Source organism: Poeciliopsis prolifica, unplaced genomic scaffold, assembly GCF_027474105.1.
Source record: "Poeciliopsis prolifica strain line A6 unplaced genomic scaffold, Auburn_PproV2 SCAFFOLD044, whole genome shotgun sequence".
Lineage (NCBI taxonomy): Eukaryota > Metazoa > Chordata > Actinopteri > Cyprinodontiformes > Poeciliidae > Poeciliopsis > Poeciliopsis prolifica.
Genome location: NW_026562419.1, coordinates 1,905,976 through 1,966,158, shown reverse-complemented (window position 1 = coordinate 1,966,158; position 60,183 = coordinate 1,905,976). Strand labels below are relative to the sequence as shown.

General features: G+C 39.1%; 5 protein-coding genes and 2 long non-coding RNA genes across 7 annotated transcripts; 2 read left to right on the top strand and 5 right to left on the bottom strand.

Moving 5' to 3' along the window:
- Positions 1–1,445: 1,445 nt before the first annotated feature.
- On the top strand, positions 1,446–4,131 carry LOC129376484 (butyrophilin subfamily 1 member A1-like). Its single transcript, XM_055056102.1, has 4 exons — positions 1,446–1,491; positions 2,541–2,891; positions 3,797–4,010; positions 4,122–4,131. The coding sequence occupies exons 1-4, from the start codon at positions 1,446–1,448 to the stop codon at positions 4,129–4,131; spliced, it is 621 nt and encodes a 206-aa protein (XP_054912077.1).
- Positions 4,132–4,337: 206 nt separating this feature from the next.
- LOC129376660 (uncharacterized) lies at positions 4,338–7,619 on the top strand. Its single transcript, XR_008607792.1, has 3 exons — positions 4,338–4,402; positions 4,969–5,085; positions 6,657–7,619. It is a non-coding gene; the product is annotated as an uncharacterized LOC129376660 (long non-coding RNA).
- A 4,363-nt stretch (positions 7,620–11,982) lies between these two features.
- Positions 11,983–14,820, bottom strand: LOC129376672 (uncharacterized). Its single transcript, XR_008607796.1, has 3 exons — positions 14,763–14,820; positions 14,576–14,687; positions 11,983–12,084 (listed from the first exon to the last, which is right to left on the bottom strand). It is a non-coding gene; the product is annotated as an uncharacterized LOC129376672 (long non-coding RNA).
- A 401-nt stretch (positions 14,821–15,221) lies between these two features.
- On the bottom strand, positions 15,222–17,801 carry LOC129376770 (ladderlectin-like). The gene is made up of 4 exons (XM_055056339.1): positions 17,727–17,801; positions 17,442–17,576; positions 16,018–16,129; positions 15,222–15,571 (listed from the first exon to the last, which is right to left on the bottom strand). Exons 1-4 carry the CDS (start codon positions 17,745–17,747, stop codon positions 15,498–15,500), a joined length of 342 nt encoding a protein of 113 aa, XP_054912314.1. The 5' UTR covers positions 17,748–17,801; the 3' UTR covers positions 15,222–15,497.
- Positions 17,802–20,803: 3,002 nt separating this feature from the next.
- On the bottom strand, positions 20,804–33,764 carry LOC129376483 (type-2 ice-structuring protein-like). The gene is given in 11 exon segments (XM_055056101.1): positions 20,804–20,929; positions 24,148–24,259; positions 24,358–24,460; positions 25,027–25,060; positions 27,892–27,954; positions 28,377–28,469; positions 28,472–28,487; positions 28,567–28,701; positions 28,782–28,885; positions 33,234–33,366; positions 33,442–33,764. Coding segments are annotated over 10 exon segments (831 nt in total). The 5' UTR covers positions 33,331–33,366; positions 33,442–33,764; the 3' UTR covers positions 20,804–20,855.
- Positions 33,765–40,809: 7,045 nt separating this feature from the next.
- On the bottom strand, positions 40,810–43,691 carry LOC129376768 (type-2 ice-structuring protein-like). The gene is made up of 6 exons (XM_055056338.1): positions 43,596–43,691; positions 43,410–43,521; positions 42,086–42,192; positions 41,801–41,935; positions 41,610–41,721; positions 40,810–41,154 (listed from the first exon to the last, which is right to left on the bottom strand). Exons 2-6 carry the CDS (start codon positions 43,483–43,485, stop codon positions 41,087–41,089), a joined length of 498 nt encoding a protein of 165 aa, XP_054912313.1. The 5' UTR covers positions 43,486–43,521; positions 43,596–43,691; the 3' UTR covers positions 40,810–41,086.
- Positions 43,692–54,016: 10,325 nt separating this feature from the next.
- LOC129376482 (Fc receptor-like protein 4) lies at positions 54,017–57,150 on the bottom strand. Its single transcript, XM_055056099.1, has 3 exons — positions 57,120–57,150; positions 54,323–54,580; positions 54,017–54,228 (listed from the first exon to the last, which is right to left on the bottom strand). The coding sequence occupies exons 1-3, from the start codon at positions 57,148–57,150 to the stop codon at positions 54,017–54,019; spliced, it is 501 nt and encodes a 166-aa protein (XP_054912074.1).
- Between the last annotated feature and the right edge of the window lie 3,033 nt (positions 57,151–60,183).

Here is a 60,183-nt window from a genome sequence, read left to right as displayed (position 1 = left end):
TTTCCTTTCTTTTTTCTTTCAGAAGAATAGGTCCGACTCAAGAAAGAGCAGTTAGACTAGAGTTTTGCAGCTGCGAGTGTTTTGTATTTGCAATGTGAATATCATATATACATATTTACAACCACAACATTGGGATATGCAAATGGCCATCAAGGAAAAAAACAAAACAATGAAATAAAAAGAAAAATAGAGGAGAAAAGAAGAAACACAACAAAGGGGAAAAAACAAATTAATCAATCGTTCCCAAAGTTCATCTTACAACTCCTTAGTCCATCCACCCCGAATGGGGATTAATCAGGCTCGCAAACAAGGCGAGTATCCAGGGCGTGGTTCACGTCCTGGGTAAATGAAAGTCCAATCAAAGAAGGAACAGAGTCCTTTGTAGGATTCCTACCAGCTGGGTAGGAGAAGTAAGCAGTCTTCTGTCATCAACAGGTGAAATCTTTCTTGGCTCTAGGCCTCGTCTCATAGCTCACCATCCACCTGGCCAGTTCCGCAGTTTTGCGTCATACTACCGGATCTTTTTCATCTCCCTTTCCCGGCTCACAATAATGGGCTCCTGCCAGCTCTGCTCCTTCCAACGCGTTCTACCCTTCACGGCCTTCCGCTAGCTAATATACCTAGCCGGTAAACTGAAAGGTACATGTGACCCCAGTACTCAACCGCGATTGGCTAAATGATAATCTCGCGAGAATCACTCATAATACTATTAAAACATCGCGAGATTTGAGGCTAAAAGGCAAAAGAGTAGAAAATCAGAGGAAATGAAGGTTTAAAATTACACTCGGGTTACATAAAGGATATGAAATAAATGTTTGACTCTGAGATTAAACTGAGATTTGTGTGGGACTAAATAAGAATTAAATATTTTGTTCTTTTAATAATCTTATAAGAGTAAAAAGATAGATAGATAGATAGATAGATAGATAGATAGATAGATAGATAGATAGATAGATAGATAGATAGATAGATAGATAGATAGATAGATAGATAGATAGATAGATAGATAGATAGATAGATAGATAGATAGATAGATAGATAGATAGATAGATAGATAGATAGATAGATAGAGAGAGAGAAGCTGTTATGTCCGACTGCAGTGAAAGCAGCATGACGCACCATTGAATTAAATAACCCATAAATCTCAGTTTTCATGGTTTACCTTTGATTTATACTGACAAATTGAAACCAAGCACTTCACTACCAGAAGTTAAATGACAGCAGAAGGAGCTTAATGACCATTAAATCGTCACTATTACTGATCAATTTTAAATGTTTCGTGAGAAATGCAAGAATCGAGTACATGAATGAATCATTTTCCGGAATGCATTTTTGTAATAAAGTTTTTTTTGCGGAAGTCTCAGTTCCTGTCTGGTTCTGATTGTGAATGAATCCTGCTGCTGTATCTCCTGTAAAAGACAGGAACTCCGTTTTCATCCTCGGTGATGTATTTGCATCTCTTCCTGGTTGGACTGTCGCTGTTATTCTCAGGTAAGGGGTCAGAGGTCATAAATGTTTTTTTCCTGTAGTTTCAGAGACGATCTGTGGAGAATTTGCTCAGTCATCCGATAACGTCTTTTGTTAGTGATCGATTACATAAAGTTGTATCTATTGATAAGGACCAAGGAGTTAAATGACAGCAGAAGGAGCTTAATGATCATTAAATCGCCTCTATTATTGATTATTGACGAATCAGGAGTAAAATATTGGTTTGTACTCCATGATTCATTTTGACTGTGTAAATGTGCGCTAATAATAGTCTATTGTTCTCACCGCAAGCTGTTGCTTTCTCTTTTCCTTTTAAAACAATGTGACGTCAGATGAGATGTTATTCAGATAACTTTATATAAACCTGGAAGCGTAAAAACTAACTGTGACTCAAAGGGTATGAGGAGTTTCTTCTGCTTCCTCTCTATGGCTCTTGACTCCAAGTTCACCACCAGTTTCACAATTTGTGCACAATTGTGATGGGTTTTTTTATGTATCTATTTAGTCCATTTAACACACATGTCCTGTGTTTACATTTCAGTCTGATCAAGTTGTGTCCTCATCCTAATTTTTAGCTCCCTCCACAAATTTCCCTGCTAATTGTGATTAACCCTGAAAACCCCTATAGTTGGAGTTTAGGTTGATAATTAATTGTAAATTAATTCATAGATGATTGAAAAATCCCATCTTTACTTTCAGTTTTATTATGCCTAATCAGCCGATGCTGTGGTAACGTTTTTATTTGATGGGGTGTTTACAACACCCCATCATAAAAATGAAGGAGTCTTCATAAACGTCTGGCTGTTGTGATGAAACGTTATTAGATAAATATGACTCTTTTAATGCAAAATTGCACTAAAAGCCCATTAGATGTGTTAACTTGCATTACAAGTGTCATTATTTACTGAATGATATTTCATGACAACATTCATAAAGACTCCTTTATGATCATAACATCATGTTTATGATGTCAATAAATGTTTCCGATGCGGCTAATATTTTGGTTTTGTCTGGAAAAGTCAGTAATCTGCTAGTGATGCTCATTTTTGCAGGAGTTTCTTCCACAGATGCTCAATCTAATCAAGTCGATGCTTTTGCTGATGGAGACGTCATCCTTCCCTGCACCTTCAACATCCCAGCTAATGAAGACATTCCCACAGTGGAGTGGTCCAAAGTGGTGGAAGGGTCCAAGCCAGTAATCGTCTTCTTGTACCGCGACGGCTGCGAGACCTTCGGGATGAAGGATCCAGACTTCGAGTACCGGACGAACCTCATCTTGAAACGGCTGCAAAACGGGAACTACTCACTGAGAATCTCCAAACTGAAGCTGTCCGACTCCGGAACGTACCAATGTTTGGTCATCCAAAAGAACGGAACCAAAGAACAAACGAGTGGAGCTGGTGGTTGGTACGTTTCTTTCAGTCACTTTTGTTTGGTAACTCCTCTGTTATTGATGGAGAGTTAACGCAGCGCAGTATGTCATTTTTATTCTAATAGCATCTGTTAAAATCAAAGTTACAAAGGGCTTCATCTATGATCTTGACAACTGGGGAAAACCTTTTTTGCTGTAAGCAGGAGTCCAATATTTTGTTGTTTTAGAGAAGAAAAAGAATTGTGTCATGATTTGGACTTATGGGCTCAAATCAGTGACATGCAGTGAGACTCTACCAGCTCAAATGCACCAATCCTCAATCCAACATAGAAGCTGTATTTTAATTCTGATCACACCTAAATAAAGTGTCTAACAACATGATTACAAGAAAGATAAAATAATATTTAATAAGGTCAAATGTTTCATTTGGCTGACCTCTCTTCTGATTAAAACTGATTATTTTACAATGTCAAATATTTCTTTCATTCAGTTAAAAAGAAAACAAATGACATCCTTGTTTCTCATTTTTCTTTCACTTTCAAGTATCTGGCAGCTGAAGAGCGTGACCTTGAACGGTTCTCTTCAAGAACATCTCTTGCTTGTTGTGTCTGTGGGGCTCAACACTGCCCCCTGTCAGTGAGGCATGATGCTTTCTGCCTCTGCATTTTCTCTGCATACTTATGGCCGATCAGAAATAAGTCACATTAAATGTATCAAACAGACAAATACATTGGGAATATAAAGACAGACAGCAATAAGTAGTTGAAATAAGACCCATTTTTAAATACCGGGATTACAGGCCCACACTTCACTGTCTCCAATCTATACATATCAGCAAGTAACAGAGGAAACTCTCCCTTTGAGTTGGTGATTTTTTTTCTTTTAAACACTCTTCACAGCAGTGGTAGTGATGGTCTGTGATCTCTGTCTCCACAGATTCGTGGTCTGAGCCGAAGCTTTCTGTGGTTTCTACCGACGGCGGAGAAGTGACCGTTGAGTGCAAAGCCCTCTGCTGGAGGCCAGCGCCGCTTATGACGATCCTGGACAATGAAGGAAACAGATTGACTGAAGAACCGGCGAAACAAGAAGAAGATCCCAGAGGATGTTACAACACGAAGCAAAATGTCACCCTGCTAAAAGCAGTAAGCAGGTGAGTTACCTTTAGAGTCTCTTTATTCCTGGTGGTGTTTGAACAGACTGACGGATAAATGTGATAAAAGTGTTTTGGAGCATGAGCATCTCTTTTTATGCCAACCACTAGAGGGAGCTAATGCCTCACTGGTGTCCAGAATGAAGGATTTTTACATTATTATTAGATCAGCATTATTTCAATTCGGCAATTAAACTGTTTGTTTCACTAAATGTCTCTAAGATCTACTTGGGCACTTTCAATTTTACTGCAATTCTTTGTGTTGTTAATACCAACATTTCTCAGAAAAAGCTGCTAATTTTGTTACATGTTATTTAATTCATTACAGGGTTTTTGCAGAGTCCAGCAGACAGAGAGGAATCAAAGCAAGGTGGCAGAAATACTCCTTCCAGGTACAAATATGATAGTTTTCATTTTCAATCATTTTTTAAATGATTTTTCCATCTTAGGCAATAATTTATTTCTTTACATGATGCTGGATGATGTCAACTTATTAAAACATGCTTTAAACGAGAGATGCATGATCCAATATTAATATCAGTGACAATGTGGCCACTCCATGAGGGCAGATCTATTCAGTCTATTTCTATGCTTTGTGCTCTGAGTGACATCATAGTTTATTTATTTTACATTATATGTAGAATTTCTAATTTCTGAACCATTTCAAAGGTTTGTTGACGTTTATTTTGTACATATTTGACCAACATGATCAGTTTAGTTTATTTTCTATTTGTGTTACTTTGGCTGTTTAAACTCACTAATTGAACTGACTGAACAAATTCAGGATGTTTTTACATGTTTGACCACGAATGCGAAGCCATTGGTTTACTGGTGCAGAGTAAATGTGTTGTTGTCTGTTTTACAAAGAAGAAACAAAAAAAAGGACATAATACAAATTCTTTAAAAAATAAATCTTGGGTATATTTAGGGTTGATTTTTATCACATGTTTCACTGCAGGTCTCTGGAAGGAATCCCACACTACAGTCATTTCAATCTCAGTAGCAACAACAGTGATATTGTGTCTGACGGGTTTTATTTTGTATTGGTATTTCTGCAAGAAACGCTCCAGTTCTGGTAAGTTGTCATTTTAAATCACGTTAAAAAAATACAAATCTATGAGTGAAACAACATGGCAGACAAGCTCCAATAGATTATTTATATATTGTATTATATTTACACACTCACCGGCCACTTCATTGGGTACACCTGTCAGCCAATCACATGGCAGCGACTCAATGCATTTAGGGATGTAGAAATGGCCAAGACTATCTGCTGCAGTTCAAATCGAGCATCAAGACGAGGATGAAAAGTGATGTAAGTGACTGAATGTGTTATGGTTGTTGGTTCCTGACGGGCTGGACCGAGTATTTCAGAAACTCCTGATCTGCTGAGGTTTTCATGCAACCATCTGTAGGTTTTACACAGAATGGGCCGAAAAGAGAAAATATCCATTGAGCCTCAGTTCTGTGGGAACGAAGACGTTGTTGATGCCAGAGGTCAGAGGTGAACGGCCACACTGGCTCAAGCTGATTGAATGACAACAGCAACTCAAATAACCACCGATTGAACCAAGGCCTGCAGAAGAGCAGCTCTGAACACACAACATGTCAAACCTTGAGGCGGCTGAGCTACAGCAGCAGAAGACCACAGCGGCGCCACTCCTGTCAGCTAAGAACAGGAAACCGGCTCCAATTCACACAGACTCACCAAAACTGGACAATAGAAGATCAGAAAACGTCGTCCGGTCTGGTGAGTCTGGATTTCTGCTGCCACATTCGGATTGAAGGGCCAGAATTTGGCCTCAACAAGAGGAAGCATGAATCCATCCTGCCTTGTGTTAACAGTTCAGGCTGGTGGTGATGATGTCATGGTGTGGAGGATATTTTCCTGGTACTTTGGGCCCATTAGTACCAACTGAGCATCACAGCCTACCTGAGTATTGCTGCTGACCAGAAGACCATGGCTACTTCCATCAGGATAACACACCATGTCATAAGCACCAATCATCTCAGACTGGTTTCTTGGACAATGAGTTCACTGAACTGGAATGACTCCACAGCCACCAGATCCAACAGAAACCTTTGGGATGTGGTGGGAGATTCATGTCATGGATCTGCAGCATCTATCAGGTCAATATGGACCCGATTCTCTGAGGAATGTTTCCAGTACCATGAAGGATTAAGGAAGTAAAAGGGTCCAACCCGGTACTATCAGGGTGTACCTAATAAAGTGGCCGGTGAATGTATAGATGCAGCAGCATAGATCTGCTGCGTGGAGAAGATCTCAAAACCAGCAGCTAACAACCAAAGTATATAATTAATAAATGACATACAAACAATTTAAGAAAAGACATGTAAAAAGGATAAACTTAGGTAAGAAATAACAGAATTAAGACAAAACTGATTCGGATTAAAACCCAAAGAATGAAACTGAGACTTTTAAGTGGTTTTAAAAATGTCTAATGTTTGAGTGGACCTGATATAAGAGACAGTTTGTTCATAAATTTATTTTATCCAGAGCTGGTGTCAGTCAGATCAGAAATATATGAGAACTGAACAAACCTATTGTTCATTTTTTGACTCATGCAATGACTGTCCAATGAGAGAATCTATGAAACACTGTTGATATTTAATGTTTTCACACAGAGAGAGGGACGAAACTACAGATGACCATCAACTCGGACCAAATCAAAGAAAGTGACTCTCCTGACTCCTTAATCCAGCAAAGCATAACGGACAACAAACTAAACAGCATGAATGAACAAAAAGAAACAAACGATCCTAACCTGAAATTCTTAACAAGTCAAGTTACTGGAAAACCTAAAACATGTCCTTCATTTTCCTGAAAGAGTGGCTTGAACAAGCACATTGAAACACTAGCAGAGCAGATGTCTTCAGTTCATCAGCTCTTCTGGTGCTGCTGTGACCCAATCTGTAAAAATCTGTGTGCCAGAAAAATTCAACCAAAACTTGAAGACATCTGACAAATATGTTTCCAAATAATCTTAACAAAGGCGCATGTTTAATTTTTAACCTAAAGAAAACAAACAGCTTCAATCATGAATTAACTCATAATTAATTTTTTTTTTGAACACAATTCTTTAAAACCATTAAGAAACATGATTCTGTTCAATAATCAGAGCTGATGACTGTGTGCAAATATATGTCAGCCAAATCCAGGTGAAGGTGTTGATTTTTACAGGAACGGTTTCAGAAGGTTTAAGACAGAATATGTTGCACAGCTTACTGAGCAAAGCAAACCTTTTAGAGAAGTTAGAGGAATATAATGCCAGATATTAAGCATTTAAATGTATTTTCAGTTACTTTTTCAATAAGTTTACCAGTTTTAATAAGCACAGACAAAGTTGTGGTCACTGTGTCATGAACACTTTTAGCACCTCTACTGTATTAAAGGCCATTTTAGTTTTTGAAGTTCAGTAAATATAAATCCTGTTGAATGTTGTAACATAAACCTAACAGAGCCATCACTCCTACCTAAATATATTCTTAGCTTAAAACAAAAAAAAAAAACATTAATGACCTGCTGTACATCAGGCTCTGGACGTTTTTAGCTCTCGCCAGCGAGCGTCTGAGTGCGGACTGTCTGAAGGGTCAGTGTGGTTGATGTTTGCCTTTCTTTAAGGGCTGCATGTTTTCAATGCTCCAGCATATCCACTGGATGAACGGTTTGAATCTTACCCATTCAGTTCTCCAGAGGCCTTGTAATAAATACTCAGGTGTAAAGTTAGAGGAATGATTATGGACGATGTCGGCCTTAAAGACTAACTTTGGACGTCTGGAAGAAAAGCTGGAGTCAAAAGTAACGAACATGAAACTTGTATTTTTATGACCTATCGCATCTTTTTTCTCAGGGATTTATTTACAAGGGAGGAATCACTTGCTGCACTTGAGCCAGTTTGACATTTTTAGAAAGAAAAGCTGGTGACTATTTTTTGTAAATGTTTTTTATTGTAGGAACATATGTATATTTTTATATTTATCTTTACATTATTGTTACTTATTGTAAAGTCTGACATTTGTCATACATGAACTTGAGGAAAAAAGAATGCTATGATTAGCATTATGATGTTTATATTATATACAGCATTGGTTCTGGTTTTCCAAGAACCAAGTTTGTAAAGTTTGGTCAACTTTAAAACGTACCTTAAAACTTAAAAGTTTTTAAGGCATTATATTTTCAGAAATGACCTTGACTCTTGCTCAGAAATTGCTGACAGTATGCACATGAACCCCTGTCAGGTAAAGTGTTTGGTTGACTGCTCTATTTAAAAACTGTTTTATTCCCAATTATTGATGTTTATTTAATTGTGATACTGTATTAATAATGTATTTGTTCATCCATGGTGCTGGTACACATCCAAAGGACACATCCTTTGTGTCCATTTGTTGATGTTTGTTATGTATATGTGTTATTAAGCTGCAGGTTTCTCTCATGTATTTGTTTCTACACAAATGCAAATGAACAAGAATAAATAAAATAAACATTTGGATAAAGTTGCATTTCAAAAGTCAATATTTTCTCTGGATTTTCAGTTATAGATGGAAACAGCTGAACACAGAACTACAAGTTCCAGATATTTAGCATGATCAGCAAGTTACAACTGATGCAACACCGTAACGTTCATGTAAGGTTATGGTGTTGATGTTCTGCCTGATGCTCTGCTTGATACCATCAGTGTATTCAGACAGTTTGAATTCACTTTTTCCATCTTGAAGCTTGACTATTTGTGCTTATCTTGAAGCTTGACTATTTGTGCTTCCCATTTGGTCTGGATGTCAAACACAATCTGCCTGCCTTCTGAATAACTTCCCGTTTTTCCACCTGCCTGTCTCTGTTGTTGAAAACGAGATGCTAACTCACAAATGAAATCCAGGGCAATCCAGGGTGTTGTGTGTGTGTGTGTTAGCATCTTGTGGTATTTGTAGGCCTGCATTCTCCATGTGAAGATGGTCTAATTAAAGTACAGATCCACTATGCCTGACAAACACCTGCTGACCTGCATAAGGCTCATCCTGCCACGACTGAGAAAGTGTTAGAACTTCCTCTAAACCAGGGACTGTATTAGTTTTTCTTTCATTTTAAAGCAGTTTCTGTCACTTATGTCAATGAAGATGTTTTAATCTTTGTTGCAAGTGGTAGCTTCAAGTCTGCTGCTTTCTCTCAGAGAAAATGTAGAAAATCTAGCTCTCTGGCACCCTTTCTTCAGACATTTGTGCTGTATTGGATTTAGACTTAGACTTAGACTTGTACTTTATTGATCCCTTGGGAAGACTCCCTCAGGAAATTAAAGTTACCAGCAGCTCACAGGCAAAAAAGTGGCACACAGTAAGCATACGCAAAAGAATACAAAAAAAATACAAATTAAATACAATACACAGTAAATTAACCCTCAATAAAGAACCATTCCTAGTTGGAATAGTTTGTACAGTTTGTTCTGTGAACCTTCATTTTCAGAAAGGAATGCATGTATCCGACACCTTCAGTAGCCTCTGCAGATCTTTGCTTCTCACAAAGGAAGTGAAAAGCGTGTTTTTCAGTCAGTCGACGGTCAGACAGGATGCTGGTAACAGAGTTCTGCCTGATGCTGAGTGAAAAACATTTTCCAACCTTTTGTCTGTTTGTAATCTCTCATTATGTCCTAAACTGATTGTATGTTTTTCTGATAAAACTGTATACAAATATTTTCCAGCACATTTTCTTTTTTCCTCTCAATGTTCACGTTGATTTTCTAGAGCAGTTTCGTTTCATACTGTCTGTGCAACTTCCTCTGTTATTTTTTCTGTTTCAACTGCTCACCATTTTTTATTTGTTGATTTCTTCAGTTTTGTCTTATAGTCAATGAGTTTTGCTCTGTTTTTTGTTCCTAATGCGACATTGTGAGTTTGAATTCCACTTCATCCTCTCATCAGTTCTCTATTTCGATCAATTAGTTTGATTGTGTCTAAAATGATATTTTCCTGAATGTATTGCTGATGTGAGCCGTCTGATCCGCCTCAGCCTGCCTCCAGGTCAGCCCTGACCGCTCCCAGTTCTTCCGGTACGACTCAGTCGCCCTGAGCTGCAAGGATCCGATCAACTCCACCGGCTGGAAGGTGAAGAGAAGACTTCAGACGGCGGGGTCAGGCCGTGCAACTCCGGCTGGGGCTACCCCTCGGTGGCGTCCACCTGCACCATTGGCAACACCTACCCCACCGACACGGGGTCTACTGGTGTGAGCTGGACACAGGGGAGCGAAGCAATGAGGTCAACATCACCATCACAGGTACAGTGGGATGTTTAGAAATAAATTCTAGAAATCTGTCAGTTTGGGTTTTGATGACCTTCTGCAAAATGGCGACTGTTTTGATCCTTATTTGAAGCTTATTTTGTCTTTTCTGTGCCAAAAAAATTCAAACTGTGTTTTTTATACGTTTTCGATCATTTGGCTTTTATTAAAAAGATGACTGAAAGCACATGAATGAAACTAACCTGTTATTGTGCATATTATGCATACAATACAACAGTCTGACCATTATTTTCTTCTAACACAGTTTACCTTTCTGATGTTGCTGTTAAACATTTTCACTTCCTGTTTCTTGTTAGCCGTAAACTTGATTGGAACGAAGTGCAACAAAAGTGGAAAATTACCTACAGAAATGTCCAAACGAAGCCACAAAAGTAAAATCAAAGAACAAAATGTAGATATGGCCTGGATCTGGAGTTCCCCTAGGTTCCATTTTGGAGCCCCTCATTTTTCTACTAGTTCTAATAAATAAATTATGCAGATGATGTACAGCTCTACTTTACAATGTCACCAGGTAATTATGAACCCATTAAAGCTTTGAGTAGATCAGTAGAACAAATTAAAGTCTGGATGTGGAATAACTTTATTCAATTTTCTCAAGTTGTTATTTTTGGATGTAGAGTCAACAGAGAGCTTCAGTTATTACATCCGGAAACTAGAAATCTAGCCTAAAATCACAATGTAGCGATGGACTTTAAGAGCCACATAAAGACGGTTACAAAGTCAACCTTCTGTCACCTGGAGATAGAAGGTTAATTTTCCAGAATTAAAGGATTAATGTTCTAGAAAGATATGAAAAACTCATCCATCCATGCATCTATCTATCTATTTTTCGTTCTGTCCTTCCTTCCTTCCTTCCTTCCTTTCTTCAGGATTCAGTTTTTATACTTCTTGAGAGTTGCCTTTGACTAAAAGCATGTTGAACATTTATTAATATTATTGCCTTCCTGTATTTTCTCACTTTAAAGTAAGGATTCTTGTTGTTTTATGTTTTCTTCTTGTGCTCCAAACCCAGATTGTTACAAGTAAAAAAAAAAACTGTGCTGTAGCTTTAAATTAAAAACTACTTCAGCCAAAGTGACTGCATAGTGGATCTGAAATATTAAGGCTCAAAATACAAAAACCTATTTTCCCCCCAAAGATCGCACAGTGATTCTGGAGAGTCCTGCCATGCCGGTGTCAGAAGGAGCTGATGCGGTCCTGTACTGTAAAGCTGAGACCAACCCCTCCAAACACAAATACAACTTCTTCAAAGATGGCCGCCTCATCAGGAGCAACTGCTCAGGAGAGATGACCATTCTCAGCGCTTCCAAATCCGATGAGGGGCTCTACACCTGCAGCGCCGCAGGGCTTGGAGAATCAGAAAGCAGCTGGCTGACGGTTTTCAGTGACCAAAACAATCAAGACATCCAATTGAGTGAGGAGAATCCTTCATATCCCTGCAGCATTTGATAGATTTATTAGACCTCCATTTCAGAGCTGTCTGAAGTCAGATCATTTCCATAAAATATTTTTTACATAAACACCATCACTTGAATTTAAAAAGAAAATATTGTTTTTATCTACAGCATCTCTGTCACCAGCATCTTCAGCTTTGCCCACAGCCCCAGTTTCATTTCCTGGTTCCAGACTGTTGTGTCACCTCATAGTGGGAACCTTACCTGTTGTCCACCATCCTACTGGGACTCATATACAGAGACAGGAGGAGAGGTAAAGCTGTCTGTCCTCGACGTCTTATGTTCTCATTTCTACTCAGAAACTTTTAAAATCTGAAAAGAAAAAATTAGAATTATAATCAACCTATGGAGAAACTGGACAGTATTTATGCATACAGTGTAGCCATTAAATAGAAATCACAAAGATTTTCATTTCACCCCCCCTCTAGGTCTAATTTCTTCCGTGTTTTTAAATCTCCAAGCAATATCACAACTATAGACAAACAAATTAAGGAAACCAGACAGCAGGAGGTGTTGCTGTAGGGAATTAATTAGGTTAATTATAGTTATACATACTGTATACATAGTAGTGATGTCACGGTTGGTATTGTAACAGTGTGTTTTGTGTTAGCTCACTTTGGAGGAAGTGGCTAGCTGTAGCTGAAGTCGCTGATTTATAAAGGCTTAAGGCAGCGACCACAGAATCAATGAACCTTTGTTTGAAGATAACCTTTCAGTTTATTAATAAAGAAACAGCTTTTAAATCATTTTAGCACATAGTGAGAAAACTTTCAAATTATTTGCTTTTGTTAAAGGGATATTTAGGAACAAGAGGCTTATTAATTAAGATTAAATGATGCCAAATCTATTTAAAAAGCTTGAGTAGGGTTTTTGTTGTTGCTAAATGACATTAATATATTTTATATATAAATCTTCCTGTTTATCAATGACATTCCTACAAACAAAACCATACACAAACTATTTTGAGACTGTGTTTTACAACTGAAAACATAAAATGTGTAGATCTAATCACTAGTGTTTTTTTTTTTTTTTTTTACAGCTACTCAGGTAGTTGCAGCCCAGAGGAAAAATCTTGATGTTATCATGGAAAGGATTGTGTGAGTAATCTCCAAAAGCCGCTGACCTCAGAGAAGATGATGTGCGTCCGACCACATCGGTTCAGAGAAATGTCTCCAGCATTCAGGAAAAAACAAATCGAGATTTCTTTGGTGCTCAAGTAGATGTATTTATTTTATGAGAAGTTTCAACAGGAGAGGACAGTTTTGTCTTTAAATATAGAGTTTTGTTTTACAGTGAAGCAGAATCAAGATGCATAAGTGGTGACTGTGAAGAGGAAGTGGAAATGTCACTGATGTTTGCTTTTAAAAGGTGCCTGTGGTTTTGGCTGCAAAGTCACTGTCATCAGCTTTTTGTCCGTCCTTTGCTTAAAAGGCTGGGGGTGTTTTCTTGGTGGACTTTTCTGTGGTGGTGGTGGTGGTGGTTGGTGTGTGTGTGTGTGTGTGTGTGTGTGTGTGTGTGTGTGTGTGTGTGTGTTGTGTGTGTGTGTGTGTGTGTGTGTGTGTGTGTGTGTGTGTGTGTGTGTGTGTGTGTGTGTGTGTACTTGTTTAGGACCATATATGGGACATTACCGACTTTGTGAAGACAGATGGGCATTAAGGGGACCAAACCTCATCTTAACATGGTGGACTTCTTTGTAAGGCATAGGTTTAGATTTAAGTTGGGAATTAAGTTTTGATAAAGGTTATTTTTAATTACATACTAGTAATAGGTTAGAAAGTAAAAGGTTAGAGTAATAGGTTGGATTAAGCGTAAGTGCAGTTAATAAAATAAACAAAAACAATACAAACTCCTCATTTGGGTAGAAATAGAAACTTGTGTGTGTCAGTAAACAGTTTTTGAGGTTGCCTTATCCTCCTCCACATGCAATTTGTTGTTCTTTATGTCCTCATTTGGTACTTTAGTAGGGCAGTTGTGGTTAGATTAATGGAAATGATGTACAAGTTGTTTCTCAGAAAAAAGGATGCTGTCCTAATTTTATGCCCACAAGTCAGAATTTGGATGAAAAACCCATACTAGGTTAATGGTTAACACTTACAGTTTATGCAAACAAAAACAACCAGGCTTGGGTTTGTCCAGTTTATTTTAATTACCTACAGATTCTGAACTCCAGCAGAGTTCAGAGTCGGTATACAAACATTCATAAAAGACATTAAGTGTTCCCTGATTTAATGTAATTGGAAAGTCACAGAATTGGCAACAGATGGGCGACCGTTGTTTAATAAAAATGAGCAACCATGACCTGCTGGACGGGTATTTCAGTCAAATCTCTGTCATGGCAGATCAGAGGAGGACAGTGGTTGATCTATTGACCTCTGCTGATTTATCATCACCTCTAGTGTTTGTGGCATTTGTCTTAATGATGCAACATTACAGTTTTTAAAGAAGCTAACTCCCTCAATGACAGGAAAACCAGTGACTCTTGTGCAGATCACAACCAGGATGTGTGTACAGTGTACAATGAACAGTGAAGATATTCAAATCATAAATATATGAAATATACTGAAGAAAAAGTATTGTTTTATTAAAGTGTACTACAAGAAGATGTGTCACATTTACTAAGGATCAGAATTGTGATTCCAAGCAGTCACATTGAGGAAATCAGAAAACAATGACAAAAAAAACCAGATAATGTTTATCAGTAGAGCTACAATCTGGAGCAGCTGTAGATAATCTAAACTAGAGTTGGTTTGTGTTTCTGTGAGTTAGTAACTTAAGCAGGGCTTGATCAGGAAGAAATACTCACTGCAAAAACGGTTCTCGGAACCACTGGTCAGAGCCATCATGGAGAAAACCATCAGGAACACAGCCGACAACTTCATGATGGAGATGAAGTGATGGGGCAAGCTGAAGGCAAACTGAAATAAAGCATACGTGTTAATAAAATTCAAACATGTTGAAAAAAAAGATGAGCAGAAATTTGTTCAGCGAACCTGATGAAGAGTGATCCGTGTTCTTAGCCAGCAAAGAGGACGGATGATTCTTCTACAATGCTACAATGTAGCCTTCACTGCAGAATCACTAGATATTTATAGAGCTTCTAGTCTTGATACAACATGAGGAAATGATACTGACAAACATTGCACAGAATTGCATAACCAGGTCGTTCATACTTTCATTAGTTCCAGTGCAATAAAATGTCACTTGAAATGAAATTTTTGGTGATTCAATGAGAGCAAACTCCAGAACAAAGTAAAGACTAAAATACATCAGCAGGTGATAAAAAGCAACTTTTCTCTGCTTTTATGAGCAAAGAACCATCAGGTTTGACTAGAACTTGTTATAATGTGATATTTATATTGTAATAACTAGCATATGATAGTGTTAGAAATAATTCAGGAAACAGAGCACAACAAACACACATAATAAACCATCTTGTTTTGATTCTTCAGTTTTATTTTTGCTCAGCCAAAGAATAGAAGAAAGTTTTGCATAGAAGATTCTTTCTTATAACTCATTCAGTCTGACTTTATTACAGAGAGACAATCCAGCTGCTGTTTGCTTGTCACTTCATTGCTTAGGTTGCATTAAAGACAGAAATTAAAGAAAGTAAAGAATCAGAAATATCTTTAGGGTTTTCTATGAAGTTGCAAAAAGGCAGGAAAACATAAACAGCAGCTCTGATTCTCCACTGGTTCTGTTCAACACATCAGGCCTTTTTAGTAACTTCACTGTCTGCGTTTCTTGATGCAGACAGAAGGCAGCTTGTAATGACACTCCACGTCATCCCAGCATTTTTCATCTAAAAGCAAGAGGACAAATTATCAGTCAAGCATCACGTAGTGAAAACCCAGAGATGATCGATGCAGGATTATGAAAATGATTGGAAAGGATGATGAAATGAATCATCTTGCCACAAAAAATGAATATAAACTCCTGCTGTGGAAAACATACAGTATTTTTATCTTGTCTGAAGTTAAATAAGTTCAAACTTCTCTTTTTAAGATAGTTAAAGTTACTAGAATAATTTATTTTCAGTAAATGTAAACTAAACCATTTGAGAAACCAGTTCTGTAATTTTCTTCAAATTCAGTTTACTTATCCCCAAAACTGAGCAAAATGTATGAAAACATCAGATTTAACTTAAGATGAGCGTTTACAAAAATGTTTACATGGAGAGTAAATAAGCTTTTCACCCACAAGTCCATTCATCAAGTGAAAAATCAGATGTACGATATTTTCTTTTACCTGAAAAGTTCATCTGCATACAGTGCTGGTTGCCTCCACCATTATTAGGCTCTCCTCGACACCAGTTTGTGAAGCTCACAGGACAATCACCTCTCCACCACCAGGATCCCTCCTACAATAGTGTTCAGCAGATTACACATTTCAGTCAGTGTTTCACAAAATACTAACATAAAGTGTACTGGCAGAAATGTTGCGGTTTTATTACTTTTAGATTTGAGCGCTGCATTTGACACTTTTGATCATCAGATTCTTTTAAACAGATTAAAACATTGTGTTGGCCTGAGAGGCCCAGTATTTGAATGGTTCAAATCTTATTTAGAAAACAGAACTTTCACAGTTAATCTTGACCAATGCTTTTCTTGGGCCAAACCTTGAAAGTATGGCGTCCCCCAAGGCTCAATTTTAGGTCCCATTTTGTTCATTTTATATTTATTTCATCTAGGTCAGATTTTCCATGAATTTAACGTTTCCTTTCATTGCTTTGCAGATGACGTCCAGATTTATATGCCCCTTAAACTAAAAAATGGAAAAAATGAATCTCTTCAGCTATTGACAGATTGTTTGGCAGAAGTTAAATCTTGGATGGGACAAAACCTTCTTCACCTAAATCAAAGAAAAACTCAAGTTATATTATTTGGCCAAAGTCTTTACACTACAAAACCAGATCAGATTCTGGGTTCTTTGGCTCAATTTCGTGAGACCTTTTGATAGCTGTTTAAAGCTCGATAAACAAGTTAGTTCTGTCGTTAAATCTAGTTTTTATCACCTATGGATTTTAGCAAAAATCAAATCTTATTTTTGTTTTGAGGACTTTGAAGGACTGATCCATGCCTTCATTACCACTCGTCTGGATTATTGTAATTCTTTATATAGTGGCATGGTTAAATCACAGATTCATCGACTTCAAATGATCCAGAATGCAGCGGCAAGGCTTCTTACAGGAACCAGGAAGCATGACCATATAAGGCCTATGCTGGTCAATTTACACTGGCTGCCTGTTATGTATAGAATAGATTTTAAGATTTTTTTATTAACTTATAAAGTTTTAAATGGGTTATCTCCCCCTTATCTTCAGGATCTTTTAAAATTTCAGTCTGTGTCCAGAACCCTCAGATCAAACAATCAGCTTTTACTTACAGTCCCTCGGACCCGACTAAGGAAAGGAGATCGGGCTTTTTCTGTTGTTGCTCCTAATTTATGGAACAATTTGCCTTTTCAGATTAGATCTGCTAGCAGCCTGGATCATTTTAAATCGCTTCTCAAAACTCATTTTTATTCGTTGGCTTTTAACTGAAGCAATTTTTTGATATTCTGTTTTTATCTATTTGTGTTACACGTTGTTCCTGTGCAGCACTTTGGTGCAGTTTTATACCTGTTTTAAAGTACTATATAAATAAATTTGACATTGACATTGACAGAAATACCTTCTCTGCATTACAGCCTCCCAGCCATGCTCGTTCATCTCTACCAGTTTTCTCACGTATCAGTTTCTGAACCTCGCCGTAGTAGTACATGCTATAAATTGATGCAAGGGTTGCTCCCATGGCCTGACAGTTTATCTACAGAAAAACAGACAGGAGTGTTTAATGAGAATAGTGAAGAACAGTAAATAGTTCTTTTATCAATTTACTGAGTTGGGTTTTCTTAATTGAGAACAGTGAAATAAAAGATATCAAAAGAAATTAAGAGAAATCTTTTTGGGAAATCACCTCAGCTTCAGGCCAAATCATGGGTGTGGCAACATAGTGATAGCAGAGTTGTCTGACTTTCCTCCAGCCACTCGGACAGGGGGACAGGGTTCCGGAAAAATGTAAAAGCACTTAGTCAAAAGGTTTATCTCAGTTTTCTGGCTGATCAACAATTAAAAAGTTTGACCTTCTGATTTTAGCTAAAACTGCTTTTTTTGTGTTAGGAACATTATCTAAGTACATTTTCTTTGATTTGAATGGTTATGTTTTCATATTATTATTCTGTGTGTTGTTTTCTTGACTCCTTTCCTTTATGGTATTCTCTTAACTGCTTATCTAAGTGCTTTTCCTTAAGGGTTAGAGATGTTTTACACATTCCTGTATCATAAGCTGCTTTGATCTTTATCTGTATCCTGAAAGCAATGTTCCCTCTAAGCTGCGCGCCTGCGCAATCACGCATTGCTCACATATTCTCAGCGCACAAGAAAATCTATGTAGCGCATAAAATAAAGTCCAACGTAAAGTGGACATTGAGCTCAGACATCAGTTTTGACGATGGACCAATAATTTTTTTTTTCCGTACTAGTTTGCGATCGAACTCAGTGAGTGACAGGAATCCATCCAATGATACGATACGGTTCACTTTTGCTATACAGCCAATCAGCATGTGCTGATTGGCTGCGTGTACGTGGGTTACGTGCCTTGGTCATATGCGCCGTGCAGGTGAGAATAGTGCGGTAGAGTTAAGAAACGTGAAAGCCATCACCTTATCATGTCTACGTGGGACATCCACTCACCAAGCCAAAGTAAAAAAAAAAAAGAAATGCACTTCTTCTAAGATCAAATGGAATCAAATCAAATGAAAAGAACGATGTGCATTTGATAATGAAATGTTGAGTTCAGACTTTTGACTATGGATAAGCAGACATTTGTACACTGGCAGAGAAGTATGAGGCCATTCTCCTCCACCCACAGATTATGGAGGCCGTTAACAGTCAATATGCTGAATTCAAGTACATAAAGCAAGAAGCAGACTGACCATCAACCTGGGCTAAGTGAACAACCACTGGAGAAGTGAGAAGACGTGAGAAGGGCAGACGTGAAAAAAACTGTAATTAAATATTTTACGAGAATTTATACTGCATCACAAGCTACAGAAAACATTTCATTGTGCAAAATGTGAATGTTTTAATATGAACAAACTTTTATATCTGAAAGGTGTAATGTCTCATTTCTCACCCTGGCTGAAGCAGGACTCTTACTTATAGCAAACGAATGAAAATTGCTGATGTAATTTGATTTTTTTAATAAGCAATGCAACTTTCTATGATCCCAGATTTATGACACTTGTGCGTGGCCACGCCGTGTACACTGATGATGCTCACAGTGGTCCTCAGTGTGCCCAGGAAGCTTGTGTGTATGCCCAGACACATGAATAATTAGAGGGAACATTGCCTGAGAGTGGTCATCCTTGTGTCCTAACAATGGGATATCAGCGGAAGACTTCCAGAACATCCTGTGGGATAGTGTATTGGTCAATTGTTTGCATGAATGTGTGAAAAAGTTTACTTCTTTGTCTATTGACATAATAAAAGGCAGTTGGGGACTGAGAGCCTGCGGAGTTGATCCCAGACAGAGTTTGGCAGCGGTTCTCCGCGTCGGGCTCTGCTCCCCTCTTCTGCAGAAAAGTAATTTGTGTCTTTGGTTGATTCTTGCAGGTTGGGGAACAACATAAACCCAACATTTTGTCTAAAAACGGATGGTTTTTTTTGTTTGTTTTTTTGGGGGCTTTTTTTGCTAAATATTGTTAGAAAGTCACAGAATTGGCAACAGATGGGCGACCATTGTTTAATGATAATGAGCAACCATGACATGCTGGACGGGTATTTCAGTCAAATCTCTGTCATGGCAGATCAGAGGAGGACAGTGGTTGATCTATTGACCTCTGCTGATTTATCAGCACCTCTAGTGTTCGTGGCATTCGTCTTAATGATGCAACATTACACTTATTATAAAGAAGCTAACTCCCTCAATGACAGGAAAACCAGTGACTCTTGTGCAGATCAGAACCAGGATGTGTGTACAGTGTACAATGAACAGTGAAGACATTCAAATCATAAATATATGAAATATACTGAAGAAAAAGTATTGTTTTATTAAAGTGTACTACAAGAACATTTACTAAGGATCAGAATTGTGATTCCAAGCAGTCACATTGAGTAAATCAGAAAACAATGACAAAAAACACCAGATAATGTTTATCAGTAGAGCTACAATCTGGAGCAGCTGTAGATAATCTAAACTAGAGTTGGTTTGTGTTTCTGTGTTTTAGTAACTTAAGCAGGGCTTGATAAGGAATAAATACTCACTGCAAAAAAGGTACTGGATACCACTGGTCAGAGCCATCATGGAGAAAACCATCAGGAACACAGCCGACAACTTCATGATGGAGATGAAGTGATGGGGCAAGCTGAAGGCAAACTGAAATAAAGCATACGTGTTAATAAAATTCAAACATGTTGGTAAAAAAGATGAGCAGAAATTTGTTCAGCGAACCTGATGAAGAGTGATCCGTGTTCTTAGCCAGCAAAGAGGACGGATGATTCTTCTACAAGGCTACAATGTAGCCTTCACTGCAGAATCACTAGATATTTATAGAGCTTCTAGTCTTGATACAACATGAGGAAATGATACTGACAAACATTGCACAGAATTGCATAACCAGGTCATTCATACTTTCATTAGTTCCAGTGCAATAAAATGTCACTTGAAATGAAATTTTTGGTGATTCAATGAGAGCAGTGTTAGAAATAATTCAGGAAACAGAGCACAACAAATACACATAATAAACCGTCTTGTTTTGATTCTTCAAAGTTTTATTTTTGCTCAGCCAAAGAATAGAAGAAAGTTTTGCATAGAAGATTCTTTCTTAAAACTTATTCAGTCTGACTTTATTACAGAGAGACAATCCAGCTGCTGTTTGCTTTTCGCTTCATTGCTTAGGTTGCATTAAAGAAAGAAGTTATAGAAAGTAGAGAAGCAGAAATATCTTTAGGGTCTTCTATGAAGATGCAAAAAGGCAGAAAAATATAAACAGCAGCTCTGATCCTCCACTGGTTCTGTTCAACACATCAGGCCTTTTTAGTAACTTCACAGTCTGCTTTTCTTGATGCAGACAGAAGGCAGCTTGTAATGACGCTCCAGGTCATCCCAGCATTTTTCAGCTAAAAGCAAGAGGACAAATTATCAGTCGAGCATCACGTAGTGAAAACCCTGAGATGATCGATGCAGGATTATGAAAACGATTGGAAAGGATGATGAAATGAATCATCTTGCCACAAAAAATGAATATAAACTCCTGCTGTGGAAAACATACAGAATTTTTATCTTGTCTGAAGTTAAATAAGTTCAAACTTCTCTTTTTTAGGTCAGTTAAAGTTACTAGAATAATTTATTTTTAGTAAATGCCAGAAAACTAAACCATTTGAGAAACCAGTTCTGTAATTTTCTTCAAATTCAGAAGTTTCTCTTATCCCCAAAACTGAGCAAAATGTATGAAAACATCGGATTTAACTTAATCAATGGACTATCTCAAGCTGGAAACAAGAAACTGCTGTGCCATTGTCCTCACTGAAACATGGCTCAGTGCATCGGTCCCAGATAGCGCAGTTAGCCTGGACGGCTAACAACATTCAGAGCCGACAGAAGCGGTGCTCTCACAGGTAAAACCCGAGGGGGTGGCGTTTGCATCTACACGACGAACAGCTGGTGTAACAACGCTTCCAGGGTCTCCAGTCACTGCTCTATAGACATTGAACTCCTGACTGAGATGTCGACCCTTTTATCTGCCACGTGAATTCACCAGCGTCACCATTGTTGCTGTTTACATCCCACCCAGCGCCAACACAAAGCAAGCCCTCAGTGTTCTCTACAACAACATCACGGACGGCAAGCCACACAACCGGAAGGTGTTTTTATTGTTGCTGGCGACTTCAACCAGGGCCAGGCCAACATGAAGACCGTGCTTCCAAACTTTCACCAACATGTGGACTTTGCTACTAGAGGGGAGAACACTCTGGACCTTGTCTACACCAACATAAAGAAGGCCTACAGAGCAGCCCCCCGCCCCCACCTGGGCTCCTCAGACCATCTCTCTGTCATGCTAATTCCTGCATACCAGCCCGGCTCATCAGAGAGAGACCTGCAGTGAAGAAGGTGAGAGTATGGCCTGAGGGTGCCATGTCTGCACTGCAGGACTGTTTTGAGTGCACTGAATGGGGCATCTTCAAGGAGGCAGCAACAGACAACCAGCGCACCAACGTGGAGGAGTATGCTGCATCTGTATCTGACTATATCAGTTGGTGCAAAGAGACAGCAACAAAAACAATAGTCACTCGGGCAAACAAGAAACCTTGGATGACCAAGGAGGAGGGAACGAACCTGAGAGAATGCAATGCTGCTTTCAGATCTGGTGATGCTGCGGCTCTCAGGTCTGCAATGGTCAACCTGAACCGGGCCATCAGAGACGCGAAGCGAGCCCACAGCCGGAAAATCCAGGGTCTCTTCCAGGACTCCAACAACACCAGGAAACTGTGGCAGGGCATCCAGTCTATCACAGACTACAAACCCACACCCCCATCCTGCCAGACCGACACTGGCTTCCTCAACGAGCTCAACAACTTCTTCAGAAGATTTGAGGAGCTGAACAACAACCCTGCGAGGAAAGCGACACCACACCCCGATGAACAGGCGCTCAGACTAGAATTATCAGCAGTGCGGAAGGTTCTGAGGAAGGTCAACGCGCGGAAAGCTGCAGGTCCGGACAACATTCCAGGTCTGCTAATCAAGGAATGCTCGGACCAGCTGGCCCACATGCTCACGGACATCTTCAACACGTTCCTGGACCAGGCTGTCGTCCCACGGTGCTTCAAGTCTGCCACTGTCGTTCCGGTCCCGAAGTCAACCACCATCACATGCCTTAACGACTTCCGCTCCGTCGCACTGACATCCACCATCATGAAGTGCTTCGAAAGACTTGTTAAGGACCACATCATCTCCACGCTCCCCCCATCACACGACCCTTTCCAGTTTGCATACCAGTCCAAGCGCAGTGCTGAGGATGCAGTCTCCACTGCTCTCCACCTGAGCCTGGAGCATCTGGAGGAGAAGAACACCCACATGCGGATGCTGTTCCTGGACCTCAGCTCAGCGTTCAACACGATCATCCCCCAAGACCTGGTGGGCAAACTGGGCCCCTTAGGAATTAACACCCCCCTCTGCAACTGGCCGCTGGACTTCCTCACTGACAGAACCCAGGCTGTCAGATTGGAGAACAACACCTCCAATGTCATCACCCTGAACACCGGCACCCCTCAGGGCTGTGTCCTGAGCCCCCTGCTGTTGACCCACGACTGCCATCCACACTTCAGATCCAACCACATCCTGAAGTACGCGGACGACACCACAGTGGTGGGCCTCATCCGGGACAACAACGAGACGGCCTATAGGGATGAGGTGCGGCATCTGGTGGACCAAGGAGATCATCGTAGACTTCAGGAAATCCAGACCCACCCACACACCACTCCTCATCAAATACTCAGTTGTGGAGGTCGTCAGCAGCACCAAGTTCCTGGGGGTGCACATCAACGAAGACCTCAGCTGGTCTCCCCACATCTCCTCACTGGTGAAGAAGGGCCAGCAGCGCATGCACTTCCTGCGTCGGATGAAGAGAGCATCCCTCCCGCCCCCCATCCTTCAGACCTTCTACAAAGGGACCATTGAGAGCCTACTGACCAGCTACATCTCCATCTGGTCTGGGAGCTGCAGGGCCTCTGACTGGAAGTCTCTACAGAGGGTGGTGAGGACAGGGGAGAAGATCACGGGGGCTCTGCTCCCCTGCATCAAGGACATCGCAGAGAGGCGCTGCCTATCTCGCGCTCACCAGATCCTCTCCGACCCCACCCACCCCAACCATGGACTGTTTTCCCCCCTGGCGTCTGGAAGAAGGTTCCACAGCATCTTGTGCAGAACAACCAGACTACTGAACAGTTTTTTCCCCTGGACCATCACACTGCTTAACGCCACGTAACACCCCTCCACACACACACACTCACAAACCAAATCACCCTCCCCCCCATGGACATGGTCAATACATGCACTTTAGTTTAGTTTTGTTCACAACACTGAACCTGTGTATTCTATGGCACTTGTATTGTATTTATTTATTTATTGTGTAGCATAAGGTGTTAGCTCTGTTACACTGGTAGCCAAGTAACGACATTTGTTGTCAAGACTCACCTTGTGTTTTTTTGTACAATGACAATAAAGGAAGTCTAAGTCTATGATGAGCGTTTACAAAAATGTTTACATGGAGAGTAAATAAGCTTTTCACCCACAAGTCCATTCATCAAGTGAAAAATCAGACGTGCGATATTTTCTTTACCTGACATGTTCCTCTGCATACAGTGCTGGTTGAATCCACCATTATTAGGCTCTCCTTGACACCAGTATGTGAACGTCACAGGAAATTCATCGCTCCACCACCAGGATCCCTCCTAGAATAGTGTTCAGCAGATTACACATTTCAGTCAGTGTTACACAAAAACTAAACATAAAGTTGATAAGGAATAAATACTCACTAAAATAGATGTACCTGAAACCACTGGTAAAAGCCATCATGGAGAAAACCATCAGGAACACAGCCGACAACTTCATGATGGAGATCAAGTGATGGGGCAAGCTGAAGGCAAACTGAAATAAAGCATACGTGTTAATAAAATTCAAACATGTTAAAAAAGATGAGCAGAAATTTGTTCAGCGAACCTGATGAAGAGTGATTCGTGTTCTTAGCCAGCAAAATGTCATGTCCAGTGTTTCCCTGAGTCTCGTTGTCTCCTTGTTGTCCTGTCTCCCCATTAAATCTCCCATGTGTGTCCATCTCCCTGATTAGCCCCTGTGTATTTAGTCCCTCATGTTTCCTATCTTCCTCGTCGGGTCCTTGTCGTTGTGACGTCTTCCTCGTCAGCTCCTGATGCTGTGCTGTGTGCACGTTCTCCTCCGTCGTTTTCTCGTAGTTCCTCCTAGTTCCTAGTAGTTCCCTCATTATTCAATGTAGTTATGCCTACCTGTTTCTCCACCTGTATGACCTGTTGCTACCGGGGTGAGCATCAGCTACGCTCTAACTTGCTGCCAGGCCGCGAACTCTGCAACTATTTTATTTTTGGATTATTCATTGTTTATTTTTGGACTGTTTGTTATTTTGGACTGTCCCACTTCTGTTTGTGTTTTGGATTATTATTTATTAAACCCCTCAACCTCATACCTGGGGTTTCTGCGATCACTCATTCCTTCCACACCTTAAAAAAACACAGCATTGTGACACAAAGAGGACGAATCATTCTTCTACAAGGCTACAATGTAGCTTTCACTGCAGAATCACTAGATATTTATAGAGCTTCTAATCTTGATACAACATGAGGAAATGATACTGACAAATATTGCACAGAATTGCATAACCAGGTCGTTCATACTTTCATTAGTTCCAGTGCAATAACATGTCACTTAAAATGAAATTTTTGGTGATTCAATGAGAGCAGCTCCAGAACAAAGTAAAGACTAAAATACATCAGCAGGTGATATAAAGCAACTTTTCTCTGTTTTTATGAGCAAAGAACCATCAGGTTTGACTAGAACTTGTTATAATGTGATATTTATATTGTAATAACTAGCATATGATAGTGTTAGAAAAATAATTCAGGAAACAGAGCATGTCAAGAGAAGTGGAGTTTTGATGACTTTATTAAGTCCTTTGGGACAATTGAGGATGAAGAATCTGCAGAAGGTGTTGGACCCCCAGCATGGGAAGGTCTGACCTCGAAGAGGGGGTGTCAAGAAAATCCGAGATAATCCCACTTCCCCATGCTGGAGATTTTAGTTAACAGTAACCACAAATAAAGTTACCTTTAAAATAAGTCACACAAATCACATCTAGATCCAACAGTAGAACCAGACTGCAATAAAATAAATCTGGTTGTGTGTGTTGTTTTGTCTCCTGCAAACTTAGCTTTAATTATACTTATTTATTTCTATCTAATCATAAGAAATCATAGTCCGAGAGAGAGATGAGACAGGAAGAGCAGGTTTCCTGGAAAAAGAGGAAGTAAGTTTCCAGCTTGTAGCTGTATAAAAATAGCTGAGACTATTCCTTGTTTAAAAGCATAAAAATTTTAAAGGATAAAATCTAAACATTTTGAGTAATTAGATAAGATTTAAAGTAAAGTATTTATATTAATATTGGTTTACTTATAACAATACTTACTGTAACTTGTGGAAAAACGTACAAGTAAGACAAGTAACTGTAACTTTGGTATCAAATAAGGAAAGACTAATAAGTTGTGGTTATCATAAAATTATAAATGAATGCTAAAAAGAAACTAAAGGTTTATGAATGTGATTTTAACATTGAACTTGAAATGGTGTAAAACATGTAACTGCTATTAAAGATCACTGATGATGTGTTGGAGGTAGATAGTAGGTGAAAGGTCAGGGTAAAATGGGGACAAACGGAAAGCAGAGATGACCAAGACCTTATTAGGAGATAGCTTGTTGAACAGCTTACATGTGTCAGAGACATGGGAGGAACATTGAGCAACCCTGAGACATTAGCCAAGAAATCAGGACAAAATGTCTCTAAGACAGTGATGGATATGAGTTTATCTGTCCAAACATGTTACCCAATAAAGCACAGCAACAGTGTTAGCCAATGAAAATGCACTGAAAGCGGTATAAACCCTATATAAGGGGAGAGCAAAAGAGGAATCTTTGGTTGGATCCTCCAGGCAGCTTCGAGTCAAGACCGAGACGGACAAAGAACTCTGCAGCTGAAGAAGAGCCGGGGCCACAGAGCCGAAGACTGTCCTGTGCACGGGACCAACCCATGAGCCCCGCAACATGTGGCTTCAAATTGGACTTCTCTCATCGGCTGGGTTCAGACCCAAAGGACAAAGATGAAGATCAAGACAAAGACAAAGATCCAAGTCCTGTGTGACCTCATCATCCATGCAGAGATGACAGCTCATCAGACCAACAGGGATCCCTGCCTTCATCAATCAACCTCCTCTTCCTCCTGCTGCAACACCTTCTTCATCATCGATCCAGTTCTGGGGTTCGAGACACCGAACTACGTCCACTCTCTAAAAAGTTCCCTTTTTAGTTATTAGTATCAGCGTTAGGGAAAGACAGGCTGGATTATTGATTTTACTTATTTGATTATTTCTGCTACTTAATTAAGCTGTACTGACCCTTGCAAAATTGCTTTACCAATAAAATATTTCGCATAAAGAAAATCTAAAAGATGTTGTGGACATTCAATTAATGAGTCCCATCAAGTTCTTTGATGGTAGTAAAATAGCTGTGATGTTTGATTCTGGGGAAGAAAACTAGGTAAGTTTTCTAGGTTGCTTTAGCCCAATTTAAAACAACATCCTTGGGACTCACCCGAGTCACTAAAACCAACCTGATTCAGTAACAAGTGCAAGTTGCAAAAAGAGAAGGAGCGACCGTTAACAGATGTGCTCCTTGGAACTAGTTGGCTGTATGCTGCTCAGTCTGGCTAATTCACAGGGGAAGAAGGGTGGCACATCTGGATGTAGGCCGTTAGTAGTCAGGCGAATCCTTTCTGGAAACCAGATTTAAACAGAGTTTACTTCAGTCCTGGATAGGGTAAATCCCAGCAGATTTAGGAAACTCAATTTACCCGTTAGATGGAGAGCTGGTAGCACATCTCCCCTCTCAGAAGAGGAAGTAGTGACTGAGAGAATAGAGAGTGAAGGAGGGGGGAGCGGCAACACAAGCACAACAAACACACATAATAAACCATCTTGTTTTGATTCTTCAAAGTTTTATTTTTGCTCAGCCAAAGAATAGCAGAAAGTTTTGCATAGAAGATTCTTTCTTATAACTCATTGAGTCTGACTTTATTACAGAGACAATCCAGCTGCTGTTTGCTTGTCACTTCATTGCTTAGGTTGCATTAAAGAGAGAAATGACAGGAAGTAGAGAAGCAGAAAATATCTTTTGGGTTTTCTATGAAGATGCAAAAAGGCAGAAAAACAGAAACAGCAGCTCTGATCCTCCACTGGTTCTGTTCAACACATCAGGCCTTTTTAGTAACTTCACAGTTTTCAGAGTTTCTTGAAGCAGACAGAAGGCAGCTTGCGATTACACTCCACGTCATCCCAGCATTTTTCAACTAAAAGCAAGAGGACAAATTATCAGTCAAGCATCACGTAGTGAAAACCCTGAGATGATCGATGCAGGATTACGAAAATGATTGGAAAGGATGATGAAATGAATCATCTTCCCACAAAAAATGAATGTAAACTCCTACTGTCTGAAGTTAAATAAGTTCAAACTTCTCTTTTAGGTCAGTTAAAGTTACTAGAATAATTTATTTTTAGTAAATGCCAGAAAACTAAACCATTTGAGAAACCAGTTCTGTAATTTTCTTCAAATTCAGAAGTTTACTTATCCCCAAAACTGAGCAAAATGTATAACAACATCTGATTTAACTTAAGATGAGCGTTTAGAAATGTTTACATGGAGAGTAAATAAGCTTTTCACCCACAAGTCCATTCATCAAGTGAAAATCAGACGTACAATATTTTCTTTTACCTGACATGTTCATCTGCATACAGTGCTGGTTGCGTCCAAGATTATTAGGCTCTCCTCGACACCAGAATGTGAAGCTCACAGGAAATTCATCGCCCACCACCAGGTTCCCTCCTAGAATAGTGTTCAGCAGATTATACATTTCAGTCAGTGTTACACAAAATACTGACATAAAGTGTACTGGCAGAAATACCTGCTGTGTATCAGAGCCTCCCAGCCATGCTGGATCAGCTCTACCAGTTTTGTCACGTATCAGTCTCTGAACCTCGCTGTAGTAGTACATGCTATAAATTGATGCAAGGTTTCCTCCCATGGACCGACAGTTTTTCTACAGAAAAACGGACAGAAGTGTTTAATGACAATAGTGATTTTTTTAGTTATTTTAGATAAATCTTTTTGGGAAATCACCTCAGCATCAGCCCAAGTGCGTGTGCTAACATAGCGAAAGCAGTGAGGGGTGATTTTCCTCCAACCATGCGGACAGGGCTCCCAAAAATGTGACAAAAGTGGACCTGATGACAAACAAAATCCAGTCAAAAGCTTTATCTCAGTTTTCTGGCTGATCAACAATTAAAAAGTTTGACCTTCTGATTTGAGCTAAAACAGCTTTTTTTGTGTTAGGAACATTATCTAAGTACATTTTCTTTTATTTGAATGGTTATGTTTTCATATTATTCTGTGTGTTGTTTTCTTGACTCCTTTCCTTTATGGTATACTCTTAACTGCTTATCTAAGTGCTTTTCCTTAAGGGTTAGAGATGTTTTACACATTCCTGTATTACGAGCTGCTTTGATCTTTATCTGTATCCTGAGAGTGGTCATCCTTGTGTCCTAACAATGGGATATCAAAGGAAGACTTCCAGAACATCCTGTGGGATAGTGTATTATTGGTCAATTGTTTGCATGAATGTGTGAAAAAGTCTACTTCTTTGTCTATTGACATAATAAAAGGCAGTTGGGGACTGAGAGCCTGCGGAGTTGATCCAAGACAGAGTTTGGCAGCGGTTCTCCGCGTCGGGCTCTGCTCCCCTCTTCTGCAGAAAAGTAATTTGTGTCTTTGGTTGATTCTTGCAGGTTGGGGAGCAACATAAACCCAACATTTTGTCTAAAAAGATGGGTTTTTTTTTTTTTTTTTTTTTTTTTTGGGCGACCATTGTTTAATGATAATGAGCAACCATGACCTGCTGGATGGGTATTTCAGTCAAATCTCTGTCATGGCAGATCAGAGGAGGACACTGGTTGATCTATTGACCTCTGCTGATTTATCAGCACCTCTAGTGTTCGTGGCATTCGTCTTAATGATGCAACATTACACTTATTATAAAGAAGCTAACTCCCTCAATGACAGGAAAACCAGTGACTCTTGTGCAAATCAGAACCAGGATGTGTGTACAGTGTACAATGAACAGTGAAGACATTCAAATCATAAATATATGAAATATACTGAAGAAAAAGTATTGTTTTATTAAAGTGTACTACAAGATGTGTCACATTTACTAAAGTCAGAATTGTGATTCCAAGCAGTCACACTGAGGAAATCAGAAAACAATGACAAAAAGCACCAGATAATGTTTATCAGTAGAGCTACAATCTGGAGCAGCTGTAGATAATCTAAACTAGAGTTGGTTTGTGTTTCTGTGTTTTAGTAACTTAAGCAGGGCTTGATCAGGAAGAAATACTCACTGCAAAAACGGTTCTCGGAACCACTGGTCAGGGCCATCATGGAGAAAACCATCAGGAACACAGCCGACAACTTCATGATGGAGATGAAGTGATGGGGCAAGTTGAAGGCAAACTGAAATAAAGCATACGTGTAATAAAATTCAAACATGTTGTTAAAAAAGATGAGCAGAAATTTGTTCAGCAAACCTGATGAAGAGTGATCCGTGTTCTTAGCCAGCAAAGAGGACGGATGATTCTTCTACAAGGCTACAATGTAGCCTTCACTGCAGAATCACTAGATATTTATAGAGCTTCTAATCTTGATACAACATGAGGAAATGATACTGACAAACATTGCACAGAATTGCATAACCAGGTCGTTCATACTTTCATTAGTTCCAGTGCAATAAAATGTCACTTGAAATGAAATTTTGGTGATTCAATGAGAGCAGCTTCAGAACACAGTAAAGACTAAAATACATCAGCAGGTGATAAAAAGCAACTTTTCTCTGCTTTTATGAGCAAAGAACCATCAGGTTTGACTAGAACTTGTTATAATGTGATATTTATATTGTAATAACTAGCATATGATAGTGTTAGAAATAATTCAGCAAACAGAGCACAACACACATAATAAACCATCTTGTTTTGATTCTTCAAAGTTTTATTTTTGCTCAGCCAAAGAATTGAAGAAAGTTTTGCATAGAAGATTCTTTCTTAAAACTCATTCAGTCTGACTTTATTACAGAGACAATCCAGCTGCTGTTTGCTTGTCGCTTCATTGCTTAGGTTGCATTAAAGAGAGAAATTAAAGAAAGTAGAGAAGCAGAAATATCTTTTGGGTTTTCTATGAAGATGCAAAAAGGCAGGAAAACAGAAACAGCAGCTCTGATTCTCCACTGGTTCTGTTTTACACATCAGGCCTTTTTAGTAACTTCACAGTTTTCAGAGTTTCTTCATGCAGACAAAAGGCAGGTGGGTACCACACCATATGTCATCCCAGCATTTTTCATCTAAAAGCAAGAGGACAAATTATCAGTCAAGCATCACGTACTGAAAACCCTGAGATGATAGATGCAGGATTATGAAAATGATTGGAAAGGATGATGAAATGAATCATCTTGCCACAAAAAATGAATATAAACTCCTGCTGTGGAAAACATACAGAATTTTTATCTTGTCTGAAGTTAAATAAGTCTGACCTTCTCTTTTTTAGGTCAGTTAAAGTTACTAGAATAATTTATTTTCAGTAAATGCCAGAAAACTAAACCATTTGAGAAACCAGTTCTGTAATTTTCTTCAAATTCAGAAGTTTACTTATCCCCAAACTGAGCAAAATGTATGAAAACATCAGATTTAACTTAAGATGAGCGTTTAGAAAAATGTTTACATTTACAGTAAATAAGCTTTTCACCCACAAGTCCATTCATCAAGTGAAAAATCAGACGTACGATATTTTCTTTTACCTGAAAAGTTCATCTGCATACAGTGCTGGTCACGAAAAAAACCATTATTAGGCTCTCCTGGACACCAGTTTGTGAAGCTCACAGGAAATTCATCGCTCCACCACCAGAATCCCTCCTAGAATAGTGTTCAGCAGATTACACATTTCAGTCAGTGTTACTCAAAAAACTAACATAAAGTGTACTGGCAGAAATACCCGGTGTTCGTCAGAGCCTCCCAGCCATGCTGGATCAGCTCTACCAGTTTTGTCACGTATCAGTCTCTGAACCTCGCCATAGTAGTACATGTCATGAATTGATGCAAGGTTTGCTCCCATGGACCGACAGTTTTTCTACAGAAAAACAGACAGGAGTGTTTAATGAGAATAGTGAAGAACAGTAAATAGTTATTTTAGAGAAATCTTTTTGGGAAATCACCTCAGCATCATACCAAGACATGCTTGTGCCAACATAGCGAAAGCAGTGAGGGGTGATTTTCCTCCAACCATGCGGACAGGGCTCCCATATATGTGACAAAAGTGGACCTGATGACAAACAAAATTCCAGTCAAAAGCTTTATCTCAGTTTTCTGGCTGATCAACAATTAAAAAGTTTGACCTTCTGATTTTAGCTAAAACAGCTTTTTTTGTGTTAGGAACATTATCTAAATACATTTTCTTTGATTTGAATGGTTATGTTTTCATATTATTATTCTGTGTGTTGTTTTCTTGACTCCTTTCCTTTATGGTATACTCTTATCTGCTTATCTAAGTGCTTTTCCTTAAGGGTTAGAGATGTTTTACACATTCCTGTATTACGAGCTGCTTTGATCTTTATCTGTATCCTGAGAGTGGTCATCCTTGTGTCCTAACAATGGGATATCATAGGAAGACTTCCAGAACATCCTGTGGGATAGTGTATTGGTCAATTGTTTGCATGAATGTGTGAAAAAGTTTACTTCTTTGTCTATTGACATAATAAAAGGCAGTTGGGGACTGAGAGCCTGCGGAGTTGATCCCAGACAGAGTTTGGCAGCGGTTCTCCGGGTCGGGCTCTGCTCCCCTCTTCTGCAGAAAAGTAATTTGTGTCTTTGGTTGATTCTTGCAGGTTGGGGAACAACATAAACCCAACATTTTGTCTAAAAACAGATGGGTTTTTTTTTGTTTTTGTATTTTTGCTAAATATAGTTAGAAAGTCACAGAATTGGCAACAGATGGGTGACCATTGTTTAATGAAAATGAGCAACCATGACCTGCTGGACGGGTATTTCAGTCAAATCTCTGTCATGGCAGATCAGAGGAGGACAGTGGTTGATCTATTGACCTCTGCTGATTTATCAGCACCTCTAGTGTTCATGGCATTCGTCTTCATGATGCAACATTACAGTTATTATAAAGAAGCTAACTCCCTCAATGACAGGAAAACCAGTGACTCTTGTGCAGATCAGAACCAGGATGTGTGTACAGTGTACAATGAACAGTGAAGACATTCAAATCATAAATATATAAAATATACTGAAGAAAAAGTATTGTTTTATTAAAGTGTACTACAAGAAGATGTGTCACATTTACTAAAGTCAGAATTGTGATTCCAAGCAGTCACATTGAGGAAATCAGAAAACAATGACAAAAAAAACCAGATAATGTTTATCAGTAGAGCTACAATCTGGAGCAGCTGTAGATAATCTAAACTAGAGTTGGTTTGTGTTTCTGTGTTTTAGTAACTTAAGCAGGGCTTGATAAGGAATAAATACTCACTGCAATAATGGTTCTCGGAACCACTCTGACCATCAGTCACCATGATGGTCAGAGCCATCATGGAGAAAACCATCAGGAACACAGCCAACAACTTCATGATGGAGATGAAGTGATGGGGCAAGCTGAAGGCAAACTGAAATAAAGCATACGTGTTAATAAAATTCAAACATGTTGGTAAAAAAGATGAGCAGAAATTTGTTCAGCAAACCTGATGAAGAGTGATCCGTGTTCTTAGCCAGCAAAGTGGACGGATGATTCTTCTACAAGGCTACAATGTAGCCTTCACTGCAGAATCACTAGATATTTATAGAGCTTCTAGTCTTGATACAACATGAGGAAATGATACTGACAAACATTGCACAGAATTGCATAACCAGGTCGTTCATACTTTCATTAGTTCCAGTGCAATAAAATGTCACTTGAAATGAAATTTTTGGTGATTCATTGAGAGCAGCTCCAGAACAAAGTAAAGACTAAAATACATCAGCAGGTGATATAAAGCAACTTTTCTCTGTTTTTGTGATATTTATATTGTAACTCAGGACACAGAAACTCAGAATTAAACACAGAAAAACACAGAACCTGACAGTACCCCCCCCCCCTTAAAGGGCAGCTACCAGACGCCCAAAAACAAAATCCAAAACCCAAAAACCAGGGTGGGCGGAGGGGCGATGGAATGAGGGCCAGAGTCCAGAAAACAAAAAACTACCCACAAAAGGTGGGCGGAAACAAAAGGAGGGGCCAAGAGTCCATAACTAAACAGAAAGTGGGCAGAGGCGTCGAGGAAGGTCCGGAGGGCGTCCTCGGCGCCAAGGGACACTAGGGGGCTCTGGAGGGACGCTAGGAGGCTCTGGAGGGACGCTAGGGGGCTCTGGAGGAGCGCTAGGGGACACTGGAGGAGCGCTAGGGGACACTGGAGGAGCGCTAGGGGACACTGGAGGAGCGCTAGGGGACACTGGAGGAGCGCTAGGGGACACTGGAGGAGCGCTAGGGGACACTGGAGGAGCGCTAGGGGACACTGGAGGAGCGCTAGGGGACACTGGAGGAGCGCTAGGGGACACTGGAGGAGCGCTAGGGGACACTGGAGGAGCGCTAGGGGACACTGGAGGAGCGCTAGGGGGCACAGGAGGAGCGCTAGAAGGCACAGGAGGAACACTAGGGATCTCGGAAGGAGCACTAGGGACAGAGGCTGCCGGAGCAGCGGCACGAGGAGCAGAGTCCACGGAGGCCGGAGCGGAATCCGGTGTAGCAGGAGCCGGAGCGGAATCCGGCGTAGCAGGAGCCGGAGCGGAATCCGGCGTAGCAGGAGCCGAAGTCGGAGCGGAATCCGGCGTAGCAGGAGCCGAAGTCGGAGCGGAGTCCGGCGGCGCAGGAGCCGAAGTCGGAGCGGAGTCCGGCGGCGCAGGAGCCGAAGTCGGAGCGGAGTCCGGCGGCGCAGGAACAGCAGCCGGAGCGGAGTCCAGCGGAGTCCGGCGGAGTCCGGCGGAGCAGGAGCCGAAGCCGGAGCGGAGTCCGGCGGAGCAGGAGCCGAAGCCGGAGCGGAGTCCGGCGGAGCAGGAGCCGAAGCCGGAGCGGAGTCCGGCGGAGCAGGAACAGCAGCCGGAGCGGAGTCCGGCGGCGCAGGAACAGCAGCCGGAGCGGAGTCCAGCGGAGTCCGGCGGAGCAGGAGCCGAAGCCGGAGCGGAGTCCGGCGGAGCAGGAGCCGAAGCCGGAGCGGAGTCCGGCGGAGCAGGAGCCGAAGCCGGAGCGGAGTCCGGCGGCGCAGGAACAGCAGCCGGAGCGGAATCCGGCGGCGCAGGAACAGCAGCCGGAGCGGAATCCGGCGGAGCAGGAGCCGAAGCCGGAGCGGAATCCGGCGGCGCAAGAACAACAGCCGGCGGAGCGGCACGAGGAACCGAGGCTGGAGCTGGGGCTGGGCTGGCGGAGCGGATGTCCGGCTTGGAAGACCGAGGTTTTGCAGTCATGGCAGAGAAGGCTGTCCGGCGCACCTCCTCTGCCTCCCGCTGCAACTCCACCAGGACTGGATGCTGAAGACGTGGAACCCAGTAGTCCAACAAAAGCCCCAGGCGTATGGCGAACCCAGGCCGTCTCAGGGCCAAAGTGGACGTACTCCTTGACTCCTCATACTCGCATATCGTTCGGAGTAGCTCCTCTAAACCCTCTGGGTCCATGATGTTATTCAGCGAGCCTCACCTTGTCGTTGGTCGGGTCCTTCTGTCATGAAGTGGTGGTGTTTGAGGTGGTGAGGCAGACGCTGGAGACCCAGGTAGGTGAATGGTGAGTAATTTAATGAAAACAAGTCCACAAAAAACACAGTCAACAGAGTCCACGGCCAGGCAGCACGGCTGAGCGGAAGCCAGGGCTCACACCGGTAGCAACTGGTCTTAAGGGCAGCACAAAACAAACGAGCGACAACAGTTAGACAACGACCATAGGACAATCTGACAAGGACCCGACCAGGAACAAAGGACACAGGAGGGACTAAATACACAGAGGGTAATCAGGAGAACAAGACACACCTGGGAACAATCAAGGGAAGACAGGACAACGAGGAGAACTCAAGACACAGAAACTCAGAATTAAACACAGAACCTGACAATTACATAGAGACATACCAGCTGCTGTTTGCTTGTCGCTTCATTGCTTAGGTTGCATTAAAGACAGAAATGATAGAAAGTAGAGAAGCAGAAATATCTTTTGGGTTTTCTATGAAGATGCAAAAAGGCAGAAAAACAGAAACAGCAGCTCTGATCCTCCACTGGTTCTGTTTTACACATCCGCGTCGGGCTCTGCTCCCCTCTTCTGCAGAAAAGTAATTTGTGTCTTTGGTTGATTCTTGCAGGTTGGGGAACAACATAAACCCAACATTTTGTCTGAAAACAGATGTTTATTTGTTTGTTTTTTTTGCTAAATATTGTTAGAAAGTCACAGAATTGGCAACAGATGGGCGACCATTGTTTAATGAAAATGAGCAACCATGACCTGCTGGACGCGTATTTCAGTCAAATCTCTGTCATGGCAGATCAGAGGAGGACAGTGGTTGATCTATTGACCTCTGCTGATTTATCATCTCCTCTAGTGTTCCTGGCATTCGTCTTAATGATGCAACATTACACTTATTAAAGAAGCTAACTCCCTCAATGACAGGAAAACCAGTGACTCTTGTGCATATCAGAACCAGGATGTGTGTACAGTGTACAATGAACAGTGAAGACATTCAAATCATAAATATATGAAATATACTGAAGAAAAATGTAACCCATAATTAACCTAAGATTTATTTTTGCGGGCCCACTTCCTGTATTGTCCCAAACTCTCCAGCTTATTTAAAGCCCGCCTCCAGCGCGAAGTTTAAAAAACATTCCCAGCTGTTTCACGGTGATTGTGGTCTGCTGTTGGCGTTCTTTGCACAAATGCACCCAAATCTTTGAATACACTGATTTGATTACTGAATTATTGGCACGGCTTACGTGGACCGTTACATTGGATTCTGTCCCAGCTGATAGTGGCTATAAGTACGCCCCACACTCTGAGAAGGTCAGGTTTTTATTTTTTTCAATGGATCAGATCCTCACCCGGATCTGAAGATGGTGAGCTAAGGACAAAAGGACTATGGACTACATGATTTTGGATACTAACTTATTTTGAGTCAATTATCTTGTCTCCCTGTACTGGTGCAATTGTCTGTTTTTATACAAATCACTTAATATATATACACCAAAGCTAAAAGAACTGTTTCTGTTTTTTGTTTTTTTCTTTTCCCATTCACACCCTCAGACTCCTTGAAGGGCCACTCTTATGATGCTGCTTTTGTAGCAGCAGTTAGCCTCTTAGCCCGTAATAAATTGGTGAGCTAGCCAGGAGTCTGATATTGTGAATGTTTGGTGAATGTGTTTTGTATTGAAATATGAATTTCTTTGATCAAATTGGTATCAATGTTGCTAAATCTGTCATCATTAGTGGTGTTTCGAACATTGTACATTGAACAATGAGGGAACTACTAGGAACTACGAGGAACTACTAGGAACTACGAGAAAACGACGGAGGAGAACGTGCACACAGCATGGCATTAGGAGCTGACGAGGAAGACGTCACAAGGACAAGGACCCGACGAGGAAGATAGGAAACATGAGGGACTAAATACACAGGGGCTAATCAGGGAGATGGGACACACCTGGGGAGAATCAACGGGAGACAGGACAACAAGGACACAACGAGACTCAGGGAAACACTGGACATGACACTTTGCTGGCTAAGAACACGAATCACTCTTCATCAGGTTCGCTGAACAAATTTCTGCTCATCTTTTTTACCAACATGTTTGAATTTTATTAACACGTATGCTTTATTTCAGTTTGCCTTCAGCTTGCCCCATCACTTCATCTCCATCATGAAGTTGTCGGCTGTGTTCCTGATGGTTTTCTCCATGATGGCTCTGACCATCATGGTGACTGATGGTCAGAGTGGTTCCGAGAACCGTTTTTGCAGTGAGTATTTCTTCCTTATCAAGCCCTGCTTAAGTTACTAAAACACAGAACACAAACCAACTCTAGTTTAGATCATCTACAGCTGCTCCAGATTGTAGCTCTACTGATAAACATTATCTGGTGTTTTTTGTCATTGTTTTCTGATTTACTCAATGTGACTGCTAGGAATCACAATTCTGATCCTTAGTAAATGTGACACATCGTCTTGTAATACACTGTAATAAAACAATACTTTTTTGTAACAGTTACGGGCTAAGAGGCTAACTGTGGCTACAAAAGCAGTGTCAGAAGAGTGGCCCTTTAAGGAGTCTGAGGGTGTGAATGGAGAAAAAAAAACAGAATAGTCCTTTTAGCTTTGGCGTATATATATTAAGCGATTTGTATAAAAAAGAACAGACAATTGCACCAGTACAGGGAGACAAGATAATTGACTCAAAATAAATTAAAATCCAAGATCATGAAGTCCATAGTCCTTTTGTCCTTAGCTCACCATCTTCTGATCCGGGTGAGGATCTGATCCATTGGAAAAAATAAAAACCTGACCTTCTCAGAGTGTGGGGCGTACTTATAGCCACTATCAGCTGGGACAGAATCCAATGTGACAGTCCACGTAAGCCGTGCCAATAATTCAGTAATCAAATCAGTGTATTCAAAGATTTGGGTGCATTTGTGCCAAGAACGCCAACAGCAGACCACAATCACCGTGAAACAGCTGGAAATGTTTTTTAACATGCGCGCTGGAGGCGGGATTTAAATAAGTACTTCTTGTGCCCACCAATCCTTTAGGTAATGGGGAATATGAAAGTGAGCCTGTTGTGTGGGGACATTCACTGATTGCAGCTCCCACTTGTCCCTTAGTAAGAACTGCTTCTAGTCTGATGGCTCACTTTTCTCCCAGGACTGCTGTTTGTGCTTAAGCTGACGCCATTTTTCTTCAACCAGGCTGGAATTTGGCTGACTAGAACAGTTGGGAGCAATGTGACCATCCTGTCCACATTTAAAGCAGAACCAGGGCTTTGGCCTACTATTGGCTTTGCCAGGTTTTGGTTTCTGTTTTTTCAGCTGATTTTCTGGTTTAACAGACTTGGAGTCCTTAGACAGCAAAGCTGTCATTTGACTCTGCAGCTTCAGCATTTGCTTCCTCAAATCTTCAATAACACTTGAATTTGATTGATCGTCACATGAGCATGCACTGGTAGTGTGTGCTTGCACATTCACACTTTGCTTAACTGATGGCATATGCTTTTTCATCAACATCTCTTTTGCCAACTGTCTGTCTTCTTCTGTTCTCAGTGTTGATAAAAGCGCTGAGAAGGGAGGTGGTTGGTCTCTTTTCTTTATCATGCTGTTATCCCAGCAACCTCTACAAAATTGTTTTAAAAATTTTTGTCCATTTCAGTTGCGGGAATCCCCCCACGTTTCACCACTGTGCCGAGAGCCAACTGGAGTCTCTGCAAGTAGGAAGATGGTCGTTCCTCATGGTCCTGAAGCGTGTTTAAAAATTTTGCAAACAACTCTTCTCCGTCCTCAACAGTGGCATATGCAGAATCAAGTACCTGCAAAAATGTTTCAGGGAGGGTATCAGGCCCCAAACCCCTCACTAGATCAGCAGCTGGAGGAGTAAACCTTCCAAAATGCGCCTTGTAACATGTAAAGGTGCAAGACTTGGATCTGCATTTAAAAGTGCTATTTGAGACCTCCAAGATTCATAATCTGCCTCATGCTGAGGTTTTGGAAGTTGTTTAAGAATTAAAAAGAGGAATAACTTGATTTAGCTCGTTAATTCATTCCTCTGATCCCGAATTCTTGTGTCTGTATATGTGCAGTGAGAAAGTGCAATCATACGACAGCTGACTTCAGATATTTCCAGAGTTTTATCCAAAAGAATTCAATGCAAGAAGAATGTTACAATAAGCATCTCACCTAGATTATCAAAAGTCCAAGACATGACAAAACAGAAACAATTGACTGAGTTGAAAGGGAAACAGAAACAGACAAAAGATGCATCTTTTGGGAACCTCTCACTCAGCACAGAGATTCGAACTTCTGCTGTAAAACAAACCATTTTATAAGAATGTGTAATCCCCTCATTTGAATATATGCATTAGGAGGTGTGTTTTTCCTTTGTGCGGGCTGTCTTAAATGTTAATTTTATTACCTCTGAGACCTACTGAAACACCCAGCTCTTCTCGTACCAGCCTCCTGGCCAGACTGTGATTTACGGCGTGCATCTGGAACGTTATCTCTGTCTCAAAATGATTCAACAAGAAACCAGTTGGTATTTTAAACAAATTCGCACAAAATCTATTGCTTAATACTGACTATAAGTTGGATCTAAAACTAACTAATTAAAAACATGATTTTCATGCTTAAAGAAATATATTAATATGTTTGATTATATGATGTAACAGACTTCTATAGTTTTTAATGTTTGTCTGAACTATTCAACCCTGAGTAAAGAATTTATTGCTCTGATAGCCAATACACTCCCTGTCTGAAATGCTCCTTAGGGAGTATAAGACTGCTTTCTGATTAGAAATTTAAGTAAGTTCAGAGAGTCACCAGCTGTCTTAGTTTGGATTTGTATCTAAGTTTATCTTAACGTAAAAGTTAGCTTGTGTACTATTGTGCTACTTTTAAAATTCTATTTCAACATGACACAAAGAGGACGGATGATTCTTCTGCAAGGCTACAATGTAGCCTTCACTGCAGAATCACTAGATATTTATGGAGCTTCTAATCTTGATACAACATGAGGAAATGATACTGACAAACATTGCACAGAATTGCATAACCAGGTCGTTCATACTTTCATTAGTTCCAGTGCAATAAAATGTCACTTGAAATGAAATTTTTTGTGATTCAATGAGAGCAGCTTCAGAACACAGTAAAGACTAAAATACATCAGCAGGTGATAAAAAGCAACTTTTCTCTGCTTTTATGAGCAAAGAACCATCAGGTTTGACTAGAACTTGTTATAATGTGATATTATATAATATAGCATATGATAGTGTTAGAAATAATTCAGCAAACAGAGCACAACAAACACACATAATTAACCATCTTGTTTTGATTCTTCAGTTTTATTTTTGCTCAGCCAAAGAATAGCAGAAAGTTTTGCATAGAAGATTCTTTCTTAAAACTTATTCAGTCTGACTTTATTACAGAGAGACAATCCAGCTGCTGTTTGCTTGTCGCTTCATTGCTTAGGTTGCATTAAAGAGAGAAATGACAGGAAGTAGAGAAGCAGAAATATCTTTTGGGTTTTCTATGAAGATGCAAAAAGGCAGGAAAACAGAAACAGCAGCTCTGATTCTCCACTGGTTCTGTTCAACACATCAGGCCTTTTTAGTAACTTCACAGTTTTCAGAGTTTCTTGAAGCAGACAGAAGGCAGGTAGCCATCACACCACATGTCATCCCAGCATTTTCCCCCTAAAAGCAAGAGGACAAATTATCAGTCGAGCATCACGTAGTGAAAACCCAGAGATGATCGATGCAGGATTATGAAAATGATTGGAAAGGATGATGAAATGAATCATCTTGCCACAAAAAATGAATATAAACTCCTGCTGTGGAAAACATACAGAATTTTTTATCTTGTCTGAAGTTAAATAAGTTCAAACTTCTCTTTTCAAGATCTGTTAAAGTTACTAAAATAATTTATTTTCAGTAAATGACAGAAAACTAAACCATTTGAGAAACCAGTTCTGTAATTTTTTTCAAATTCAGAAGTTTACTTATCCCCAAAACTGAGCAAAATGTATAACAACATCTGATTTAACTTAAGATGAGCGTTTAGAAAAATGTTTACATTTACAGTAAATAAGCTTTTCACCCACAAGTTCATTCATCAAGTGAAAAATCAGACGTACGATATTTTCTTTTACCTGAAAAGTTCATCTCCAAACAGTGCTGGTTGAATCCAAAATTATTAGGCTCTCCTCGACACCAGTATGTGAACGTCACTGGAATATTATCTCTCCACAACCAGGATCCCTCCTAGAATAGTGTTCAGCAGATTACACATTTCAGTCAGTGTTACACAAAAAACTAACATAAAGTGTACTGGCAGAAATACCCAATGTGCATCAGAGCCTCCCAGCCATGCTCGATCATCTCTACCAGTTTTGTCACGTATCAGTTTCTGAACCTGGGTGTAGTAGTCCATGTTATATATTGATGCAAGGTTTCCTCCCATGGACTGACAGTTTTTCTACAGAAAAACAGAGAGAAGTGTTCAATGAGAATAGTGAAGAACAGTAAATAGTTATTTTAGCAATTTTCTGAGTTGGGTTTTCTTAATTGAGAACAGTGAAATAAAAGATATCAAAAGAAATTAAGAGAAATTTTTTTGGGAAATCACCTCAGCATCAAACCAAGTCAGGCGTGTGCCAACATAGCGAAAGCAGAGTTTGTTGATTTTCCTCCAACCAGACGGACAGGGCTCCCATAAATTTGACAAATGTGAACCTGATGACAAACAAAATTCCAGTCAAAAGCTTTATCTCAGTTTTCTGGCTGGTCAACAATTAAAAAGTTTGACCTTCTGATTTGAGCTAAAACTGCTTTTTTTGTGTTAGGAACATTATCTAAGTACATTTTCTTTTATTTGAATGGTTATGTTTTCATACTATTATTCTGTGTGTTGTTTTCTTGACTCCTTTCCTTTATGGTATACTCTTATCTGCTTATCTAAGTGCTTTTCCTTAAGGGTTAGAGATGTTTTACACATTCCTGTATTACGAGCTGCTTTGATCTTTATCTGTATCCTGAGAGTGGTCATCCTTGTGTCCTAACAATGGGATATCAACGAAAGACTTCCAGAACAACCTGTGGGATAGTGTATTGGTCAATTGTTTGCATGAATGTGTGAAAAAGTTTACTTCTTTGTCTATTGACATAATAAAAGGCAGTTGGGGACTGAGAGCCTGCGGAGTTGATCCCAGACAGAGTTTGGCAGCGGTTCTCCGCGTCGGGCTCTGCTTCCCTCTTCTGCAGAAAAGTAATTTGTGTCTTTGGTTGATTCTTGCAGGTTGGGGAACAACATAAACCCAACATTTTGCCTAAAAACATATTTTTTTTTGTTTGTTTTTTTTGGGGCTTTTTGCTAAATATAGTTAGAAAGTCACAGAATTGGCAACCAATGGGCGACCATTGTTTAATGAAAATGAGCAACCATGACCTGCTGGACGGGTATTTCAGTCAAATCTCTGTCATGGCAGATCAGAGGAGGACAGTGGTTGATCTATTGACCTCTGCTGATTTATCATCACCTCTAGTGTTCGTGGCATTCGTCTTAATGATGCAACATTACACTTATTATAAAGAAGCTAACTCCCTCAATGACAGGAAAACCAGTGACTCTTGTGCAGATCAGGACCAGGATGTGTGTACAGTGTACAATGAACAGTGAAGATATTCAAATCATAAATATATGAAATATACTGAAGAAAAAGTATTGTTTTATTAAAGTGTACTACAAGAAGATGTGTCACATTTACTAAAGTCAGAATTGTGATTCCAAGCAGTCACACTGAGGAAATCAGAAAACAATGACAAAAAGCACCAGATAATGTTTATCAGTAGAGCTACAATCTGCAGCAGCTGTAGATAATCTAAACTAGAGTTGGTTTGTGTTTCTGTGTTTTAGTAACTTAAGCAGGGCTTGATAAGAAAGAAATACTCACTGCAAAAACGGTTCTCGGAACCACTGGTCAGAGCCATCATGGAGAAAACCATCAGGAACACAGCCGACAACTTCATGATGGAGATGAAGTGATGGGGCAAGCTGAAGGCAAACTGAAATAAAGCATACGTGTTAATAAAATTCAAACATGTTAGTAAAAAGATGAGCAGAAATTTGTTCAGCGAACCTGATGAAGAGTGATCCGTGTTCTTAGCCAGCAAAGTGGACGGATGATTCTTCTACAAGGCTACAATGTAGCCTTCACTGCAGAATCGCTAGATATTTATAGAGCTTCTAATCTTGATACAACATGAGGAAATGATACTGACAAACATTGCACAGAATTGCATAACCAGGTCGTTCATACTTTCATTAGTTCCAGTGCAATAAAATGTCACTTGAAATGAAATTTTTGGTGATTCAATGAGAGCAGCTCCAGAACAAAGTAAAGACTAAAATACATCAGCAGGTGATATAAAGCAACTTTTCTCTGTTTTTATGAGCAAAGAACCATCAGGTTTGACTAGAACTTGTTATAATATGATATTTATATTGTAATAACTAGCATATGATAGTGTTAGAAATAATTCAGCAAACAGAGCACAACAAACACACATAATAAACCATCTTGTTTTGATTCTTCAAAGTTTTATTTTTGCTCAGACAAAGAATTGAAGAAAGTTTTGCATAGAAGGTTCTTTCTTAAAACTCATTCAGTCTGACTTTATTACAGAGAGACAATCCAGCTGCTGTTTGCTTGTCGCTTCATTGCTTAGGTTGCATTAAAGAGAGAAATGACAGGAAGTAGAGAAGCAGAAATATCTTTTGGGTTTTCTATGAAGAAGCAAAAAGGCAGGAAAACAGAAACAGCAGCTCTGATTCTCCACTGGTTCTGTTTTACACATCAGGCCTTTTTAGTAACTTCACAGTTTTCACATTGTGTTGACGCAGACAGAAGGCAGCCGATTAGAACATTCCAAGTCATCCCAGCACTTGTCATCTAGGAACAAGAAAACAAATCAGTCACACATCACATCATAAAAACCCTTTTACCACAAGAAAATTAATAGAAGCTCCTGCTGTAAATTCAGTAAATATTTATGCAGGTCAACTAAAAAGTTCACATGCACAGTAAATTAGTTTTACCCATGAGTCATCTTACCAACCGAAAACACAGACAGTTGTGATATTTTCCTGTACCTGAATAGTTCATCTGTAATCAGTGCTGGTTGCCTCCATGATTATCAGGCTGTCCAGAACACCAGTCTGTGTAGATGAACCGGTTCCCATCGCTCCACAACCAAATGTTGTCCTGGAAGACAATAAACAGCAGATGATACATTTCATTCAATGTTTCCCAAAATACACAATAAATAAATGTAGTGGCATCAATACCTCCTGTGCATTAGAACCTCCAATCCATGCTGTTTTGGCTCCGTAACTTGCTGTAGCTATTATAGCCTGAATCTGACGATATTCGTTCATGTCTTGAACTGATGCAAGGTTTCCCCCCATGGACAGACAGTTCCTCTGCAGTCATAACAGTTAGAAGTAGCTGGACTTCTTCAGCAAAGAATAAAAGAAAATAAGAGCACAATGTTGTTGGAAATCACCTCGGCTCTCGCCCAAGTCATGGGTTTCTGAACATATTGAAAGCAGCGACTGTTGATGGGAGTCCAGCCAGAAGGACAAGCATCAGATCTCTGGAGCAAGTCAACTTGTTCTGACACTAAACAAATGCAGAGTTCAGATCAGGGGGTGCATGTGACGTAACTCTGAAAATTACCTTATTTTGTCACATCAAAATGATTCAGAATCAAATTTATTGAAGCTCGATGTCAAGAAATAACCCAGTGTGGCAAACGGTTACAAATAACGAAAGCCTTCTTATTTTTTACAGGTTTTATTTTAACAGGAGTTTTCACCTGATTCTTCACTTCCACATTTGTCATCTGACTTTAGTGAAATCAGAAATATAATCTTACCGTTGAAAGTTTAGTGGAATGAAAGAAATAGGTTTTCGAAAAAATGATTCTCAAAACTCCTGACATGCAGTACTCATGTAAACTTACTTTGTTGCCGCCTTGCTCTATTTATCATGGATTAGAGTTGGGACTAAAAAAACGACAAAAAACCCACTGACCGTCATCAGCAGAGGCATCATTAGGGGCAGCTGTGGATATTTTAAACAGGAGTTAGTTTGTTTTTTAGTCAAACTGCCAACATCAACTCAATGCAACCAATAAGAAACAACAACAAACATAATAAAGCTATAAATGTTGTTTGCTAAGTTTTCTTGACAAGCAGCTAAAAAAGAAGTTTGAAGTTAAAAAGCAGAGATAAAAATCGAACTGAGTTCAGAACCGTCGGTTTGTTTCTTCACCTTCTGAGGGTTTTCTCCAAACCAAATGTTGGCTCCAAACATGCATGTTTAGACAGCTTATAAATTCAATAACTCCAAATGTCAGCAATATTTTATTCAAGCTTTAAAAAATGATGGACTTGGAAACTGAAACAAAGGTAAATGTATTGATTATTTTGACTGTATTGATCCAGTATTGGTCTGTCTGGTTTCAGAACAGGAAAACAGCAACGATACTCTGACCCAAGATAATGGACGGTACTGGTTCTGTTAGATCCTTGTGTCTGTCCAGTACAGACTCGTGTACTGGTTTTGATCCAGTAGATCATAATAATCTCTATGCTTTGTGCCGCAGGGATCCAGTAAACAGCACCAGGCAAGTTTATTTTATATTTATATTTGACAAATTGCAGTTTGAGTAAATTATTTCCCCACAAGCCACAACTAGAAACGGAAAATCACAGAGTCACTGCTTGACCAGTTTAACTTCCTGCTCTTTGCTTCCACCTAGTGAAATGCTAGAGTACTGGTCTGACAAAATGCTTTTCATTATTTTTTATAGGCTTGTGGTTTGTTTAACAGCCACAAATCAAGGATGGAAATCAAGCCTGTAATCAAAGTGTCATGATTTTGTCCCACAAAATTACTCAATATATGAATGAGTCAGCATAAAAATGCAGAACAAAAGTTTCAGAAAGTGACCTGTCATTGCAACGTTAATAAATAGATAAACATGTGATATCTATTGATGAATAGATATCACATGTCTCCTTATTGGTATAACTGTAGATTAATAAATAGATACATAAAAATGTAATACTTCTTCCATTTTAAAACAAATATTTTAATTTGGTTCCATAAACACAAGAATTGGACTGAAACCAGCAGATTATTTCAGTATTCAAGAATTGCAAATGCTTAAGTAAAACAACCTTAAAATAATTTTATAATGTTAAATTTGAAACTTCAAAATCTTTTCCCTGTTTGGGAAGATAGAAATCTTACAGATTTGCACATTGGAGACACAAAGAGACACAGATTGGTCCCAATTATTCCTAACAAATAAAACCTGGGGAATCTTTTTAGCAGGGATCTTACTTTTATTAATCAAATATATATTTAAAACTGGATTTTACCACAGACACAGAGTCTACCTCTTCTCTCTCTGGGAGAAAATATCTGACTCTGATATGATGCTTTAATTGATGCAATAGAATTTGACTGACGACTGAACATTATGTGGATTCATTTGCGGCCTGTCATATGAAAAAAATAAACAAGATTAAATATTAATATAAGAAAGAAAGAAAGAAAAAAAGGATCAGATTTTATCTTGTTTTTGTGGTTTTCAAGATTCCTAAAAGTATTTGACCACTAGATGGCAGCAGAGTGTAGAACATCTCAGACTGAATAAATTGTTTATTAATTCTGCTGAATTGAACTTCAGGTAAATTGTGAACATTTTATCTCTTAAGTTGAAGAAAACCACTGATTGTGAGAAAATGATGATTGATTCATGGAGTCGGCAGGTTTATTGATCCTCTGGGTTGATTAGAGACGTTGTTACCTTTAACTCGGTGATGGTTGGTGGTAAAAACATTGGGTGGTAAGTATCCTATCAGATTATTGCTTCAAAAAGTGTGAAGGACTGATGCAAAGTTGATGCAAAGATTACATGGGGTCATAGGTCATAAAGGTTAATGCCTTACCACTGCACACGCCCAAACAGAAAACAAATCAGAACTATTTAACATTTTTAGCCGGATTGTGGTTGAGTTGTTTCAATGTCAACGTTTCAACAGGAGTTTATGCAACTGATGGAAAAATAATATGGCCTTTCAGGTTTATGTTTAAACTCTGATCACCTGCAGGCTCAAACCTGCAGGACTCCCTGAGGCGCTTTGACAAGTAAAACAAAGGCTCCTTTTATTCCACTGGAGTCAAACTCCAGTCCTGAAGGGCCTGAAATCTTTAGATGAGCCTCTGCTGCACCACCGGATGGGATGATCAGCTCATTAAGTCTCTGGAGATCTGATCCACACAAGGAGGAGGAAATGAAGCCATTTCATGCCAGTGTTTCGTATCCGTGGCTCATGTAGAAACTGCAGGACATCTGGAGGACTGGAGTTTAAGATCCTGCTGTAGACAGAACAAACTCCTCACTGATACGACACCAGCAATGACTCATCAATGTTCCAGCAAGAACTCCATTTGGAAAATATGTTTGGTTTTATTTATCTTACAACTTCTGAGTTTAATGATGTTAAGTTACTTTTTAATAAACCTCACCACTCTAATAATGCTTGAAACAGCAACCCAACTTCAAAATAGTGGCCGTTTTTTAATGTGATGCTAATTTAAGCTGTATTTACCCACAGGCAGACATTAGATGTCTCTCTGTGGACAGTCTAATGTCTCTCTGTGGACGACTTAATGTCTCTCTGTGGACGACCTAATGTCTCTCTGTGGGCGGTCTGATGTCTCATGCCACAGGACGCGCCACGCAGGCATGTTAATGAAAGTAAGAAGTTGTTCCTGGATTGTGCATCTACAGACCTGCCTTGTTCCAGCACTTAAATCCCATTAAATCCCATTAAATCCCATTAAATCCCATTAAATCCCATTAAATCCCATTAAATCCCAGTACTTCAGGCGATTAGTGTGTAAGAAGTGTTACATGCTACGCTTTGTTTGTTAAAGATCATTTAATGTCAGTTGTCTTTCACCTGTGTCACTTCCTTTTAACCTCACTATTATCCACTTAGCCAAATCAAAACACTTTAAGTACCTTGAGATTATTACAGATAAACTAAACTGTAGTTAAAAACTTTAACTCTGTCAACATGCCTGGCATCTTATCAGCCCGACTAAAGGAAAACCAGAACGTTTCTGATAAAGTTTAGATGATCTGTGATCATGTTTGCTTCGGATCAGTGAAATCAGTCTGTTTTTCTACTAATGTTAATCTTTCAAATGCATTTCAGTAATAAATGATCATTTATTTAATATCAGATGAAAAGTAAATGTGGACTTTGTTGATAACTTTGTGCATATTCAGTATAATTTACTAAAACAAACTAAGCTTGCACTTACACTGGTTTCAATATCAAGTACATATTAGACAAACTAACAAATTATTTTGTTTTTATGGTGAGGAGAGAAGAAAAACTGGATAACTGGGGAATTAAACAGAGAAAAAACCAAAGCAAAGAAAAACAGAAACAAAACAAACAACCCAGGATCCAGACACCCTCATTTTATTTTATTTTTTTTACATTTTAGTTGAAATAAAAACATTTAAAACAAATTACAAAACAATCTCTTAATACTGTGAAAATATAAGTGCAAAAGGATGCTGAGCCGGCCCAAGGCAAAAGCAAATAAAGTATCTACTTGAGGCTTCAGCTGAAGTTAAAAAAAAAATGTTTCTAACGTTTAATGAATTATAAGCAGCACATCTGTTAACATCTGTTAACTGACTGCAGACTCTGTCAAAGCCAGTAGTTTATGTAACAAAGAGAAAAAGGCGAAAGGGGAGCAGCTTTAAAAGTTCCTATCAGTTTGTTACATCAGTTTATGCATAAGGAGTAAAGATTATTGCTCTAAAAATACAAAATTAACCATAAGCTTTTTCTACAGCTGTGCAAATACTATAAGAAAAACAAATGATTGCTCCACACATGATTTTTACAGATGTAATAATGATTATTGGTATTTTGTTCTTCATCAAATCAGATTAAAATATTTGTGTAGCTGAACTGGAAGCTGCAACATGATGATCTGATAACATGGAGACAGAACAAATATTTATTTATACATATTTATCTGTAAAATATAGCTGAGATATTCTTCTGCAATGTTTCCATATATATGGTTGTGGAACTTAAAATATTTACATTTATATTTCAGATTAACACAATGAGTCAGAATGACATGAATAACTATTAAATGAAACTGTTTTGCTGTTTATATTGAAGTTCATGTCAAACTTATGAAAGTTGCTAAACGTCCCAAAGTTCCTACTTTTTAACTTAGACTCAGACTTGTACTTTATTGATCCCTTGGGAAGACTCCCTCAGGAAATTAAGGATTTAACAAGCTGTTTAAAGATTCCCATTATTTAAAGTTTATGAAATCAGATGAAAATACTATATTGATCTGTTTTGAATGGGAGAATAAATCACATTCCTCTATAACTTTAAGATTCTTCATCGTATTTTTCTTTTTGCTTCAACATACAGATGATACATTTTCTTGCCTTCATTGTCTTCAGTTCACCAAAAGGTGATCAGAAGTTTTCCTTTTCATATCAGTCTTGGCTACAAGAAAAAAGATCAGCAGTTAAAAACATGTAAGATATTTGGAAATTTAATAAATTACTTCAATAATTAACAGATGGTAGCATGTTGAATTACTTTCCCATGAACTCAGCCAGAGGGCGCTAAAGTTTACTAACGTTTACATTTCATTTGTCTTTTGCCTTCATTAAAACCTCCATTACCACTAAAGTCACCAGATTAGAACCAGATTCAACATCTTTACCTCGTTGATTGTCTTGTTTTATTTCAACACAAGACAAAAACACAGCCAGAAAAATTACATTCCTAAGACCTTCAACATTTTAGAGAAGATTAAAAACACAATGAACTTCATTTCAGGACAGCTTGGCTGGAGCAGACAGAGCTGCTCCAGAGAGATGGGGGCGTTTAAAGGAATGTGTGTGTGTGTGTGTGTGGGGTGTGGGGGTGTGTGTGTGTGTGTGTGTGTTTGTGTGGGTGTGTGTGTGTGGGGGTGTGTGTGTGTGTGTGTGTGGGGTGTGGGGGTGTGTGTGTGTGTGTGTGTGTGTGTGTGTGTGTGTGTGTGTGTGTGTGTGTGTGTGTGTTTGTGGGTGTGTGTGTGTCTGTGTGTGTGTGTGTGTGTGTGGGGAGGGGAAGGAAGAGGGGTTGGGGATGAGACAGAAAGAGAGAGAGAGATGGAAACCTATTTCAACAATAAACTGAACTCCCCACACTGTTTGATAAATGGGATCAATTGTAATGACTGTGACAGAATAAAAAATATTTTTGTAAAGTGAGTCAGGATGACATTAGATGTGAATTGGTGGTGTAGAAAATAAACTGAATTGAACTGAAAAGTAACTAAATGTTAAGCAATTGGGAAAGCAACAGCAAATATTCACAGATGTAATTACAAAATGTAGTTAAATATATCAATAAAACGTATATATACCACAATGTGGTATATATTTATAAGTTATGTATTGCTCTGATGAAATGAATGTTTGACCAGAATCACATCTCACTTTATTTTGAAAATCTTGTTCTCTCCTCGCCCTTCCTTTGACTCTCTATAACTGTGTTCACATTGCCAAAACCTCCAGCTGCTCTGTTTATCAGAGTCACTGAGAGGAGAGCAGAAACTAAAGATTTGCTTTCTGAGCAGAGGCCAAATGAGTGCCAGCTGTTTCTCAAAGTTACTTTTATTTTAGAATAGCTTCAGTAAAACTCCTGGATATTCCAGGGTAACAGAATCAGAGATAAATTAGGACAGAAAACAGTTTCACAAGAATTTCCCATTTGATAAACCATTACTAGAATATTTTATAAAAACTCACCTCGAGCCCATTTACGGTACGTGTAAATACACAAGATTAGTATGAAGTTGTAGAGGATGAAGAGGAGGAGGCCACAAATCACTCTTTTCCAAATAAAACCAGGACCAGTACCAGAAGGAGGAGAAGGAGAAGGACGAGGAGGAGGAGAAGTTTCTGCTTGGACAACTCTAGCTGTAAGCAAAAAAATAAATTAATTAAATATTTTCTTTAATTTCTGGCAAATAAAAGCTACAAAATGTTCAATCACAATACAAAATGGAAGAACCAGAAACAGGTTCATCCAGTGGGTTTGTGGACCAGTCCTGAAGAACTGCGGTTCTGAAACTGACTGGCTGTCAGTCGCTCTGAACAGAGAAGATTAAAACTCTAATGATCTGAACTAGAGTTTTAATCGAGCCAGTCATTGATTCAGTTATTGATCCAGTCATTGATTGAGTCATCGATTCAGTCATCGATTCAGTCATTGATTCAGTCATTGAATCAGTCATTGATTCAATTATTGATTCAGTCAATGATTCAGTCAGTGATTCAGTCATTGAATCAGTCATTGATTCAGTCATTGATTCAGTCATTGATTCAATTATTGATTTAGTCATTGATTCAGTCATTGATTCAGTCATTGAATCAGTCATTGATTCAGTCATTGATTCAGTCAATGATTCAGTCATTGAATCAGTCATTGATTCAGTCATTGATTCAGTCATTGATTCAATTATTGATTTAGTCATTGATTCAGTCATTGATTCAGTCATTGAATCAGTCATTGAATCAGTCATTGATTCAGTCATTGATTCAATTATTGATTCAGTCAATGATTCAGTCATTGATTCAGTCATTGATTCAGTCATTGATTCAGTCAATGATTCAGTCAGTGATTCAGTCATTGAATCAGTCATTGATTCAGTCATTGATTCAATTATTGATTCAGTCAATGATTCAGTCATTGAATCAGTCATTGATTCAGTCATTGATTCAGTCATTGATTCAGTCAATGATTCAGTCATTGATTCAGTCATTGATTCAGTCACTGATTCAGTCATTGAATCAGTCATTGAATCAGTCATTGATTCAGTCATTGATTCAGTCATTGATTCAATTATTGATTCAGTCAATGATTCGGTCATTGAATCAGTCAATGAATCAGTCATCGATTCAATCATTGATCCAGTCATTGATTCAGTCATTGATTCAGTCATTGATTCATTCATTGATTCAGTCAATGATTCAGTCATTGATTCATTCATTGATTCAGTCAATGATTCAGTCATTGATTCAGTCATTGATTCAGTCATTGATTCAGTCATTGATTCAGTCATTGATTCAGTCAATGATTCAGTCATTGATTCAGTCATTGATCCAGTCATTGATTCAGTCATTGATTCAGTCATTGATTCATTCATTGATTCAGTCAATGATTCAGTCTTTGATTCAGTCATTGATTCAGTCAATGATTCAGTCATTGATTCAGTCATTGATTCAGTCTTTGATTCAGTCAATGATTCAGTCATTGATCCAGTCATTGATTCAGTCAATGATTCAGTCAATGATTCAGTCATTGATTCAGTCAATGATTCAGTCATTGATTCAGTCATTGATTCAGTCTTTGATTCAGTCAATGATTCAGTCATTGATCCAGTCATTGATTCAGTGAATGATTCAGTCAATGATTCAGTCATTGATTCAGTCAATGATTCAGTCTTTGATTCAGTCATTGATTCAGTCATTTATTCATTCATTGATTCAATCATTGATTCAGTCTTTGATTCAGTCAATGATTCAGTCAATGATTCAGTCATTGATTCAGTCATTGATTCAGTCAATGATTCAGTCATTGATTCAGTCAATGATTCAGTCATTGATCCAGTCATTGATCCAGTCATTGATTCAGGTTGGAGCAACAATGCAAGCTGCAGGATGGCAGCTCGGGTGTTTGGGTCTGCAGAGTTCTTACTTTACCTGGCCTCTGAAAGTCTAAGGAAACCTGCTGAATTTCATCAGATAAAAACTTTTAAAACTTTTCTGAATAATTAATTGAGCATATCATGCAGTCTGACAGCTCAGATTAATTAGAATGTCTGCATGATTGAATTTAAATTGTTTTTTTATAAAGTGCCTTGAAATAACATTTACATTAATATCAATAAATTGAACTGAACCGATAGGTTTAATATATTTATCTGTTTATGCATTTGTAGGATTAAGGCATGAAAACATCAGTGCCAATAATCATTTATTGGTAAATTACAATAATTTTAAAGGACTTTGTTGGAGTGTCTTTTAGAGTTACTTTCTGGCATAAACTGAAAAGAAATAAGCATTTTTACAAAATATTCTGAAAATTATTACAGGATAATTAACATTATTTTACTCCTGTAAGAACATTTATGTCATTTGAACAAACATAACCGTAAATTGCAGAACATATCTATTTAAATAAAAGAATACAGCCAAGAAAAACAGGCTTCTTTAGTGGCAAAGCTTTAGAGCTGAGGTGAATTATACGGACTGGTTGAGTCTGAGAGTTGCATTTTTATTTAAAGGTTCTTTTCTTAAAGGTGACTGATATCTGACAGCCTGAATGAAACAAAGATCATCACCTTTCACTGCCAGCCAGCTATTCGGTGACTCTCTTTTAGAAGGATGGACATTTGTAGAAACCTTCTTCTGCTTTAATCGTCATTTTCCCTTGTTTGTCTTTCCCAATGAAGACGTCATCTTTGTAGAACGCAGCTTCAAAGTTTGAGGTGGAGATGTCATCATCTTCTTCTTTGTGGGAACAACCAAGTGTCACATTTTCTCCCTTAAAGACAGGATATGAAGGACTCTCGAGGATCACACTTCCCTCTGAAATAAAATCATTTAATAAGAATCATGTTTTCTAAAAAGATAAAAAAAATCCAAGTTTAGAGTAAACTCAGTCAAGATGCTTGTCCATTACCGACTACAGTGAGATTGACCCTGTTGCTGCATTCTCCTTGTTTAGATTGACACCAGTAGACACCAGTGTCAGTTGGGTAAGCATCCTCAATGGTGCAGGAGGATTCTCCGGGGATTGCCCAACCGAACTGACATTCCTGAAGAGGGTTGTTCTTTATCGTCCTCATCACTTTCCAGCCACTGGAGTTTGTCACACAGGTAAGAGTGATTTGGTCATACTGGAAGAACTGGGATCGGTCAGGAGTGACAGTCAGTGTGGCTGCAGAGGAAAGAGCAAAGAGTTTGGATTCATGTGATTGACAATAATTGGCTTTATGATGAAGAGATGTTTTTTTTGTTTACAATGATAACATTATTTAGTAAATGCCACAAACCACAACTGAAACATTCATAGCTAATAATGGAATCATCATGATTGCAAAAACTAATGGAGTGGATGAATTCAATATTTCTGAAGATAGAATGAAATGAATGAAACCAAAGACTGAGGTAGTTAGAGGTAGTTTCTATGTGGGTTTATAGCCATCCAGAAAGACTCCAGTATTGACTCACTGCTCAGGTCATTGGTGGCAACTCAGCATTTACTGCAGCTAATACATTGACTGTGATAAAATATAAATGAGACTCAGTAGTTCAGGTCCCGGATGGGATGAGCTGGGACTGTGTGGAGCCAAGTGAGTGGCAGAAATTGACTGCTCTAATTTATTTGTGTCTTCAATGAGCATACCCTAATGCTCCAGACTAACATGCAGTCTTTGTCCAGGGTGTTGCCCTCCTTCCTGAACCTTCACTTATCTGAGTTCTCTAATAACCAGGATTCCAACTTCAAGAACTCAGCTTTCCTGGCAAAGGAGGGCAAACATGGAAAAGTGATTCAGCTGCTTTCTTGATCACACTGATTGAGTGTTTACCCCTCAAGTGTTTGTTTCCTTGTATCACTGAAAAACATCCTTTAAAATGATGAAGAGCGAACTGAGCAGATTGCATTTCTCATTTGGTCCCACCAGTTGTACAGGCAGATGAGAAACCAGAGCAGGAGGGAGAATAATTCCAACAGAGACCAAAGAAAAACTGGCCAGGACTCACATTCCTGTCTAGCCAGTCATCCTGCTCTGGTTTCTCAAAGTCTTGGGTCATGCAGGAATAAATTCAAGCAGCATCAGCCTATAAACCAGAAGATTTGCCTTGAATTTTGGCCTGAATGGGGAGATTCTGTTGCCTCAGAGTTTTGGCCATGCTAGCATCTCTGACATTTGCTGAGAGGGTCTTTAGCATTTCATGTGACCTCATTCACTGAAATATAGAAAGAGTCATTTCAGAGAGAATAACTTTCCCCAGTTTAGTTGAGGTCATTAGACATTTTGCATGCACACCTTGTTGAAAAGCTGTCATTATTATTAGTACAAATAGAAACATTAATGAGATATATTTTCATTTGTTGTAAACTGCACAAGGGGTTATCCTCACCCACAAACCATACTGCTAAATATTTTGTTGTTTTATTTAATTTGCTATAAAGACCCAGTACAGTGTTTACAGTATTCAGTGCCTTATTAATTTAATGTTTCAACACCTCAAGAGTTTCTCTGAACTTTCATCAGATTTTAATGAAACTCTGTTGCATTGGTTTATTTTTAACTTGTTTGTGCAAGTTAAAAATGGACCGGGGTTTTATGTTTGGTTTTATAAATAGTTTGCATCTTAACTACCCTTGCAGAACAGTTAAAGTTGAGCAGAAACGTTCCTCATCCATTGCTTATATTTTGGACATGTTCATTGCACTTGAGCGAGCTCCCAGAAATGAATGCCTTTTTTTGAATAATAAATTTTCCTGTTGCCATCAATAATTCTAATTCTTTTGTAAAAACTAATACTTTTTTAAAAACTAAAACTTGATGTAATCTTTTTTTACATTTTGTCGACTTAAACTGGGTTAAACCAAAATGACTGCTAAAAACAGGACTACAGTGAAAAAATAATCACACAAAACTGGAAAAGAAAAGTTTTTAAAACTTGTATAAATACATTATGTTCCTGTTTTGTTTCTATAGTTACAGGTGGAAAAATTAGTAAACTAAGAGTTTGCAAACGTCAACAACTAAAGTTGCAATAAATGCTATTTTGGTAACAGTTTATTTGAAGAGGTGTGCATAAGACTGACATGACTTTGTCATAAATATGACAAAGCCTGTTATGAGCATGAAGGAGACTTTATAAATGTTTATGACTTTGGTGATTAAAATTATTAAAAAGTCATTCAAAGTGTCAACTTTGCAGTAGTCTGTAAACGACGACACTTTTAATGCAAGTTTATATCATATAGAGTTTATACCCTCTGACCTCAGAGGTCAGAGGGTCAGTTCTGCTGGCCTTGTTTTCAGCTTTGGTTAGTAACCACAGTCTGTCCTAAATAAGTTGTGCATCTCTGAACCAAATAATTTACCTTCCACTCAGGGGATGGAACAGTTTTACAGATGAAAGTGCAGCTGCTGCACTTTTTTGTTTGTTTCATTTTGTATAAATGAAATGTATTTTATTTATGAAAAATAGCTCCTACATTATGTCAAAACAAAAGAAAATTGACAAATCTAGGTAGAAAGTAAAATATACATTAGTCAACGCAAAATAATTCAAATGGCTTGCATAGATATAATTTGGTTAAGTGGATATTTAGAGCAAGATGGTTACAAACTGGATTATTCCATAAAGGAAACAGCTCAACATGTTACTAAGGAATGCTAACAGACAGTTGGAGGCTAAATATTAAAATAAATAAATACCAAAGTGTTGCTACTTACAGAGCATGAGGCAGAGCGAAGAGAAAGCCATCGTGTTATGATGCTCTCTTCCGCTAAACCACAAAGTATATTCAGCTTCACTTCTTTCAGGAAGTCAGTGGCACATAGAACAGAGCAGTAAAAATGATTATATCATCATTATCAAAGAAAATTCCTGTTGTTCTTTTACTGAATGTGTTCATCTCAGATATCCTGAAAAGTGTTTTCACAAAGTTTACAAATTTAGTAAAAGATTATCATATTCTGTTCTTTACCAGCTGAACTAAAAACCACATAAACACTGACCTTGAGTTTCTAAGGAAACAGGAAATGAGCCGCGCTGCATGTGAGAACATGAGATACCCAGTTTGTGGCTGAAACTGCTGAAACTGACATGAGAAACAGTGTGATCGCTCACATCCTGTCAAGTTAGTACTGCTTTTTGAATTCTTCAGCAAACACATTTATTGTGACTTTACAAAAATGTTTGATGAAACTGTCAAACTTAGAATCTCTCATCACAACAGAAGCTGCTACAGCTTCATTGTTTCAGTTGTGTCCACCTATAAATCACTGCGTCCCTGTTTGCTTAGTGTGTTAAGAAAAACACACTAAGCAAACAGTGTGTGTGCTCTGTGTGTTAGTGTACACAGATAAAGCCCTTATTCATTTAAAATGTGTTGTTGAATTCCATCAATCCTGAACTGATCGTCCATGTTCTGTCACAGAGCAGGAAGGATCCAGCTCAGACATGCTGTCAACTGTGTCAAGAAAATCCGAGATCATCCCGCTTCCCCATGCTGAAGATTTTAGTTTAACAGTAACAACAAATAAAGTTACCATTAACATTATTCACACAAATCACATCTAGATCCAACAGTAGACCCAGACTGCAATAACATAAATCTGGTTGTGTGTTGTTTTGTCTCCTGCAAACTTAGCTTTCATTCTACTTATTTTTTCTATCTAATCATAAGAAATCATAGAGAGAGAGAGATGAGACAGGAAGAGCAGGTTTCCTGGAAAAGAGGAAGTAAGTTTCCAGCTTGCAGCTGTATAAAAATAGCTGAGACCAGTCCTTGTTTAAAAGCATAAAAGTTTTAAAAGACAAAATCTAAACATTTTGAGTAATTAGATAAGATTTAAAGTAAAGTACTTATATTAATATTGGTTTACTTATAACAATACTTACACTTGGAAAAACGTACAAGTAAAACACTTATAAAGGTTTACTTATAAAGATCACTGATGATGTGTTGGAGGTAGATAGTAGGTGAAAGGTCAGGGTTAAATGGGGACAAACGGGAAAGCAGAGACGACCAAGACCTTATTAGGACATAGCTTGTTGAACAACTTACACGTGTCAGAGACATGGGAGGAACATTGAGCAACCCTGAGACATTAGCCAAGACATAGGACAAAATGTCTCTAAGACAGTGATGGATATGAGTTTATCTGTCCAAACAAGTTACCCAATAAAGCACAGCAACAGTGTTAGCCAATGAAAATGCACTGAAAGCGGGTATAAACCCCATATAAGGGGAGAGCAAAAGAGGAATCTTTGGTTGGATCCTCCAGGCAGCTTCGAGTCAAGACTGAGACGGACAAAGAACTCTGCAGCTGAAGAAGAGCCGGAGACACAGAGCCGAAGACTGTCCTGTGCACGGGGACCAACCCATCAGCCCCGCAACATGTGGCTTCAAATTGGACTTCTCTCATCGGCTGGGTTCAGACCCAAAGGACAAAGATGAAGATCAAGACAAAGACAAAGACCCAAGTCCTGTGTGACCTCATCATCGATGCAGAGATGAAAGCTCATCAGACCAACAGAGATCCCTGCCTTCATCAATCAACCTCCTCTTCCTCCTGCTGCAACACCTTCTTCATCATCGATCCAGTTCTGGGGTTCGAAACACCAAACTTCATCCTTCTCTCTCTAAAGGTTCCCTTTTTAGTTCTTAGTATCAGCATTAGAGAAAGACAGGCTAGATGATTGATTTTACTTATTTGATTATTTCTGCTACTTAATTAAGCTTTATTGCTTTACTAATAAAGAAAATCTAAAAGATGTTGTGGACATTCAATTTATGAGTCACCTCAAAGTTTTTTGATGGTAGTAAAATAGCTGTGATGTTTTATTCTGGGGAAGAAAACTAGGTTGCTTTAGCCCAAATTTAAAACAACATCCTTGGGACTCGCCAGAGTCACTAAAACCAACCTGATTCACTAACAAGTACGAAAAGAGAAGGAGCGACCGTTAACAGATGTGCTCTGTGAAACTAGTTGGCTGCTCAGTCTGGCTGATTCACAGGGGGAAGAAGGACGAGACATCTGGATGGGGGTCGTAGAAATCACGCGAATCTTTTCTGGAAACCAGATTAAACAGAGTTTACTTCAGTTCTGGACAGATTTAGGAAACTCAATTCATCGTTTAGATGGATTAAGATGTTATTGCAGTGGCAATTTCAAATGAGGTGGTCCGCTAGTGTCTGATAAATGTGGTAAGTGGTTCTCAGCATGAAATAGTTTGAGAATCACTTTATGGTTTAAAGTCATAATAGAAAAGCACAAAGATTCTCATTGGCTGCAACAGCTGGAGAATCTTACTAGGATGCAAGATGCCAGAAGAAAACAGCTGATCTAACTGTACAAAATAATGAGCTAATTTCTTATAAGCAATCAAATGAAGTTTATCCAAGTAAATTATTAAAGGTGACGTTTTATAAAAAAAAAAAGAAAAGTAAAGTTTTTAGCTTTGCGTCATGTGATGTTATTCCCTCATTCAAAACTTGCCTGAATTGTTGCCTTGGTTTTTTCAAGCATGTTTGAAAAAAAATCTCTTAATCTCCATGGCAATCATTCAGCTGCACAAATACCTGGTGGGGTTTAGCTCCGCCTTCCTCAGAGCTGCTGTTTCCAAACTGAGCTTCTGTCTATCAGAGGAGCCCTCCTCCACATGACTCACTCAGATCCTTCAGACTAGCCACCAGCAATTAGCACTCACCTGCTGGAATTGCTGATCTGGTTATTTGTGGGACTTCTCAGTGAAATGAAGTTAAAATAAGGTTAATATCAGCCATGTTTT

What these genes read in the sequence shown, in the direction of transcription:
- LOC129376770 (XM_055056339.1), bottom strand. Translation starts at nt 17,747, where the DNA reads ATGATTTGGCCTGAAGCTGAG. An exon ending in GAGGCTGTAATGCAGAGAAG is followed by an intron (nt 16,130 to 17,441) that starts GTATTTCTGTCA and finishes ACACTATTGTAG; the next exon opens with GAGGGATCCTGGTGGTGGAG. An exon ending in TATGCAGATGAACTTTTCAG is followed by an intron (nt 15,572 to 16,017) that starts GTAAAAGAAAAT and finishes TCTTGCTTTTAG; the next exon opens with ATGAAAAATGCTGGGATGAC.
- LOC129376768 (XM_055056338.1), bottom strand. Translation starts at nt 43,485, where the DNA reads ATGAAGTTGTCGGCTGTGTTCCTGATGGTTTTCTCCATGATGGCTCTG. An exon ending in TTCCGAGAACCGTTTTTGCA is followed by an intron (nt 42,193 to 43,409) that starts GTGAGTATTTCT and finishes GTTTGTCATCAG; the next exon opens with GTTCACATTTGTCAAATTTA. An exon ending in TGACTTGGTTTGATGCTGAG is followed by an intron (nt 41,936 to 42,085) that starts GTGATTTCCCAA and finishes GTTTTTCTGTAG; the next exon opens with AAAAACTGTCAGTCCATGGG.
- LOC129376482 (XM_055056099.1), bottom strand. Translation starts at nt 57,150, where the DNA reads ATGGCTTTCTCTTCGCTCTGCCTCATGCTCT. An exon ending in TTCGCTCTGCCTCATGCTCT is followed by an intron (nt 54,581 to 57,119) that starts GTAAGTAGCAAC and finishes TTTCCTCTGCAG; the next exon opens with CCACACTGACTGTCACTCCT. An exon ending in GGTCAATCTCACTGTAGTCG is followed by an intron (nt 54,229 to 54,322) that starts GTAATGGACAAG and finishes ATTTTATTTCAG; the next exon opens with AGGGAAGTGTGATCCTCGAG.
- LOC129376484 (XM_055056102.1), top strand. Translation starts at nt 1,446, where the DNA reads ATGTATTTGCATCTCTTCCTGGTTGGACTGTCGCTGTTATTCTCAG. An exon ending in ACTGTCGCTGTTATTCTCAG is followed by an intron (nt 1,492 to 2,540) that starts GTAAGGGGTCAG and finishes TCATTTTTGCAG; the next exon opens with GAGTTTCTTCCACAGATGCT. An exon ending in ACAAACGAGTGGAGCTGGTG is followed by an intron (nt 2,892 to 3,796) that starts GTTGGTACGTTT and finishes CTGTCTCCACAG; the next exon opens with ATTCGTGGTCTGAGCCGAAG.